This window comes from Aptenodytes patagonicus, chromosome 2 (assembly GCF_965638725.1).
Source record: "Aptenodytes patagonicus chromosome 2, bAptPat1.pri.cur, whole genome shotgun sequence".
NCBI classification, from domain to species: Eukaryota; Metazoa; Chordata; class Aves; order Sphenisciformes; family Spheniscidae; genus Aptenodytes; species Aptenodytes patagonicus.
The window spans coordinates 15,542,210-15,614,298 of record NC_134950.1 but is presented as its reverse complement, the minus strand read 5'-3'; the positions used below and the strand labels follow the sequence as shown (position 1 = coordinate 15,614,298).

At 42.1% G+C, this 72,089-nt stretch overlaps 1 protein-coding gene across 1 annotated transcript; it reads left to right on the top strand.

The window, feature by feature from the left end:
* Positions 1-30,470: 30,470 nt before the first annotated feature.
* On the top strand, positions 30,471-54,455 carry SLC30A8 (solute carrier family 30 member 8). The gene is made up of 8 exons (XM_076332151.1): positions 30,471-30,550; positions 40,687-40,891; positions 44,817-44,955; positions 49,467-49,620; positions 50,142-50,331; positions 50,736-50,841; positions 53,145-53,279; positions 54,310-54,455. Exons 1-8 carry the CDS (start codon positions 30,471-30,473, stop codon positions 54,453-54,455), a joined length of 1,155 nt encoding a protein of 384 aa, XP_076188266.1.
* Positions 54,456-72,089: the final 17,634 nt, after the last annotated feature.

Genomic DNA, 72,089 nt, shown 5'->3' with positions numbered 1-72,089 from the left:
GCTGCTGCTGTCCGTGTAGCATTTAGTAGTGACCTATACTGTTGGCATGAGTAAAGCGCAGTCTGGATAGGTGCCTCGCAGGTGCTACAGGCTTCGCTCTAGCTCTGCACAGCCTTAGGCTTTGTTGGTGGAGCTGATCTGCACCGGCTCCTGCTTGCCCTGGGCTTAGGGAATGCAAACAGTCTGTGACTCAGTGGAGGCACAGCATCTCTGTGAGCCCTGGATAAGAGGCCGTGAGTTTCAGCAAACTGCCCGAGCCTGAAGTTTGCTGCCTGAATCCATAATCAGGCTTGTGAGTGCACAGCCTGCAGTCCAGGGTCTGGCTCGACAGGAGCACCCGTGAAAAGGGCAGAAGGGAGGGCTCTGCTTCCTTCAGCTCCCTAATTTTCTCAAATTGGCTTTGCAGCTCAATATAAACCTCTGTGAATTTAACACTGGCTGGTTCTCCATGCTTCTCGTTCTTGACATGCTGAGGCTGTACATTTCCTGGAAAAAAATGACTGAGGGAAGCAGAGCTGTGGCAGGAATTTGAAGGTTTAGTGAATTGAACACAAAAAGCCCTCTTCTCCCAAGCATGCCTGCCAAGTTCCCGGTTTCAACCTCTGATGCCTTTACTATTAAATTACAGCCACTGAAGCAGATCCTGAATTGGTGCTCCCAAAGACAACAGCAGTTGCTTTGCTGAATGGCAGGAGTCCTAATAGCAGTCACAGCAATCACAGGAACAGCAAGATCTCTCTGTTGTCTCTTTGTGGATGTCATCTTGATTTAGGCTCCAAATGTCACTGCTGTGGAGGGTTCCTTGTTTGGTGTTTCTCCCTGATAATGTACTCATAAAATCAGTTCCTTTCCTTTCCCTTCATACTACACCTATTTCACAACTTCCCAGTTACAACTAGATTCTATGATTCTATGATTTCATGTGTGCTGTATTTATGTGTGACTTTTTTATAGGGTGCTTGTTGGCTCAACTATAAAAAGAGCTCTGGTGTTATTGCGAATGTTTAGTGTGTGTTTTGTATGGGACCACTCAGAGCAGAGAATTTGGGGAAATAGAGGGCTCAGATAATGAACCCCCAGTGTGGGAGTGCGTAAGGAGCCAGAAAGATCTTGTAATTAAACAGCACGGGGAAATCATCCGAACAGAGCTGGAGAGCCCTTGGAGTGGCATGGGCAGGTGAAGGCTGCCTGGAGCCTCTGCAATGCGGTGAGCTGCGGCTCTGCCCCTGAAAATCCTGTCCTTTGAGCTTACAGGGGTCTTTCCAACATCGGCCCTTATTACTGCTCATCATGGTTTTCCCCAGCCAAAATCAAACGTTATTAAGGCCATGTGTAATTACATCCTTTCTATTCCTTCTTGCTTTGACAGGGCTGGAGGAAGGCCGAAAAGAATTTCTTATGTGAAATATGACCTGTTGGCTGTGGACTCCTGCATTCCCACGGGATATCTCCTGATCAGCAGTGTCTGATCAGTGCAAACACTTCTGAAAGTCCCTAAATGCTGTTCGGATGCTGTTCCTCATTTTCCTGAGCATCTCTGTCACTGCATACCGGTGGGACACACTCATTGCCACAGCGTCACTGCCCTGCAATGAAACAGATGCTGTTACAGCACACCTTCGAAGTTAGGAAAACATCTTCTCTGCCAGGTTCCTGTGTATATCTGCAGCTGTCTGTTACAGAGGAGGATCCCTAGGACTTTTACCCATAAATACAAAGCAAGCTAAATATAAATATACATTTGTTTCTTCTTGGTGTCATTCTGCTGTTCTTACACAAGTGAAAAATGGACTGGCTGCAAATCACAGCTAGAAGTACAGCTGCAAGATATGCAACAGGGGCAAGGCCATGTTATATGCTCACATGGCAAATATGTTTGAGAGAAAGTTCATTGGCCGCCATTCAGCCCCTTTTAGTTGCTGTCCCACAGAAGCAATATAGGTCCCTCTTGTGCTATAGAAAACGACCGTCAATTCTGACCATCTCCAGCAGCCTCACAGCCTTCAGCTCATGTTTCACCCTCTGGTATTTGGTTTTGTTTTTATTTTTATGAAAAGCCCTGAATAGCAGTCAGATAAATACCGCATGCAGCATTGCTTGGACAACTGCACGCAGGCCTGGGACAAGCTAGACTCTGCCACTTCCCGCCTGGGTGATCGTGACTGTGTCACTGTGGTTTTTATATACTTCTGTTTCCTCAAAAGCTATTATGTCCTTAGCTAAGTGTTTTGAGGTGTAGTGATATAAATGGGGGAAAAGCAGGATTCAGGTAAATTCATATAATCATAGAATAGTTTGGGTTGGAAGAGACCTCTAAAGGTAACCTAGTCCAACCCCCCTGCAATAAGCAGGGACATCTTCAACTAAATCAGGTTGCTCAGAGCCCCCTCCAACCTGACCTTGGATGTTCCCAGGGATGGGGCATCCACCACCTCTCTGGGCAACCTGGGCCAGTGTTTCACCACCCTCAGCATAAAAAATGTCTTCCTTATATCTAGTCTGAATCTACCCTCTTTTAGTTTAAAACCATTACTCCTTGTCCTATCGCTACAGACCCTATTAAAAAGTCTGTCCCCATCTTTCTTATAAGCTCCCTTTAAGTATTGAAAATTATGAGTTCTGGTTAAACTGTAGGTTGTACACGAACAAATGCAAAACTGTCTTTGCATCAAACTAGCTAAAGTGAGTGTTGTGTAAGGTATGTTATGAGTAAAAGCAATATAGAAAGCAGAAGAAATCTGTATGTGGTGGATGTGTGACAGCAGTCTGTCCCTGTGTAAATCTTTCTCAGGAAAGTCTCTGACTCAGTAGAAGGCCAGAGCTCTGTAATCATGTTGTATCTAGTAAAAAAGGAAAAAGTGTTAAACCTAGAGTTTTGAAACTGTCTAGGAGTCTAGTTTATAGACTTAGGGAAACCGAGTCCAGTAGCATTTTTGCATCTCAATAAATCCACAGTCCTTTATGGTAACAGCTTGTAAGTGATGGCATTTTATTAGTTCTGTTGTGCAAAATGCCAGTCTTTTGTAAGTCGACACAGTTTCCTTCCTTAGAGCAGGAACTTTGCTGTGTACCCAGGTAAAACCTATCTTCAGAGTGACATTCAATGACACTGTTTGGGACCCTTCAGCCAAACATCGCCCTGAAAACAGTTCTGGATTTGCTTAAAACTAAAGCTGTTTGTACTTTCCTCAAGAAAAGAATACATTTCAGAGGTTGTTTTTATCACAGATTGGTATTTACTTACCTTAATCTTCCTGATGAAAGATGCATCTTCCTGATGCACCTGGGTCGGGGCAACCCCCGGTATCACTACAGGCTGGGGGATGAAGGGATTGAGAGCAGCCCTGCCGAGAAGGACTTGGGGGTACTGGTGGATGAAAAGCTGGACAGGAGCCAGCAATGTGCGCTCGCAGCCCAGAAGGCCAAGCGTATCCTGGGCTGCATCAAAAGCAGCGTGGCCAGCAGGTCGAGGGAGGTGATTTCTGCCCCTCTACTCTGCTCTGCTCTGGGGAGACCCCACCGGGAGTACTGCGTCTAGCTCTGGAGCCCTCAGCATAAGAAAGACACGGACCTGTTGGAGCGGGTCCAGAAGAGGGCCACGAAAATGATCAGGGGGATGGAACACCTCTCCTATGAAGAAAGGCTGAGAGAGTTGGGGTTGTTCAGCCTAGAGAAGAGAAGGCTTCGGGGAGACCTTATTGCAGCCTATCAGTACTTCAAGGGGGCTTCTAAAAGAGATGGCAGCAAATTTTTTAGCAGGGCCTATTGTGACAGGACAAGGGGGAATGGCTTTAAACTAAAGGGGGGTAGATTTAGACTAGATAGAAGGAAGAAATTTTTTATGCTGAGGGTGGTGAAACACTGGCACAGGTTGCCCAGAGAGGTGGTGGATGCCCCATCCCTGGGAACCTTCAAGGTCAGGTTGGAGGGGGCTCTGAGCAACCTGATTTAGTTGAAGATGTCCCTGCTTATTGCAGGGGGGTTGGACTAGATGACCTTTAGAGGTCCCTTCCAATCCAAACTATTCTATGATTCTATGAAATGGAAGTCAGTGGTAAATGTCTACCTTTGGTAGATCCTTTGAGCCCGTTTATTTCCAGTGACAATGATGCTTAGTCTGATGAGGTTAGACTCGGCCGTGTAACTTTTGGATGCCAAAGTCAGGGCAGAAGACCACCACGCTCTTTACAGCAGGGACCCTAATGGGCAAAGTACCAGAATTGAATTCCAGTAGGGAATTCACTTCAAGGCTTGATTTGTGTGGGCATTGCTCAGATATGAGAGTAGGTCAAGGTCTAAACCCTAAAATAGGCAATAGGGATGAAAACATCTGTATATGTTAGATAAGAAAATGTATTCATTAGTAGGCAGCAACTTTCCAGTAAATTATCAACCTAACATCTGACAGAGCAGAATGAGCTATGACACTAATAGAAACATGTCATAAATATTGTTGCTTTGAGAATGTTGCCTACTTTTTCCAAATCTTTTCCATCTTCTCCCCAGTTTCTCTCCAGTCATTGTCAGTGGTAGATGTGGACTGAAAACAGTGTTTTTGTTGTTGTTCTCTAGGAAGTAGTGACTTTCCTGGCATTATTCTCAATTCTAAACAAAAACTTAGAGCCAGCATGGTGAAACTTCCCATTCAGTAAAAGTTCAGATAGTTTGAGTCAAAACAACAAAATCTTTTCATTGTGATAATGTCATGTATTAGAAAAAAACCACATTTTCTACAATGCACAATATCTTATTTATTGAATAAAATTGGAACATAAATACAAAAAGTGTTTTGACACTGTCAGAACAAGCCAGCTGGACTTTTTCCCTTTGAAAAATGCAATGAAATTGTACACTCAAAATTTAATACATCTGCATTTTCCAACTGAAGAACTGATCCATCAGCTGGCTCTAGCTTAAGGAGTCTGATCCTGCCAATAGGAATAATAAAAATTGACAGCAATCTAACTGGGTTAGAGTTGCAGAGCTTTGGTCAAACTCTTTCTCTAGCTTAAATTTTTGTAAGGTCATTAATCTCTGGGCCAGGGCCCTGGCTGATGGAAGTCAGTAACCAGCCTGACTTCTTTGAGCCCTGCAGTGGTAATGCCAAGAGTAGTGCAATCTGTTTAGCTCATGGTCCAGAGAACAGGAGTGTGCTGATCCACATGAGCTGTGTTGGTGCCCCACAGCAAAGACCTTGTCACAATCTGTCACTTATCTAAACTGCAGTAAGAAGATGGTGAAAATCAGATTTCTTTTATTACTTGTGGAAACCAGGAATGGAAGTAAATAATTTACTCAGCAAAGCATCTCCTTTCTTGGAGAACTCTTGCAGTGATCTTTTCTTTCTCCAAATCCGATATGGTTTAAATCCATTGCTTGTTCAGTTGTGCCCTCTTTTCTGCCTGACATTTTTGACAAGCCAAAGTAATTCTTAGAGTGATGTTTTTCCCTTAAAATGGTACAAGCTGGTTTTACACCTAGTCCTGCTTTCAGACTTAATGCAGAGCCCTCTTTTTTTCACATTTTAGAGAAAGCATAGCACAAAAAAAACCCAACCCCAAAACTTTACCATTAATTCTACCACATTTGCTGCTCTCCATCTTCCCTCTCTGAAGTAGGATTGATCCTCCCCTGCCCAGGATGCATAATGAGCTCGTTGCTCCTGCATCTCCACTCAGCAAGTTCTTCCTGCAAAGACACGACAGGTCAGTGTCCTTGTGTTGTTAATCCATTGAACTAACAACTGAAACCTGGGAAGCTTTTTAGCCAATTATAAATGAGCAAGTTATTAATGATTAAAGTTACTCAAGCATGATTTTGTATTCCTCACTTCAACCCCACTCCCTTTTGAATAGTGTCATCATCAGATAAAGAAAAACCCTGATATTGAAATGTTCTTGTACTCACAGACTTTGGCAGAAATTTAGCAAAAAATCTAATGCTTACTGACTCTCTGTAATGTAGAAGTTGAATTGTTTTTAGAGCAACTTGGTACCTGATAAATGAACCTCACCTGAGATGAATCCAAAGCCTTGCCTTGTTATTTTCCAGCATGCTGTTACAGACAGAGAGAAAATGAAATTCATATCCTCAAAGGCGAATAAGCACACCAAGGTCAAGGGGTTTATGTTGCATTTCTGACCTAAAAAATATTATTGCTGTTCACTGAACTGCTCTATACACCTTCTTACAGCGATCAGATCAGCCCTGTCTAAGCGGTGGGTCGTTCCTAGTGTGACATGACCCGAGTGATGCTCTCCTAACCCCTGAGCATGGTACACTGACCAGAAGGACGCACCATCAGGGGCCTGGTGTTTTGCTAATCTTCTCAGGCATCTCATGGTTTTTCAGAGCTCACAAAGCTTGAACAGCTTCACAGTCATTTTAGCTATCATTTAAGCACGTGGTCTTATTTCATGGTGAATTAAATTTTAGTTTTTTCTAGCGCAAGGGAAACAGCAATCATATATGATCTTCCCACAGCTATTCCAGGAATGTAATAGCTGAAATGTGCTTGAAAGAAGAGGTCTTGGTCAATGTGAGGAGTTTTAAGACATCTTACCTAAGTTACAGGGTTAGTCTGCGGACTCCCCAGGTAATCACGGGAGAGAGCATCCTCAGAGCAATTCAGAGCAGGAACCTAAATAGGACTAAATTCAGGATGTCCATCCTTCTTACGCTTCCCTCTATGCTGGTTTTGGCTGGAACAGGGTTAATTTTCTTCATAGTAGCTAGTATGGGGCTATGTTTTGGATTTGTGCTGGAAACAGTGTTGATAACACAGGGATGTTTTTGTTACTGCTGAGCAGTGCTGACACAGAGTCAAGGCCTTTTCTGCTTCTCACACCACCCCACCAGCGAGTAGGCTGGGGGTGCACAAGAAGCTGGGAGGGGACACAGCTGGGACAGCTGACCCCAACTGACCAAAGGGATATTCCACACCATATGACGTCATGCTCAGCATATAAAGCTGGGGTAAGAAGAAGGAAGGGGGGGACATTCGGAGTGATGGCGTTTGTCTTCCCAAGTAACCATTATGCATGATGGAGCCCTGCTTTCCTGGAGATGGCTGAACACCTGCCTGCCAATGGGAAGGAGTGAATGAATTCCTTGTTTTCCTTTGCTTATGCATGTGGCTTTTGCTTTACCTATTAAACTGTCTTTATCTCAACCCACGAGTTTTCTCTTTTACCCTTCTGATTTTCTCCCCCATCCAACCCGGGGGGAGTGAGTGAGCGGCTGTGTGGGGCTTAGTTGCCAGCTGGGGTTAAACCATGACACCCTCCTACTAGCAGCTCAGTTTTCCAGCCTAACTCTTACTTGAAAATCTCCCTGTGAACATTTACTTCTTGACTGTAACTCACTGCTATTTTTTCTCTCCACTGTTCATAACACTGGGCAGATGACAGCGCTTGTGATGCAAATAATTCCTGATACTTTTTTTTTAGGGATCTGCACTATTGTGAGTGAAAATATTATGTAAAGCAACCTAAAGACAGAGAAATCACTACCAAGCAGCACCCCAATCAAAGATACCTTCCTGTCATTACTCAAACGAAAGGGTGGGCATGAGTAGCACAGAGCTTCTTATGGCTTGTTTCGTGTTGTTGGGTCTGCAAAGATTTTCACAAAATCTTCCCACATAATGGAGGGAGCAATGGTCCTGATGTTTCAGTTGTATTGCAGCAATAAAAATCAACACCAAGCATAAAGCTTTTATGTTGGATTTTACCTTTGGCACATCCAAGTCTGGCCAAACCAAGCAAAACAAAACAGAACTGCAGGGAAGCATCTGTCATTCCCCCCTTATTCTGATGTGTCTCATAAGCAAATCTGATAAGTACCTTCTGCAAAAGGTTGTTTGAAATAAGACATTTTAATGAAATGCCATAGAAAGTGGTAGAAATAATTCTTAATGCAGAGATCTCTTTTGTTCTATTATGCATTGATGAGGGAATTTGCATGATCATTAGGGGATGACGGAAGTTTGGAATCTTTTTAATGAATATTACATTCCCATCTATTAATGGGAGGAGTGCCAGTAAACTCTTCTTGTAGCAAATTTCTGCCATCTGTGTAACTTTTCCCTAGAGCTTTACTAGGAACTAAGTCAAAGGCGGCACCTAAATAGTGCAAAGGAAGGAATTTCAGCAGAGTACAAAGTAAGACCTAACCAGGTTTCCATGTAACTAGTATCTTCTCTCTTTGGCAGTTTTCTTTTTCTTTCTTTATTCTTTTTCTTTCTCTTTTTTTTCTTTTTTGTTTTGCAAATTGCCCTATACTTCATAAAGTTCAACTGACTTGTCTTCACACTCTTCTTGCTTCTGCCTTTCTGAAATATCATCAAACGTACAAATTTCTTTTATTATATTCACTGAAACATATTTGACAGAAAAGTTAGCATGGATAAGTAGATAAAAAAATCCAGTGAGTTCTGCAATAGTTTTCTACTTCTTAGGCTCTAGAATTTTCCAATAGTTTTATAGTTTAATTAAAAGAAGGCCAGGTGGACTAGCCGCCTAGTTTTCAAAAGCATGGTTACAGTTTCAACCAGAATTTCATGTATACAAAAAAACCACAAGTTTGTTTCTTAACTGAAGTATATATTTTAAAAAGATAACTGGTCTTGATTAAGAAGGGTCTGAGCAACAAGTACTTGATCATAGCATGTACCAACTAGATCTGTTTAGAAAATGTTTCCCTCTCCTTTAATTATTTTGAATCCTGAAATCAGTGTAATTTCTTCTCAGAATGCTTCTGAAAGCAGCTCCCACTACAGGAGCTGTGATTTGCTCAAACTCACCATAATCAAATCTGCTTAATTTATGTCTTTCTTGTTAAACTAGTCTCTCCCTTTTTATTGAGAAGCTACATACATCATGAGACCTTTCTGCAAAGGAGCATAATGCGAGATGTAATCTTCATAATAACAGGGCAACATGGTAGTAAGTAGAACCACAAAGGCATTGAACAGCATATTTGCACTGAAAATCAGTCTTGGCTGAAAATTGAGTGTTTGGAGTATTAAATTATTTTGGTAGAAAACATTAAAATTTCCACAGAGAAAACTTTTTGTTTGCAAAGTCATTTATTTAGAAAACAAATGGAATTACTCTATTTTCAATTATTTTAACTGGCAGTTTAATTAATTCTTCAATTTATTTTTGAAATTCAGCCTCCAGCCATTCGATAATGTTGTTAAGGAATGACCTGCTATTTCTTTAGAAATGTTGCTAATATCCGATATCTTTCTCTTTTAGATATTTTTAACCATTCTGCAATATTCTTTGGTTTTCAAAGGCTAAGTAAGTTCATATCCTTTGGTTTCTTCTCTCCAGGCCACAAATCCTTCCTACAGTTTCCCTCTGAATTCTTTTTAACTTTCAGAATTCCTAATGTTTTCTATGAGAGTTTTTCAAAACTTGGCTTTCCCTTTCAAGCATACTTCTAACACACTCTTTCTTTTAATGTCAATGTGCAGGTTCAAGAAGACAGGAATACATCTGACTACTTACTTAAAATGGCTCACCACCCCCTCACGCACCAGAAGCAACCCTCCTGCTTGGGTCTGATGTCAAAACTGCACCGAGCCTGTCTGTCCCTTGGGCCTATGAAAATGGCTGAAGTTTCAAATCCTTGCAATTGAAAGGATTAGAGCTAAGCAGGAGCACGAAGCAGGCTCACCAGGTCTCCATTGATATGTATGACGGAGGGCAGACAGTGTTCCTCAGACAACAAAAGAGCTCCACAATGGGGGTGCATGAAGTTCACGTCAGTCACGCCACGGACAAAAGACCTGTGAACATCGCCTGAAAATGTGCTGCATGCTCCTACACAACATGTTTTTCATCTCTTTGGCTACTGTCCATCTTCTGGAGGTGGAAGAGAAGGCAGTGAGCTCTGCGTGACCTTGTTTTTCCTGATTCATGGCGTAACCATGGCTCCCACTGGAGATTTGCTACTTAACAAACCCAGAGTGCTTTAAGCACACATTGCATAAATGCACACATTGGCTCACCAATACATTAAGGAGAAATATGCTTGCATGGAAGGCTCAGAGGAGAGAGGCCATTTCTCCTGGAAATGCATTTGTACACTGAGACAGATGACTGCTGAGATGCTGGTTTCAATGCTTCTACCACAAAAAACTCCTGGGAAGAAAGGGTGGGGAGATCTTTCCTTCAGCTGTTCTTCCTGCACTAGGTGTGGGAGAATTGGTCACCGTGACCTCTTCCTTCAGGCTGTGGCTGCTCTTGAAAAAAAAATGAAGCAGCAAGTCAAGTAAAAGAAGCAGTTGCTGTCTTCTTTCTTTTGCTGATAGAGGAAGCTGAAGCCACTAGTATGAATTCTGACTTGGGGCAAGACAATCTCAACAACCCACACCAATGGAGAGCTGTTTGACAGCAACTTCTCAGCTCTGGTGGAGAAAAGAGCCTGGGTGAAGTCTGTAACCACAACCAGGCTGAAACTGGGGACTCCACTGTCTTTGGGGACTCATCAAGATTCACAACAGAGCTCAAAAGTAGAAATCAATCTAAAAATGAGAAGAAGATAACTGTTAAAGCAGTAAGAATGGTATAACAATTCAACAAATCCAGTGCATTTCCTTGTCTATCTGAGCCATGACCCAGTAGAGGTTAAGTACTGAATTGTAGTGTCAAAATGTTTATTAATCAGAGTAATTACTATCTTGCCACTTCCAGGAATCCCAGACATGGCTTTCTTCTATTTCCATGGTAGTACATTTTATGGAAACCACTAAAGATAACAAAATATTCAATTTAGGCTGAAGCGAAGTACCTGAATCTGTACGCAGCCATCAAAATCACTGAACTAATTTTCAGAGATGCTAATTATCTCTCAGTTCCTATGGGAAAAGGGAGCCCATGGTTGTTTGGAATTTGAATAGACATTTCCTACTTTTATTCATCTTGCTCCAGTAAACCTTTATTCACTAAGGATATGTGGGTTGTTAGCTGTTAATTATTATGCTAACAGTATTCTGCTAAAGGTGGTCTGGAAACCTGTTTTCCCACTTACTGACTAAATTTTAAAAAAATTTATTAAAGCTGTTTAAAAATATCTGACATTGATATTTTATCTAATCCTGGTTTAACAGAAACAGTCAATATCTTCTCTTTGCATGAGCAGATGAAACTATATTGCCACTCTAATTCCCTAGTTCTGTAACTGGATTTCCTTAGCCACTTAAGCTTAACAGCAGTACTTTCCTCATGGAAAGATTTAGTATCCATAAAGATCCTCCCCATAATCTGGTGCTACAGAGGCAGTCCCTACCTCCCTCCAAGGAACATGTGATTCTTGCAGACTTCTTCAGTGATTAAAGGTAACTCAGGTTCAAAAATCCTTTGTATGCAGTACAGGCATTCAGCTCAAGACTGAGACACCTAAATTAAGGTGTCTAAATGTAAGGGCTTGATTCAGGTGCCTAAACATAGGTGCCTAGTGCTTTTTGAGATGCCCCTGTGAATTTGTTGAGATGCTCATTTGGCCTTCGGCTGCCAGTCCAGAAGAGCATGGGTCTCCTGTAGGTCCTGTGCTGTATCTGCGAGCTCTGCGTAGATATCTTAGGTCATCTCAAATGGCACTGGACACCTATGTTTACTAATTGAATAGAACCCTAATTACTACTAGATGGAGGAACATAGAGACAGTCAGTAGAGAGATTCAGCACTCATCAGGTTGGCAGCTGGATCGCCCCAACCTCCACTGAGGGTACTGACTCTAGCAGCGTCTTAGGCACCAAGCTCACATATGGACATTTACTTGCAGACACCTAATTTTAGGTGTCTTTATCCCAAACTGAGACCGACCCATGAAGTCTTTGTTATAACAAAGGATGAATTCTGAAAGGGAGGGCAGAACATGTGAAACCTCTGTGTATATGCCTTTGTCAGGAACTCAACAACTGATAAAAATATTAGCCTGTACTAGTCTCCCCCTGAATGTTTCAGTGGATGCTATGTCTATAATAAAGATGACTATGAAAGGGCAACTTTCTCTTTTTACCTTCCACCGTCTGAGATTAAACAGTGCCTCTTCTATGGAAGACTTACGTCAGTGAGCAGCTGTAGTCCAGAAATGATTACAGTTTTTTTCAGAGCTGTCCTGTTCTTTTATTAACACAGTTGGTTTAAGCACCAATCACTGCATTAAAAATAACCTGAACTTGATTGTGCCCTTCTGTTTCAATCAGGAATATCTACCATATGCTTGACAGAAAGGGACAATATCAAATGGTAGAATATTTGAAATGCTTCCAAAATTCACCTTCCAGTTTCTTACACTATTAGAAACAACTCTCTCCTGCCGCTCAATGCAATTTTGCACGAGATGCTTAGAAGAAAACAAACTTGAATTGTCTTATGACATGAACTTCCATTATGATAAATCTCAAGGTGAGAGCAAACGGGAAGGTATGAGCCTCTCTCACAACCATGTTTCTGGATGACATTATAGTAAGAGATGTTCTTTATAGTCTCTGTGGCACAAAACACAGAATTTTATTGGCAGCGTTTCTCTGACAGATGCCACTACTGTCCTTGTTTAAACCAGCATTAACACATTAAACATAACTTGAAAAAAAACAGCTGTTACCGTAATTTGTATTCGATGAAATACAAAAGTAAAAAAAAATTCATCCAGAAACTAAAAATGAAACCGGAATTTACTAAAATACAAAATCTGCATTAGAAGTGTGTTGTGTGGGATACTGAATTCCAGACACTAATCCAAATAGGTGTAAAATTGAATAGTTTACTAAATTGACAAAAGAAGTGCTAACTGTACATGCCAAACCCCCACTTTCTTTCTTAACCACTCACTGAGTTTAACTTGTTTAATGTCTGCTTTTAACACTGTTCTTTAGAAGCACCGATAACTATTTAGAAACAGTTTTCCAAGCCAGTGTCATACCAATAACATGAAATATCACTAAATAGCTCCTTCCTAAGGACTGCAATCCCGGAAACAGAAGACACACTCCTCCTGTTAAAAGCAGAAAATTGTGCCCTAGCTGACCTGTCATCTTTGCATTCATCAAGGTAATTATCAGAGATTATTCTGCGGTCTAGAACAAGAACCCAAAATGTTCCCTGGTACGCGTGGCCAGCTAAGCGTTATTCTGAGTGCCTCAGATTCTTGCTTTACTTTCTGTATTCGTTCCTCCTATGACAGCCTAAATGAGATTTTCTGTGGTGATGTGCTGAGTCCTCCAGAAGACTGACCATAGCTTTGCAAGACATTGTCCTGCAGTCAGGACCTCCTGCATAGCTAATTGCACCAGCAGTGAGATTGTGAGCAGGTAGTGAGAAGCTGTGGAAATTTCTGCAGAGCTGCCACTGAGGAACTTGCTTCTGTGAAAGATAACAGCCTTCTACAAATCACCAAGTCAGTGACCTGAATAGAAATGGCTTTAGATATCACAGACGCAGTTCTTGCCTTATCTGATCTGATGCAAATTCTGTAAAGTCAGTGGAGCTGTGCAGTTTGACAGGAGCCATGTCTGGTCATGAAACTGGGTCCCATTTTATGCTTGTCTCATTTATAATACTGTTATTAACATTGAATTCCACCAGTGAACGTCGTAAGTGTAGAGTAGCATATATTACTTGTGTAACACATTTTTAGCACATTCAGTATTGAGATGTTTACACATTATGAACACAAACACGTTAAAGGATGGACCTGTCTGGTCATTCAGGAAAAAGTGTTTCAGAGTCTTTCTATTGTTGCTTTACAGAATATGAAAAATGTCTGAAATACAGTTTTTGCAGGATGGTAAAAGTGTTGCCTGCACAAATCCAATTACTATCATTCTGAAACCTCTTGTTTTAAAAATTGTCCTTATTTTGCTATCTCTTGGGACAGTAATTCCCATTTTTTATTATTCATACATTTAAGTATTAGAATTAAAAGCCTACAATGAACATGTATCTTGTTTGTGCCTCTGACACTTTCTATTTTCATTTGCTATCTATTTCACAGATCATTGTCACTGATTTCAGTTTAGCTTAGATGCCTGGGCATTTTTTAGTGTCATTAGTCAGCTATGTACATTTTCAGGTGCTTCCATACCTTTACAAGCTTGTCCTTAGTGATTATAACTATTCTGACCTCCACCATCTCCTGAAGTATTCAGTAGATCTGTACTGAAGTAGAATTGAGAAAATTATACCAGAGCCTAGCTCTTACCAAGAAATATTTCTCCTGATACTGCATTAAAGACCCATACATAAACACCTCCAAGACAATAAGAGACAGACAGCAACTGGTTGCATCAATAAGTCATTAGCAGCAATTAGGACAAAATAAAATTGACATCTTGCTATTTCAGATGATGATAGAAGACAAGCATAATTGTAAAAACCGTAAGAATGTAAGAGAGAGATTGGAAATCCATACTCAGTGAACTAATGCAGGCAGCATGAGCACAAGCTATAGAAGTCACTAAAATTTGACAAGCCTTTTTGAGCAACACACTTCTCAAAGTAGAAAAATGACACATGAAGCGTGAAATAGTCTGGAAGTTAATAGCTGATAGACTGCCTAGTCTTTTCCCAAGTTCCTTTACTAGGTCTAAATAGTCAGCAGCAGAGTGAGTGTAAACACAGCTGGTTTCCTCTTGCACCTGTGTTACTGCACTGATGTCAGGTGAGTAGCATTTTGTTTGTAGCATTTTTGTTATAGACCAAATTTGAGTAAAATTTGGTCTATAACGAGAAAGCAAGGCACAGAGGAAATGCCATTTGACAAAATATGGCAAAGCAAGTAACAGAGAGCGGTGTTGATACAGCTCACAAATGCAGGCAGCTGGGAACCACAGGAGGTGGGGCAGGCTATCTACTCCAGCATAACATAGTTCAAATAATCTCCATACTGAATCTGGGTCCCTTCCTACTATTCTTACTAGGAATAATTTGCAATAATTCAGGCTGATTTACAACAGCCAGCTATGAGTGCATGGATCTCCTGCATGCAGAAAGTGGCCAAAATCCTCCTTAAATCTGGAAATCTGGTTTCTATCCATGGGGAGTTATTTCCCCTCTCAAAATCTGATAACTGGGGAAAACATGGCTTTTTTCTGCTATGTAAATATCAACACTGGTATTTTTGCACTTATAAAAATCTAGAAGTTTTATATGTGCAGAAAAGATGCTGGATAACTAAACCTGGCATCCAAAATATTCTGAAAATCCACAAAAGTAACTGCTAATGAATATAGCTCAAAAAGTCTAACATCTTAGTCTCTGTGCCTATTTAGTACCAAGTCCTTCTGCTGTGACCACCCCTGATGGGTTGAAAGCCTGTGTGGCTGGAGGCACATTATTACCTTAAAGTGCTTCATGCAGGTCATTAACCGATTTCTCTTCCCATCCTTATTGGAACTATAAGCATCTATCAGTCATGCATTGTGGCTATTGCGTTACAGAAGTCCTACATACAGAGTTGTTTATTAATAGCATCATGTGAGGCCTAAAGCGCTGTAGATTTCAATGTGAGGGTCAAACAATGGTATAGCAAAAGAGGGATCTGCTTCAGCTCAAGCAGTCTGTGCCCCTCTGGTCTGATTTGGAGGCCACCGAAGTAGCTGGAATGAGTATAGTGATTTCCAGCGGGCTTTGGAGCTCTCTTCTGGTTTTGTCTGTGAAGTCCTGAGTGAGCAGCAGAGTAGCATTTGTGGGGCTCTTTGTGTTTATGACTATAAACACTTCATTCAGATGCTGTGATGCTGAAAGCTGTAGAAATCCCCTCGGCTCGTATAAAGAGTAAGGCTGTTTGGTAAAAAGGAGACTTTTTTCCCTTAAAATACTGCAAAAATGCATTATTTCCATTTATTTAAAAACAGCTTCTCAGCAGTCAATGGATATTTATATTGACGGATTACCCACTTCAGTATGGTAACTTCATGATTCCCAATTGGTTTTTCTCCTACAATGCTATCAGGTTCCTTTTATCTCAAAATGTTTTCCAGAGAAGACCAGTGCCATTATTCTGCTTTTATAGCTAGAGAAACTGAAATCCTCAGAACTTCATCCCCATGGGCTATCCCTGGCTCTACTATATTTCGGATGGAAAAGTTCTTAGCCGTACACCCTTGTCTCACCGCACTTCCCAGTGGATGCATATGAAATGAATTCCTTTAGGTCTTTTATCTCTTCAGAAGAGCTGTCACTGGTGTCCTCAGTGATGTGATATCTGGCCTCAAACTCTTGGTAGGTTCACACTGTAGTGGCGGGGAGTTGTATCCTTGTTTGTAAGTGAAAAATTAATTCCAGGAAAGTCATAGCCACTATTTAGCTCACTGTCTAACTAGGAAGATATAATGAAGACATTAGCTATGGCTTATTTTATGGCCAAAGTAGAGCACCACTTGATCTTTGATTCTCTGAATTTTCCTCAGTGTGGATCTCTTTCCTTCATTCAGAGCTTCCACTCTGTGTCTAGCCAAGAACTGGAAGAAGAGGGTGATCATGGACCCAAAAATCTATTGTTACCTCCTCGGAGTAGACATTTCTATATTTGCTTATATAATAGCCACATTTCTTCTCTCCCCCACCTTGAAATATCTTTCGTCTTATTTTTTCCCCATCAAAACCTCCAAAATACAGTGTGGCCATTTATTTTGAAACTACCAGTCACAAAGTGTAACCATTTCATGTGTAGGCGAATAAATTCATTTAACTTAATTTCACAGGTACTGCTAAGAGAACTATCAAAGGTCTCATGAGCCTGGTGGCGTTGCAAAGCGGGAGCTGCAACATTTTGAACTGAATTTTGTACCATTATTTTATTCTCTACACTAAACATGTAGGAAAAGTCATGGGGAAAGAACCTTCAAGGATGTAGTAAAATGTACAGTTCCCCAGTCTGGGAAATGCGTACCAGGATTAAATACAAGCAGGGCTTTGTGCTTATTGCAGACAGCCATTATTGTTGGGTCAGAAAGTTTAGTTTACATACAGGAGATGAAAAGTCTTATCTACCAACCTTGAAACAGTCATTTAAACTACAACATCTCTATTACTTCCTGATGCAGGCAGGCCATTATTAATTTGCTATCTCATCAGGCTTATGTGCTTCTAAATTTGTCCAGCAGGCGAAGTTTTTAACAAAGAGCTTCAGTTCTACGATGACAAGAGGTGAAAGCATAGAGGATGTGTTCTTTTGGGAAAAGCACTGCCATGGAAACTAATAAGGTGATAACTGGTGCAGAGGATGCTCAGCAGACGCAGGGCTCCACTCGATCTTAGTGTGTACCCTTTGCTCTGTGAATGTGTGTGGTGCAAAAGCCATGGAATTTCAGTCGTAAGTGAGATCTAAGGTTGAAATTCAAGTTGTCCTACAGCTGTAAGCGTGGTGTAGCTGGGGATAAGGGCTGTGCCTGGGTGTGCACCCAGCACACTTCATTCTTAATTCCAGGTCCCAGAGCTCCCAGCTAGTCTCTGCATGCATGAAACAAGGGACCCGCCCAAGACTGCCTTGTAACAAGGTGATTGCCTGAGCTCCCAGCCCCTGCACAGCAAAGCCGTTGGGCAACTGCCGCAGGAGCCCTGCAGGTGGAGTTTCAGACTGGCCTGGAGAGGCCTGGGCAGCTCCTGCTGTGCCTGGATGGACTGACTGGCACTATTTATGTGTTAGATGTGTTGACTAACCTGGCCGAGAGCCTGGCCGCCCAAGGGACTCACCCAGGCAGTTCCTGCTACAGAATTGACCAGACTGCACATAGCTAAGATACTTGTAAATAGTGGACACTGTTCTTGCAATGGGCACATAGCACAGCCTCTTGTACACAGTCAAGATAGTTAGATGTTTTGTGAATAATTTAATACTATCAATAGAAACAGACCATGCATGCGCTGGAGCGGTCATGCAGGACCACGGCCCGGCTGGATCATAACAAGTGAGCAGAGGTTTGGGGGCTCTCACCAGGTCCAGCTGAAGGTGACCCTGCAAGGACCCTTACAACAGAGACCCCCGTCACCATATGGACAGTAACCAACCATGCTGTTTGAGGGATTGGAGCATTACCCTATGGAAACAACCCCCCAAATCTATTTATTTTTAACAAATGCTCTGTCTGTGAATGTCCGTGCAACAAGTGTACTAGCGGTGCAATGCTCCTGAGGCACTGAGAGAACGTGCATAGCAGCAGCCCCCGGTATGCTCGACACACAGAAAAGAGAAACATGATATCACTTCCATTGGAGCAGCCCTCCTTTGGTGTAAAAAGCAAATAAAGCCTGTATCTTACTCCTGAAACTCCCGTTTCAGACTTCAAGCTCTTGTGCTAATGCATATTTTATTATTTTACCAAAAGTGGGATGTCTTTAACAAAGATCTTCTGCCATCTTATAGGTATCATGGGCTGATTAGAGAGTCTCCTGACAGGGGGAATTGAATCAAATCTTTTCATGGATAATTAAACATGGGTCCTTCATATCCCAGGAATCTATTGTAACTTTGAGTAAGACCTCCTGCAATCTCCTCTGCCATCTTGGTTGGGACTCCCCTTACCTACTTCTGGGGGTCTACTTAAGAGCAAGGAACTCATGACTTCCTTTATAGGGTGCATTTTAAAGGATCAATTCATATCTGGTTTAAACATTTCTAAAAACCTTTAGTGACAGAGGTTTTGTGCCCTTGGTTATTTGTTCCATTGATTAATTGTTCTTCTAACTAGACAGTTTTCTTGCCCAGCTTTCTTTTTTGCTGCAAATTATTCTAATCCACTGCTTGTCCTTCTTGTCCTCCATCCCTCTGTACAACCTCTGCAATATCACCTTTCTTCTGCCTTCCCACCAGTCTGCTAAGCTACGTCAAACCCATTTTATCTCAGTCACCCCCTACAAAAAATATTTTCTAAGTGCCACTTTTCTTAACATCAAGCAGAGGGTCTTCATCTCTGTGGATATGTAACATCTAAACCAGGACATGACACTCCTTGTCAAGCTTCAGAAGTGCTGATGAGAGGAGAACTACTGTCCATTTTCCAGGACAGAAGCTTCCTTTCTGGCAATAGCATGACATCAGTTATATCACATTTAGATCATGATTCCCTACAACCATCTTGTCTGCTGTGCTGCTGCCCAGTTCTTTTTCCTTTTTCGATTTGTTCCTCTTTCCAAGTGTAGCACTTTTTGCACTTGTCTGTTCCTGACTTCAGATCATTTCTCCAATGTATTGTTTTAAATTCTAACCCTCTCAAGTGCTTTCAGTCCCCCTTTGCTCATTATTTTCACATTTGAAGATGTCCATACTTTTCCATTATCCAGGTAGTTAATGGGGATATCGAACAGTACACCTAATTGTGCGGGACACAGCCTGTTCTGAGTTATTGAAAATTGAGTGCAATCTTACAGCAATTTGTGCATTCACCTTTATAGTGTTTTAATCCACTCAATTCATGCTTATTTCATAAACTTCATTAAAAAAACAGAGCTACACAGGCTACATAGTTAAAACCAAACTGTGGTTGTGAGGAACTGGGTGGCCAAAGTACGCATCTAGTCAGATTTTCAGCAATAAAACATTAATCAAGCTTTTTCTAGAAATCTCCCCAAATCTTTGGCAAAACCTCAAGTTTCAGCAATGGAAAATCTATGGGAAAACAGGACTGACCTCCTCATACTTTGCTTACAACACTTTATGCTCCGAAACCCATTACTCATTATCACTGCTAAGGTTATGTTTTGAGCTCTCCTGAATGTCTTTTACTTTTTATTTATTTTTATAAGATCTACTACAAATGAGCATCTCTGGACATCATTGTAATAGAACGAGCTGTTATCCACATACTTGTGTGAATAGTTCAAAAAAGTTTGGTTCAGTAAAATCTGGGACTCTAGCTACTGTTAAAGTTATTGCTGGCTCAGGTTACTAATTTTTTTAACTCCTTGGTAAGTCATTTGAAACATAAGTTTCCCAGACTGTTTCAGTTTATTACTCTTTTTAAGTGAACTGATCTAAATTAGAATCTCCTGAGATCAATAGCTCATTTTTATCACAGAACATTTGAACTGTACCATATAGATCAGATGAATCATCTTTCACTGCACTTGAAAGTTTTAAACTGCAAATCTGCGGTGTAAAGCTACAATAGATTTGGTGCTAGGAAAATGATGCATTATGACTGTTTCTACCTACCTATGGCTCTTCCTGAATAAATGCCATGTTCCAGCACAGCAATTATTTTAATTGCAGATGTATCCTCAGACTGCATGACATATTTCTCTCTCTTAAAGTAGGCTGTTTACTTCTACATTACAACCAGTGTTTCCTCACTGGGTGACATAGGTGCTGTTCGGCTTATTTACACCGTGAGAAACACTAAATAACATGTGTGACTACATGTGTGATCCAGAGCTAAAGGCAAAGTAGATTCAAAGTGGAAGTTAAAATCACTGTCATGGCCTGTCCTGGTCAGTATATGAATCACAGGATCATGGAAAATTCATGCTGGAAGGGACCTCAGGAGGTCTCTAGCCCAGCCTCCTGCTCAAAGCAGAGTCAGCTCTGAGGTCAGACAGGCTGCTCAGGGCCGTATCCAGCTGGGGCTTGAAACGCTTCCAGAATGGAGAGGGTCCGACCTCGCCGGGCAACCTGCTCCAGTGCCCAACTGTCCTCACGGGGAAAAAGATTCTCCTTATATCCAGCCTGAATTTCTCTTTTTTTCATTTTATGCTTATTGTCTCTCATCCTCCCACCAGGCACAGCTGTGAAGAGCCTGGCTCCATCTCCTCGATGACCTCCTTGTGGGCACTGAGGGCTGCTGTCAGGTCCCCCCATAAGCTGTCTCCTTTCCAGCCTGAACCAGCGCAGCTCCCTCAGCCCCTCCTCACAGGGCAAGTGCTCCTGCCCTCAGCGTCTCGGTGGCCCTCAGCTGAACTCGCTGCGGCTGATTGATGCCTTCCTTGTGACATTTTGCCTTCCAAAGATGATTGCTCTTTGATTTTGATACCGCTTCAGTTCATGTATTAAGCCGTTATATGCTGTTGGTTGATCAAGAACTGCCACAGCAAAGGTCATTACAGGGATTTCACAGGCAGATGACATGACATTGCATAGAACCACTTGAAATTTTTTTCTGAAACATTTTTTTTCCAAAGAAAAATAACCTCACAACGAAAACAGATGTGGTTTTCATAGCAATTTTTCATTTGTTTTTTTTCTCTTTCACTTCTTTCAACAGTATAAGTTCTTAAATGCATGGGAGACATTTTTTTCCTTCATTTTGCCTAATTCATGATATGTAAAAATAAATAATGGATTTTTAATGTCAGTTTAAAGTATAATTCTTTTGAAACAAATAAACCCCGCTGCAGGCCCTGTAGAAAAGGTGAAGGATCCTGTGAGTTTCAGGGCAGAAGGAGGCCTGATGTAAATGGAGACCCTGCAGAGCCACATGCAGGAACGTGTGCTCACTACCGGGCAGGTTTCTGGTGGGGAGCTACAGCCACTGAGTCCCCACAATGAATCCAGTCTCGAGGCCTTGACCTACGTCCTTTCCATGTGGCAAATGTGAAGGGCAAAGTTTCAGAAAAATATCAGATACAGACCAACATTTCCCCATGTTCTTGGGCACAGGTGTTAAAGAAAATCCTGAGGGCTTTTTCCAGGACACCATCTATTATCGCAGTCAAAGTGTGGTTCCAGAAAGCATTTATACTCCTGGTAGAAAAGAAGGATAACTTCCAAAGTTTTTCACTGTGCTATCATTGCTTCTGCCAGACTTGCAGACGTGTATTACCATATTACAGCATCGCCATAGCAATCACAGGAAATGCAGGTAGGTATCCATGTCTGTAAATTCAATGCTAAATCAATTGCAAATTGTGTACTTTAATGCACTTTAATTCATTAAGTCGGGGTTTCATTGTGGTCTGTCCTTCACAAGCATTATTCAGTATTTTCATTATTGCTATGGACAGTGGCATACAGAATATGTTTATTAATTTTTCAGATGACCCCAATCTGGAAAGGGTTACCTGGAGGACTGAAAAATAGGATTAGAATTCAGAATACTTTTGACAAATTGAATAAATGATTAAAACAAAAAAAAGAAGATGCAATTCAATCAGACCAAGTGAAAGGTTTTTATACACAGGTAGTGATAATCATCTACTCAAATACGCAATAGCCAATATCAGGTAAGCACCAGTATAACAGGAGAAGATTTGGCTGGGGGGGAGGGCACTTAGTAAATCACAAGGTGAACCAAAGTCAGTAACATTATACTGTTTCCAAAGAAGTATCTATTGCAATGAGATATATAAGCAGGATTTTGTCTATGTGACACACAGTGGAAATCTTTCTTCCTCCAGCGTTGGCATGGCCCCAGCTGGAGCATGTGCCCAGCCACTGCAGCTCAGAAGTGATGCAGGTGCTGGTGAGTGTCCAGGGGAGAACGGTCCAAAACCGCAGCCCAAAGGAACTGGAGCTGTTTGCTAAAAGGAAAAGAACAGAGAGGCACAACTGCGGCTTCTAACACATGAAAGGTAGCTGTAGAGAGGGGAGGAATTAATTCTCCATTATGAAATAATGGCTTAAATTACAGTGAGGTTTAAGTTAGGCATTATGAAAAGCTTTCTAATAGCAAGAGTAATTAAGCACAGAAATAGACTGCAAGAGGAATATCCATCATTGGAGGCTTTTAAGAGGAGGCTAGAAAAGTGTGTGTAAGCTGTACAGGAACGGGCAGTCCAGCCATGGGGCTGAAAAGGGGGAAGAGCTGTTCTGATTTTGGTGCTAACAAGTAGCAAAGATTTACATTTTCTAAATGCAATTCTCATGGCTGTGATATGCTGTTGTCTGTGTAGCACTAGCATGCAAATGACCTGGAGCAAGTACTTCATTTATTGATGTGTGCAAACCCTAATAGAAGGCCTGTTTCTACAGATGGCACCTCAAAATGTTAGGAACACACAGAACAGGGCATCAAAGCAAACCCTCTGATTCATCCCTTGGTATGAGGTTAGCCCAGTTGCTCTGCAGGAATTGGGGTCCAGCTGATGCTGCAATGTACTAGTATTTATACGCAGGAAAAATCCTAGCAGGAGAGTGCGACCAAACTTTGTAATAATCAGCAAGCTCTTACTTAGATGCCTTCCTGCCAGATTTTGCTTAGATCAAATTTTTAATTGGTGTTTGAAAGCTCTAGGCAGTGGGGGAGTGCAGAGGGAGGCTGGGGAAGAAGTTTTTTATAGTAGGAACACTGACTCGTATTTTACCAAATCAGCTCATATGTTGGTATCCTAAAGATATCTACAAAACCCAGACACTTTTAAAAAAGGAAACTAGATCCAAATTTATCAACAGGCTTTTAATATTAGAAAAAGCAAGAGCCAGACTCCTTAAATGTCATATTAAATGCAAACTTATCAGCACTTACCAGCTTCACGCTACCCCTGGTATCATCAGGTAGCTCAGGGACTTGATTACAGTCATCATGACAATGCTATAATAAAAGATTATGAATAGCTTGTTGCTGACTTGGGAGCAATCTGGAAATCTCATATCATAAAACCAGTATTCAGTCTTTTTAACTTTATTATATTAAAAAACTTATAAAAACTCACTGCATAATTTTTACTGTGCTCCGTACACAAGAGAGCCATTATTTAACTCTTCATTTAATTTCCAGATGCTGTATATGCACCACATAAAAGGTATCCAGAGAACCCAGGCAGGAAACAGGCTTATGGTAGGCAGCTCAGAGGTATGCATGTGTGGAAAATGCCATTAAAATTATAGCTTATCTAGTGTGTTTTGCTTCCCTAAACTAGTAGCCGTTCAACTATTTCCATAGGTTGAGCTTCAGACTCAAGGTCGATGTCCCTTCATCCTGGCTGGGAGTCCAGGTGGGCACTGCCTGGGGATCACCTGTGTGCTGCACCTCTGAGATGCTGGATCCAGGATCCCGTGGTGTTGTCTGCCTTGAAACACAGCCAGTGTGACCCATTTGGATCCCTTACATGGGTACATCACTGTATGCCATAATACAGTGCAAGAGTGGCAGTCTTTGAAGTCCCAGCCCTGGACTTACACTGGACTTTCCACTTTTTCTTTAGCAGAAAAGAGAGAGAAAATATGTGGCTGCAGAGAAAATCTTACCCAGGTAACAATTTGCAGGAGACAGAGCAATGTGGGCTGCATTTCACCAAGACGTTTTAGGCATGCTGTCCCTGTGCAATGACGCAGGTGTGCTCGCCTGGGAGCCCCTGCACTGCAGCTGGGGTGCGCCCGGCTCTGGTGCCTAAGCACACTGTATGTACTCAGAAACTGGAAAGGGAGTAAACAAAAACAGCTCACTTTTTTCAAAGTCTCATGGTTCTTGAACATTTGAATTGTGAGCCCTGGTTTCCTACCTCCCAGTGATATTACACATTATTGCAAAGAAAAATTTAGAAGTCCTGCAGGAAAGAAAAAGTGCTTAAGCAATGGCCAGTGCCTGCATGGCACAGGCAAGAAGGACGTGAGCACTGTTTAAACACCAACTGCAATTCGACAGGCTTGAGAAATCCTGGTTGCTGGAAAGTCTTTATGCAGGATGTCCCTGCAAATGCTTTTACCAGGTTGCTCTGTCCTTTTCCTAATTCAAACTGAAATTATAGAGATGATAAAATGGAAAATAAATATGTATGCAGTAGCTGAGAAAAACCAATTAGTTTTGTACCGGTGAGAAATAATGCAGAACTCCTTGTGTCTTTAACAAACTGGCTCTCAATATATATTGTAATATATCTTCATGACCCAAATATACTTAGGAAGAGCATGACAACAAAATGTATGTTGGTAGTATAATAAAGGTACTAATGCAGTAAAGTTACTATATTTTATTAGTAGATGAAAACAATTAAAATGATATCCAGGTAGTAACTTAGGAACCAAATTTCATAGCTGTCTCTTTTGCTGCCAAAATATGTGTACTCTCTTCCTAACAGTCTCTTTCCCCAAGGAAAAATAAATGTATCTAAGAAATACTTGTTAGCAATGCAATTACAGGCTTAATTCCCCAACTAACTTCAGACATCATAAAAACAAAAACAAGCAGAAGCCCGTTGTAATAGGAATGGAAAAGAGACAGAAAAACACTAAATGTTCAGAGGAAGAGAATAATATATTTTTATAAGAAAAGCTGACACACTCTTTGACAATAACATTTGATAAGTCATTAGCATTTTTTTTTCAGCTGTACTGTCTTTTTCTTTTAAGCTACAGCCTAGAATGAAAAAGTTCTTTTAAGGGTAGACTCCATGCTGCTCCTGAACAGGACTTTTGGGACACTCAGACACCAAAGTAGTTTGCCAGACTCTCAGAAAAGCAAAGCAGCTGTATCAAAATAACATTTCTTGGCATTACTTACTTATGAAGGTCTGGTCCTCCAAGGAACTTAATGAGAGCTGGGTTATTTGGACAATGTGGATTCAACCATGAGAGTTGAGATGCTGGGAAGCTGATTCAGAGGACTTCCGAAATGTTTGCCCTAAGAAAATAAGGTAAAATAAAAAGTTTGAATAAATAAGATTAAAAAGGACAAAAAGTGCTAAACCTTACTTTTTCTGTGACCATACAGATTAGACCCATATTCATATCACACCTTGGAGACAGAAAACCTTCAAGAGACCTAGCACGGGCCATATGAAGTTTGCAGCTGTGCAAGGCTTGTGTCTGTGGTGTCCTTCAGGACTCCCATGCTGTGGTCTAGATTCATCCCGCCTTTTGTCACATACTTATCGGTGTGCTCCCTGCCCAGCCTGGGCACCCTGGGCTCTCTTGCTATCCATAGCAAGGTTTTGAGCTCCTCCAGAGACACCTGTCTCACACCATTGGCTTCACTAGGACCCTAAGAGAAACTCTGAGCTTGGACACTCCCCCACGCGTAGAGGTCTGATACTCCTGACCTGAGGCTCCAGCCTCCATAGAATTCCCACTTGATTTGGTAGCAGCATAGACTTTTACTGTTGGAGGTAATAGTGTACATCACAAAATGGTACCATGCTATGTTCCTGCTAGATGCCCACTCCCAATTCAAACTCGAACTTCTTTGACAAGGGCCTGAAAAATAAAAAATCTTTGTCTCCTCACTTCATGTAATTTGAAATACCTATCTAAGGTATCGCAGAGGAATTCTACCCCTCAGTAGAGACCTAGTCAGTGGATATCAAAAGTCTCCATTCTTTTAAAATGTTGGCGTCAAACCCAAGATAAAAATATTGAAGTTTAAAAATTCAGTATTTTAAAATATTGAACATTAACATCCTTTTAATGATTTTTAAATTGGCTCTAAATCAGGGTAGATATTTTCCTTTTGACAGTCACTTACAAAAGGTTACTGCATTACTGGTTTCACAAGAAGAGGCAAGAGCTTTTTCTCTCAATTTGTCTTGCCTCCAGCCTTGGATCCCAAAATGACAGATGGCTGGAGAGGTTCCAGTCAAAGGCACTGGAAGTCCATTGGGTGAAAAAGCATGTTCTCGCTATAAATGCAAAAGCTGTAATAATCAAGCCCCAGAAATCACGAATGCCTGGATCGCTAGGTTGCAGGCAATGCAGTACTGAGCTACTTGAGTTGATGCCAGAGAAAAGTGGAGAATAACTTTGCAGATGATCTCTAAGATGTCTCATGCCTGGTAAAATTGACTGACTTCACTGGCATTTTCAATTAATAGATACACCAAACTTCCCTCTGTACATTTAAGCTGTCAGTATCTATTCCCATAATGACAGGATGAGAGTTTTTATTTTTTCATTTTTAAAGTGTGGCTGATTAAAGTTGAAATGGGATCAAGGATGTGCTTTTTTTACTGATGGAGATTTTGGATAATAATGACGAGGGGCTTTCATTTGCAAAAGCCAGTGTGATGCCTCACATGTCTGCATTGGATGCAAATTTTGAGAAATGTCCTTGACGAGGGTCATTAGAACTGGTATGATTGGATATGTGACATTTTCAATGTAGTCTCAGAAACAAACTTCATTATTATTGAAAGCCGAAGATTAATTTATTGAGATGGTCTGAATAATTTCTCTGAAGCAGAAATTCCACAGACAGCTGCTGTCTCTCTCTTAATGAGTTTCAGAGTCTGTGTAAAGAGGAAACCCAAGTCTTTGTGGAAAGCTCTGAAGAGATTTCTTTCTATCCTGCCTCACAGCCTGTCTCCTGAGAAGCACAACCATCAGCATCAACATTAAACACAAAACAAAGGTCTAGATTAAATGCTGGGAATGATCTATGGCTTTGTTTTGCTGGTATGCACCCGAGGCTCAAGACCCTTTTGCAAAATGATGGAAACTCATCTATCTCACTAACAAAAGTTACACGCTTCCAGTGATTTGAAACAGAAACAGGCTTTATCTGTAATCTTCTGAGGTGGATTTTAAATTTTCCTTAAATTGAGGGTGCTTAGACCTGATACTTTGGCTTAGCACCTTAGAAAGACTGAGATCCATTGTAAATCAGGTCCCAGGCCAGGTTTATTTTTCAGGCATCCATGGTCTGTGACAGGATGTTGGTATCTGGTAATTTCTAAAGGAAAGATGAGTTGAGAAGCACACAGGACACTGCAATAACAGTGGTATTTATGAGTCATAGAATTGTTTAGGTTGGAAAAGACCTATAAGATCATCAAGTCCAACCATTAACCTAGCACTGCCAAGTCCACCACTAAACCATGTCCCTAAGCACCACATCTACACGTCTCTTAAATGCCTCCAGGGATGGTGACTCGACCACTTCCCTGGGCAGCCTGTTCCAAGGCTTGACAACCTTTTCAGTGAAGACATTTTTCCTAATATCCAATCTAAACCTCCCCTGCTGCAACTTGAGGCTGTTTCCTCTTGTCCTATCACTTGTTACTTGGGAGAAGAGACCGACACCCACCTCGCTACAACCTCCTTTCAGGGAGTTGTAGAGAGCGATGAGGTCTCCCCTCAGCCTCCTTTTCTCCAGGCTAAACAACCCCAGTTCCCTCAGCCGCTCCTCATAAGACTTGTTCTCCAGACCCTTCACCAGCTTCGTTGCCCTTCTTTGGACATGCTCCAGCACCTCGACATCCTTCTTGTAGTGAGGGGCCCAAAACTGAACACAGTATTCGAGGTGCAGCCTCACCAGTGCCACTCATATTCAGCCAGCTGTCAACCAACACCCCCAGGTCCTTTTCCACCAGGCAGCTTTCCAGCCACTCTTCCCCAAGCCTGTAGCGCTGCATGGGGTTGTTGTGGCCAAAGTGCAGGACCCAGCACTTGGCCTTGTTGAACCTCACACAATTGGCCTTGGCCCATTGATCCAGCCTGTCCAGATCCCTCTGTGGAGCCTTCCTACCCTCAAGCAGATCAACACTCCTGCCTACCTTGGTGTCATCTGCAAAACTACTGAGGGTGCACTCGATGCCCTCGTCCAGGTCACTGATAAAGATATGAAACAGAACTGGCCCCAGTACTGAGCCCTGGGGAACACTACTTGTGACTGGCTGCCAACTGGATTTATCTCCATTCACCACAACTCTTTGGGCTCGGCCATCCAGCCAGCTTTTTATCCAGTGAAAAGTACGCCCGTCCAAGCCATGAGCAGCCAGTTTCTCCAGGAGAATGCTGTGGGAAATGGTGTCAAAGGCTTTACTAAAGTCTAGGTAGACAACATCCACAGCCTTTCCTTCATCCACTAAGTAGGTCACCTTGTCGTAGAAGGAGATCAGGTTAGTCAAACAGGACCTGCCTTTCATAAACCCATGCTGACTGGGTTTATGGGATGGGGAACCAGCAGAAGGCCTTGTTGGGTATGAATTATAAGCCTGTGTCAGCTTCCAGGGTGCACAGCTGGAAAGGCTACCTTCCTTGTCCTTCCTTCCTCCCTCTTGGCGGCAGAATAAAATTGTTATTTAATGGCATTTCTGGGGTGGTAAGTAATGTGGTACTTCCGTTTTGTAAGATTTCTGCGAATGCCCTGGGTCCATACTATTCATCCTTGGACCTGAGTCTCTTCTCAAACCAGCCTTGCCAGCCATCCACATTAAGTGTCAGGTCCCGTAAGTGGCTGCAACTTTAAAAAACATTAAAGAGCAACTTTTTAATGGCCAGAAGAAGCTAGAAAGTCCCAGGAATGAGTCAGAAAATCGATCTCTTCCACCAAAGGGGCTTATAAGGGTGCATTGGTGGGTATAAGCACCTGGGAAAAGGCTCTTGAGAAAAGGATATTAGAGAGGCAGAGGTGACAGCACATTGTGGAAAAAACATGTATTTCTGCCACTTGCCAGCAGCTGTTCAGAAAGGTGTTTGAGATACCATCAGCTCCTTGGCTCACAGGTTCCAGGGAAGTGTTTGCACAGCTGACATGTGGGAGGCAATATGTGGATCTCTGATGGCATAAAACCAATTTTTTGCATTTATATGATGTACAAATGTGCTCCCCTGCCCCCATGAATCTCAGACAGAGTACGTGTTCTCCAAGCTGGGGGAAGGGAGGGGAGATCCCAGCTCATCATATACATATGAGGCTACCCAGCCTAAAAAAAGGCTGCAGAATTTAAGTGCAGCACCCAGCATTTGCTCACTGCGTATTTCTAATCTCTCCTGTGAAGACAATGCACGGGTAGGGATGTCAATCACAATCTGCTTCTGCTGAGAATATGGTAAAACACAGACAGCACCAGTGCAAAATTTCCCATTAGCGCCAAAGAGCATGTCTGAGGCCAGGCTGTGAGAGAGGTGAGGCTGGAGGTCTTCTCCTCCCCTCCAGGGACTGCGGCTGTTGACAGAACTAACAAACTGAATAAAGCAGAAATAACAACCCACAGTGCTTCCTGATGAAGATTTCAATAACCTGTGTTGCAAACAGCAATAATAAGCAGTCTCTTCTGTTTTGAACCGTTAGGAGCAAACGTGCCAGGGGTAGAAATAAGTCTTCGGAGCCATTGCTTAGATTAAAGAGGCTTACGCCAAGCCAGGGTGAGGGAGGTATACTTTCCTCCTAAGCCAAGGAAGCAGAAAGGCAAACAGTGGTTTGACTGTTTCCAGGCAAACCGTGCTGGTTTAATCACCTTCCTTCTCCCTTTCAGTGCGCCCAGGCGAGCGCCTGTGTGCATGTCGGTGTGCACACCGCTGCGCTTGACCCCGAGCCAGCGGGTGGGAGATCACGCACCCACTGCATGACCAAAGAACATATCACAGCATCAAACATGGAGGGGAAAAAAGAAAAAAAAGAGAGGGAGGCCCGAAACCCCCAGTCTGACACAGTCAGCAAGTTGCTGTTTGGCATGTTAGTGACGCCACCAGCACTAGGAAAGCAGCTCTCTTGCAGTGGGTTTACTGAGAAGATTATTAAAACCTTTTCATTTAAAAACATTTGGCAGAGACTTCAGCATAAGCTGGGAGGACATTTTTGCCCACATCCACTTCCAACAGAGAAAGGAGATTTTAAAGGGGAAAAAAGCAAAACCCCACCGACTTTCCTGATGGCTGCCAAAAAGGGTCTTGAAAGAGCTTGCCTTGTGAGTGAGAGGGACACCAAGAAGTACTCCTTGGCCCTAGACAGGTAACGCAGCTCTGTTTCCTTCACTGCCATTGCTTTGTCTTTGAGAGCAATACAAGATCACTGATCTGCCGACGGGCTGCTGAAGTCAAAGTACGGGGAGTTTCACAGTGCATACAGGGAACATCTTTCACTACTTTCAAAATGTTTTGTTTGATTTTTTCCTTTCCAAACTTTCTTATTAAATGTTTGATGCATTTACTAGACAGCAGCCTGATGTGTCTGCCTCTGTGATGGATTGAACCAATCTACTTTGAAGCAAGTGTCTCCTGCTATGTATTTTATAAGCTTAGCAGATTTATTGTAGGATGCAAAACCTCATGGATTATGCTGCAATTTTAGGCTGAATTATAATAGTGCTATTGACACCATGTTTGATTCAAGGCTTCTTCATGCTTGAATGTCTAAATAATCTATTTGGTGTGAAAGAAATGCGGTGCTGTTAAGGACTTGATCCTGTAAAACTTTATTCATGTGGATAGCCTGTCAGACTCGAAGCTGATGTACCTCTTGTGTGCCAGAGGTCCTGTGAGTAAATGCTTGCTTGAGTGAGGAAAGACCCTCTGAAAACATATGCTGTAGCTTGGGTTAAAAAATGAGTATAAATGTCTATCACAAAATAGTTTTGCAGTTGAACTTATTTTCATTCTTCCTCTTGATTCAGACCAGCAAGTATTTTAAAAAGAAAATAGCTGCTCAGTTACAGCTTAGCACCTCTTGACATTTCCATTATCTCATTGGTTTTCAGGTTATTTATTGCTTGGCTCTCTTAAAATGCGTGGGACAGAAACTTGGCGTAAACACTGTCAGTTCAAATGGAATGCTGCCTCTCCATGTTCTTATACTGGGGTCACTGCCATCATATTTTAGTCATTTGAGTGTCTGGGTTATTATTTAAATATTATTACATGGCTCCATAAATATACATGGCACTGTCCAAAATTACTTTAGTGGTAATATTTATATTTTAAAAAGATCCCATATGATTCTGCAATTCATTTTAGTTACTAAAGAATCTCAGAGATTTTTTGATAGCTTGCAATTTTGCGGGCACAGCTTCAATGGTTGAGGTCCTTTGGCCCCTGGCCATCTCTGGACACAAGGACATCTCTGGATGAAGCATTTACAGGGTGTGGGAAGGGGTGCCCTGAGGCAGAGATAGTTGTTAGGCTGCCTCTTGAGGAAGCCCTTAGTTTCCCTGGATTACCAGGAACAGGGAATATCGCCAGTGAGAATAGGGGCAGGATACACAACAGGGGCAGTAACCCCCAGCAGCTGATCCTCCCATCTAAGAGCTGACTCACCTTCTGGAGGAGTTGATTTCTTTCTGATAATTATTTCTTAGTTTAGGATTGAAGTTAGTTGGGGCAAATTGCTACAACAGTTGCAATTGTTGGGCTGATTGCTGCAGATATTCCCAACAGCCCCAGAGCTTGAGGGCCGGTCCCAGGAGAACTCCATAGCAGATGTCCTGAGATGGCTGAGTTACGGCAGTGGTAACACAGCTCCCCAGGAGGAGGAGGAGTTGTCATCCAGGTGTGTGGCTTTTGTGCTGCATGTCCTCTCGGCTTTTCTTGCCAGGTGAAGTTTGATTAACTGCATAACTACTCTGTTCCAGCAATAACCAGAAATGGGGGCTGAGAGCTGGGGTCTCCCTCCCGTTCAGAAGAGCTGGCAGCTCAGTGGAAGCCCTCTCCCGGCTCCCCCTCGCAGCCCAGTGACCCAGGGTGCCAGCCCGGGGGCTGGAGCCAGCGTGGCGGTGGGGATGCAGCCTGCTGGGCTCGGGCTTGCAGAGACTGGCTGCGTGCACAGCTTCAGGTGTCTTAGGCCGATCAGTAGCAATAAGCTCATCTTAGCCTTTGGTATAAATTACCACATTTTTCCGTTCCCTGTGTGTAGGCTTAATGAACAGCTCTAATGCTTTCAACAGAATTTATTATGCACACAGATTGCCTATTTCTTTGCCATCCCCCAGCCTCTTTCTTTGTAATAAATGCCATTATTACAATACACAGGGAACAAAACTGTTTTTATCTTAACCATGTGAGTAGGAAGTCTGAATACAGGCCCTGTTCCCTGCACACAAGACTGTGGGGGAGAGTGTTTTGTACATGCCAAGCTGGTCTGTAGTCACTAGCGGGTTTGGATGTATTGAGGTCTCCCATGCCAAACTTGAAATGCTTACAAAGGGGTGGGCTTTAACTGAGCTCCCCGAAAATCAGGCTTGTAGGATAATTCAGGTTGGAAGGGACCTCAAGAGGTCTCTGGTCCAACCTCCTGCTCAAAGCAGGGTCAGCTGAGAGACAAAGCAAGGTTGCTCAGGGCTTTATCTGGTCTATTCTTGAAAAAAATCTCTCAGGATGGAGACTGCATGACCTATCTGGACAATCTGCCCCAATACTGAATTATCCTCACAGTCAATTTTTTTTCCTTATATTCAGTCTGAACCTCTCTTGTTTCAATTTATGACCATTGTTCTCATCCTTCCTCCATGCACAGCAATAGAATCATAGAATCATAGAATAGTTTGGGTTGGAAGAGACCTCTAAAGGTCATCTAGTCCAACCCCCCTGCAATAAGCAGGGACATCTTCAACTAGATCAGGTTGCTCAGAGCCCCCTCCAACCTGACCTTGAAGGTTCCCAGGGATGGGGCATCCACCACCTCTCTGGGCAACCTGTGCCAGTGTTTCACCACCCTCAGCATAAAAAATTTCTTCCTTCTATCTAGTCTAAATCTACCCCCCTTTAGTTTAAAGCCATTCCCCCTTGTCCTGTCACAATAGGCCCTGCTAAAATATTTGCTGCCATCTCTTTTAGAAGCCTCCTTGAAGTACTGATAGGCTGCAATAAGGTCTCCCCAAAGCCTTCTCTTCTCTAGGCTGAACAACCCCAACTCTCTCAGCCTTTCTTCATAGGAGAGGTGTTCCATCCCCTGATCATTTTCGTGGCCCTCTTCTGGACCCGCTCCAACAGGTCCGTGTCTTTCTTATGCTGAGGGCTCCAGAGCTGGACGCAGTACTCCCGGTGGGGTCTCCCCAGAGCAGAGCAGAGTAGAGGGGCAGAATCACCTCCCTCGACCTGCTGGCCACGCTGCTTTTGATGCAGCCCAGGATACGCTTGGCCTTCTGGGCTGCGAGCGCACATTGCCGGCTCCTGTCCGGCTTTTCATCCACCAGTACCCCCAAGTCCTTCTCGGCAGGGCTGCTCTCAATCCCTTCATCCCCCAGCCTGTAGCGATACCGGGGGTTGCCCCGACCCAGGTGCAGAACCTTGCACTTGGCCTTGTTGAACCTCATGAAGTTCACACAGGCCCACTTCTGCAGCTTGTCCAGGTCCCTCTGGATGGCATCCCGTCCCTCTGGCGTGTCAACTGCACCACTCAGCTTGGTGTCATCTGCAAACTTGCTGAGGGTGCACTCGATCCCACTGTCAAGGTCATTGATGAAGACATTAAACAGTACTGGTCCCAATACGGACCCCTGCGGGACACCACTTGTCACCAGTCTCCATCTGGACCTTGAGCCACTGACCACTACCCTCTGGATGTGACCATCTAACCAATTCCTCACCCACCGGACAGTCCACCCATCAAATCCATACCTCTCCAGTTGTGAGAGAAGGATGTTGTGGGGGACCGTGTCAAAGGCCTTACAGAAGTCCAGATAGACAACATCTGTAGCCCTTCCCATGTCCACTGATGTAGTCACTCCATCATAGAAGGCCACTAGGTTGGTCAGGCAGGACTTGCCCTTGGTGAAGCCATGCTGGCTGTCTCGAATCACCTCCCTGTCCTCCATGGGCCTTAGCATAGCTTCCAGGAAGATCTGTTCCATGATCTTCCCAGGCACAGAGGTGAGACTGACTGGCCTGTAGTTCCCTGGGTCTTCCTTTTTTCCCTTTTCAAAAATGGGGGTTATGTTTCCCCTTTTCCAGTCAGTGGGAACTTCACCGGACTGCCACGACTTCTCAAATACGATGGATAGTGGCTTAGCAACTTAGCAACATCCGCCAGTTCCTTCAGGACCTGCGGATGGATCTCATCTGGTCCCATGGACTTGTGCACCTTCAGGTGCCTTAGATGGTCTCGAACCTGATGTTCTCCCACAGTGGGCAGCTCTTCATTCTCCCAGTCCCCGCCTTTGCCTTCTGTGGCTTGGGCAGTGAGGCTCGAGCACTTGCCGGTGAAGACCGAGGCAAAAAAGACATTAAGTACCTCCGCCTTCTCTGTGTCCCGGGTAACCAGGTCTCCCGTTTCGTTCCAAAGAGGGCCCACATTTTTCATTGTCTTCCTTTTATCCCCGACGTACCTATAGAATCTTTTCTGTTGCCCCTGATGTCCCTGGCCAGATTTCATTCTATCAGGGCTTTAGCTTTCCTAACCTGATCCCTGGCTGCTCAGACAATTTCTCTGTATTCCTCAATAAAGCTCCATCTTCTCAATAACCTCCTCAAAAATATTGGCAGGTTGCTGTTAGGTGCCCCTGAAGCCACCTCTTCTCTAGGCTGGACAAATCCAGTTCCCTCAGGGCAAGTGCTCCAGCCCTCAACCATCCTGGTGGCCCTCTGCTGAACCTGTGCTAGTTTATTGATCTTTCCTGTGCTGGGGACTCCAAAACTAGACACAATATTCTAGATGTGGTCTCAGAAGTCTGTCCCAGGTGCAGGACTTTGCATTCATCCTTGTTGAAGGCTCCTGTTGGCCCCTTCCTCCAGACTGCCTATGGCAGCCTTGCCCTCCAATGTATCAGCTGCACCCTCAGCTTGGCATCATCTGCCAACTTGACCAGGGTACACTCGACCCCCTCCTCTAGGTAATGGAAAAAGATATTACACAGGACTGGTCCCAGGGTAGAACACTGCTTCTCACCAGCCTCCAGGAAGGGTATGAACCATAATCGTCACAGAGTCTGAAGCTGAGCACTCAGAACCTCCTGTCTTATGCAAAAATGTTGTCTGTAAGGAATATCAAGTGAGAGTCCTATCATCTCTCTTTAACTTAGGTCTGAATTAGATATCTAAAATAGTTTTCTATGGTATTTTTACAGACAATGGTGGTGGTGGGAGAGGATAAATTATTCAGATATTAATAATTTGTTATGTTATATTTATTTGTTATCACCTATCTAGTGATCTAGATAACCATTTGTCAAAGACTAGGGAATGTCTTGACCAAATTCCTGAAGTTTCCATGAATGAAGACAGGTGAGATTATTTTATTTCTTGCTGACAATAGATCAGTGTAATGTTGACAAGAAATATTCAATATCTCACTTCATAAATCAGTGGATTTTCATCAGATTGTACCAACTACACTGTAAACTAGATTTTGGCTTGATCCAGTATGGATTTCTGTATTTCTGATCATGTTCTTTATATGTCATTATAGTGGGATTCTGAATACCATCACACAAATGAAACTCAAGGCTTCTAGTCTCAGGGTTTTTGTCTTTATTTTGTTTCTGAGACAAGAGACAAGAAAAAAAAAAGGGGGGCAATGCAAGCAGGAAAGATGTGTAAAAACCTTAGGGCTTGTCTTCATGTAAAAGTTTTTAACACACGGCATTAACGTGACCTGTAGTTAATCCTATCTATCAGTGAAGCCTTAGGCTTGTAATTGATTCCTGTCTGCCAGGCTCATACCAGTAGGCAAAAAGTTTGAAGTGAGCCTGGGAGATGATTTCTTCAGGTGAAGACTGATTTTCTATAACATGCATATAGGGAATATTTTATTCTTTTTTTGCCTTCCTGCAGGCAATATGAAAACTCTTGTAGATAGAATCAGAGAGTCCTCATCAAATAAAGACTTTTCACCACTCCTTGTGCTTTGCAGAAGTCAATGCTCAGGAAAACTTTAGGTGTTTCTTGTGACTTCTGAAGGGTTTTAGCTGAGGGCTCTGTGGTAATGTCTCCTTGTACTGGCTTGCCAGCTGGCCCCAGGAGCATGCAGTACCTTAGGGCACTCAGTAAAACCCATCCCATTGCTTTTGCCCTCGTGTTAGGTGACATGAGGACCCTGTAGAAAGGACTGTGTCTGCCCAGTACTGGCCATAAGCCATCTCCATTATGACCATTGATGGTTCAGGGGTATAACAATGATACATAAAATCATGAATGATGTGATGAAGGTAAACAGGGAATGGTCATTCATTATTTCTAACATTACAAGAACTAATTAAAATATCAGGCAGACAGCTTAAGGGTAACAAAGGATACATTATTTTTACACAAATCATAATTAAACTGTGGAAATCAACACTTTCAAGTCAGCCAAATTGGTGGAAGAAAGATCTCTAAAGGGCTATTAGACACAAGCTCTGGTTCAGCCACCTCCCTGCCTCCAGATTTGTGCAACCGGGGAGCAGTACCACTCTGGACATGTTCCTTTCTGGTACTTTGTCCTTACGTATTCCCTTGTGCTCACGATGGAGTTTGGATACTTGACTACATGCACCTTTGGTCTATCTCCATGCAGCTATTGTTATACTGTTATGCAGAAGGAAATTTATTGACAATACATTTATGCATACATGGCCAGGCCCTCAAAATGAGACTAAATAAAATAACCGTAGGACAAATTCCCATCTACTAGACATCTAAATGTATGCAAATATACAAATATTTGCCTTTGTTTTGTGCCCGCAATAAGGAAAAAGAGAATCTGGACAGCCAGGCTATAAACAGGGTCTTAAATGACTTGGAAATATTCCAGATTGGTACATCAGTTGAAATAGAAGTGGTGCCAGCATAAGGGAGGTGACTATGGCTTTGATAAATTTTTCTCTGAAGGCAGTTTCATTATCCTTTCAGGCACCAAAAAATTACTATTTTCCCTTGTGAAGATGATCTCCTGTGGGAAGTGCAGTGATTCCACATTTTGCTCTTTTGACTGGGGATCACATAATGGTCTAGGAGGACGGCAATTATTCCCATCAGCCTGCAGATCAAGGCACCCAACAGATCAAGTGAAAGCAAATAAAAGGAAGTTGTAACCAAAAGCTCTTGCTAATGATTTGTGTGGAATCTGCAATAAGTATTCATGTTTTCTCCTCCCCCCCTTCCGGGCATAACTCAGTAGAAGCCTTTCTGTGACATTCCCCGACTATCTTTTTTACAAAGGAAAAAGAATTTGAAATGGAGAAAAGATTATTTTTTAATCTGGGACTCTGCTTGCAGTGTGCTGGTGCAGACATCTGATGCTCAAAGGCTACATCTTGCTCTAACACACTCAGAAGGGGTTTATGGTTTGACAGAGCTGATCTCTGCACCTTAAGCTTTTGATTCATACATTTATAAAACTGTCTTTTAGATTCTTTTAATTAGTGGCAGGCTGCTCTTGGAAGAAAAAAATTACGGTTACGCACAGGAGCTGGCAGGAGTCTTCCTAACTCATGGGGCCAGATGCTGCTCTGTGAGTTCAAAGGGAGCAGCGAATGCTGGCCACCTCTGACAACCGGGCCACTTTTATTTAGGTACCCTTTAGACAGAAAAATGTGACATTTGTGGGTTTACGCTGTCTCTGTTTGCTTTTGCATCTGTTCAATGAGATCTGTGGACAGTGCCTTCCTACCCCTCAGTGGTACTCTGAGGTTTTGTGAGCTGATGGAGAGACTTGAAGATTAAAAAAGGGAGGGGGATCACAAAGTGACCTATTTTATTAACAGCAAGGAAAGGATTTGGTGGCTCAGAAATCTGCAGGGGTAGCTTTGGCATCCCTGCCCTGACAGGTTGTTGAGCTGATCATGACTCATGTTGTTAAGATGATTTTAATGTTCAATGCCAGCTGATGAAAACTGAGTTAAAGGGAAATTAATTTTACATGCAAACTATAGAAAAGCATTGGAAGTTAACTCCAGAGAGGGATCACGAGAAAGAAAAACTTTCATTCCCTGATCTCCAGGGGACAGCAAGAGAACTACAGTATTTTATTCAGCCATCTGGAAGAAATCAATTTGTGGTACCTTCTGAGTCTAATTCATCAGGAAAATATTGTACATAAGTGACACAGTGCACATGAGGAGCCTGATTAATGTAAAACTAAAGGACTGGAGAATGACTGGCTAGCGGGTACCCCGGCTGCCAGATGGGCAGCCCATTCCCCACACGGTCCAGCTCCCATTTATTTGTTGTTGTGAGGAAAATAAAGGCAAACACTGACAAAAGGACTAAGAAAACTCACTGTCTCCAGGCATCAGGCATTAAACCTGACCAGTTGCTCTTTCATGCAAACTCCTCACATACAGGGGAACCGGTGAGCAAACAGAGACCACATGCTAACCTGGCTGGGAAACAAGCTGACTCAGGGGAACATGTTGCATCCTTGGAACATCTCAATAATATTTACAAAACCAAAGCCATGCTGATTATCTACAGTTGCAGGGCTTCATTGCCAAGGTGGGTCAGCTCTTCTCCTTTCCCCAGTACCTCCGCAGTGCTGATGAACACAATGAGGGGCCAAGGCATCTGCAGCTCTGCCCATCGGTGGGGTGCAGGCTGAGGGGCACCTGGCAGGACTTTGGACCCGCTGAGCAGCTGCAGCCCCCTCAGGCTGCCCGAAAAGGCAGCTGGAAAAAGCTGTGACTTCAGTGCAATTTTTTGCTTGACACCAACTCCTGCAGATTGGCAGCCACCAGCATGATTTCTTTCCAGCGAGATTTTAGGCATCTTGACACATCCGTAAACAGTGCAGAAATGCTACAGAAAGTCGCCAAGATCCATGTACCTCCCCGAGCACAGGTCTCCTTCACACAACTGAAGAAACAACTCTTCCTGGTCCCAAAGGAAAGTCCTTAGTCAGAATGAGGAAAAAAGGCTGTTATTACTGGGGGCAGCTAACCCCACGTCATGCCCCCAGGCTAATTTCAAACTCGGAAACAGCAGTGGAGTTTGCTGCATTCCCAGACAGGCTTGCGGACTATGGCCCCTCACATACAGACCTCAAATAGCTGTAACACGTGGTTATATGAATGTTACGTACATGCATCTGGGCAGAATTTGCCTTTTGATGCCACAGTGCTCTCCCACAAGTCTCAGTACACAGCAGGGGATGTCTTACTGTTTTACCAACAGGAGTATCACATTAAGGAACAGCTGTGGCAACAAATATTGTATCTGGAGGGACATAACAGTTTTCAGTCGAGCCTCCTGTGACAGGGTTTAGGAGGTTTTTTTGCCATTTGGGCTCTTCTCAGTTGAGAGATAAGGAGGAACGTACGTCCTTGCTTACCAAACCACCTTGGGGCCTCCCCTGGGGTAGTCTCTGGGCTGCTCTAGTGAAAGCACCAGATGTCATGGTCATCCAGAAGCTCCTGCAGTTGCAATGCAATATGCTCGGCCCCAAACCTCTTTACCCCCATCCCATATTTCCATTTCGTATATGCAGGAGCCCTGAGAAGGACAGCACTGAGGTCTTGTGGCAGAGCAGATTTGGCTGGGAAATCACCTTGTGATGGACCAATGCTCACAGAGCCACTTCTGCTGAACTTCTCGCTTTTCTATGAAATTAGTGGCACAAAGGGGTCAGCATACTATGAAGAATGGATTTCTTCGATTTTTTAAGTGCCTTTGAAACTTTTGGGCTAATATTTTCTATGCTAAGGCCCTGCTGGAAGATTGATAGTTTTTGTACATATGTGGAAATTTGAGATAAAACAGTTCTGCATGCAAAGAGAGGAGAGAAATATCTTCAATCAACTATATTTGAGAAAAAGAAGATTTTTTTTTTTAATAGTCTTCCTGACAAAGCTGTTGGGAATAACAAACTGAAATTTTCCATAGAATTGTCTCCATGCTATGCTGAATTAGGTTACTATTTGCATGAGGTACAACTTTTTGAAAATCATACGGTGTGCATAAAATACACAGCCTAAGAAAGTCACCCTGTGCTTCATAAACTGCTAAATGATGTAGGAGAGCCCAAAGAGCTGGGAAACACAGCCAGAGCAGTCATTTCATGTGCAGCTCCCTCCCACAGAGCCCTGCTTGTGCAAGCAAGCCTCTTCTATGACCTGCTCCACTGTTCCCAACGCTGCTTTTATCCTTCAAAAGCATTAATTACATAGTTTCTGGGGCTGCAGGGCTAGACGCCCAAATAACCAGGGTTTTTTTTTTTTTAACCTTCTGTTTCTTTCAAACCCAAAGGATGAGCCGGCATCAGAAGAATTTAAATGAAGAGAGGCAGCAGCAGGAAGCAGAAGATACTGAAGCTAATCCAGCGTATCACTGTCATGGCTACTCACAGGCCTATGAGAACAGAAAAAGGGAGCAGCATCAAGCCAGGAGGAAGCTCTGTGTGGCATCAGTAATTTGCATCTTCTTCATGACTGCTGAGATTACAGGGGAGTATGTTTGCTCAAAGAGAGCTCAGTTTAGTGCCCAGCACAGACATATTCATGCCCTTTTACACCTACTCTGAGTGCAGTGACCCATGATGCACAGAGGTGAACCCACCTGGGATAAAATAACTCTCCTTTCTCCCCAATCTTTAAAAGAATTTTGGGGTTTTTTTAAGCGAAATTATCAAAATATTTTCATATGTTCATTTAAGGATTGCATCTGGGTGGGGATACAAGGATCAGTTAATGCTCTAAACTGTTCTCCCAGGTCTTTAAGCTTGGCTAAAGGTTACTAGCATGTCTTAGCGTCATGTCACAAAAGGTTTCTAATAAATTGGGTTACATTTTTCGGAAAAGATTAAAAGATTTTACATGGTTATCCAGGCCAATGAGACCTCAGCACTGATGAAGGCTGCTAGCAGCAGGATCTGATATTAAATGCAACAGTCTTTACAAAATCCAGCGAAATCCAGGGCCAGATTCACCATCTGCTTTTCTTCAGTTAAGTCAATGTGTTTATACCAAGGCACATTTATCTTTTAAATAGGCCTGCTGGTGTGTCTCTGGATCAATGAAAGATTATTCCCCTGTCTAATTAGCCTTCAATTCTGGACCCATCATACAATATCCAATATAAGTTTAAGCTCACTCATAAAGCATTAGCTTTCGTTTTGTCCCACCAATCTGCTCTCTGCATGGCTTCTGTGACATTTATACCCACCTGATAGTTCCTGGCTCTTTAATTTCCCCTTCTCTGTGGTGAGGTGAGGTAAGTTAAGGCATGAGGAATCCCACAGGCTTTTGCCACATGTGCCCCAGGGGATGTAACAAAAATCAGCCAGGAAAGCCTCTGAAACCCATGTTTTCCCTGCTTCAGCATCTCTGGAGCCCCATGAAAATGAAATAGAAAGGCTTTGTCTTCCCCACAGGTGAGAAGTGGAGGCAGTGAAAGAGCTGCTGCATTTCTGCCTTCTCCCCTGGCTGCCAAACCCATCAGGGACTTCTCCAACTCTTCCCTCCCACGCGCTTCATCTGCGTGAAGCCCCGTTGTTTGTACGTCACGTGCATTTCCCCGTGAAAACCGGTGCATACCACTAATCTCCATGCAGTAATTTCCAGTGCCAGAAGTAATGCATTATTAACAAAACCATATAATCAGTAGGCTTAAGTGTGGTGAATGCGGCAATGCTAGAGGATAATTGGAAGGACAGATGATATGTTAACTAAATGTTTCATTTTGCTTAATGAATCATACAGCTTTTTTGCAGTGACAGCTTAAGTAACAGGCTTGAAGACCATTTTGCTTCAGACCATTAAACTTTGACAAACCAGTTATTAACGGCAGTTACAGACAGCAGTCTATGGAGATTTTTGTAATTATGAACCATACATTTAATTTTTTTAATCGTTAGGCTAGACAGCCTGTGCCTGATGATTGACCATTGAGGGACTGACGGTTTCTACTGCTTTGTGGTATACAAAGCTATAAACATCCATTGTGGGTAATAGTAAGTCATAAAGGCCACTTGTTGGGAGTATTGATACAAAGCAATAAAAGCCTATAACTATTACACAGGCTTTACTCTTGAAAATAAAGAACATGTTCTCCTTCCTTCTCCTCTTAAGGGCAAACAACTTCCCTGGGCATTATTATGCTAAACAGAAGAAACAAATCTGCATCACTCTCAAAGAGGTTGAAAAGTTGTGCTTCTTTGAATCCCTAGTGATATTTTTGCTCAAACCATCTGTGCTGGTCCTTACTGCTCTCCCAAAAGGGACACTGTTGGCTGAGCCTGATACACCAACTGTCTCCGAAAGACAATTATCTTCTGTTCTTCTAATGCAGATCCACCACAATCTCCATAGATTTGGACATATCAGTCAAACCAATGACATCCTATGTACAGCCCTGATCTAAAAGTGCTTTCCAAGGATTTTTAGTAGCTAAGGGCCAAATGTGGATTTCAAAGTACTTTATTTCTATTTGGGCACTAGAAAGAGAGACAAACCCAGCATGTGTCATCATGTCAAAAAGGAATATAAAGACTTGACCAGGTTGCTAAGATAAGCAGACTGAGATGTCAGAAACTCACCCAAGGCATTAGTCATGCCAGCAATACATAAAATAATAATTTGTCAACATTTTTCAAAGAGGGCAGGCTAGAAGCAAGCTTTTGTAATGCTGTCCCACAGAACATGGAAATACAGTATCTAAAATGCAATAGGGTTTTGCAGGCAGCTTGTGCTGTACATATTTGTTTGCTGAAAGATAGCTGATGCCTTGGTTGTTAACAACTGTGCACTGCCAGACAAGCCTGCTTCCCTCTGCTATGCAAAATTGCTTCCCACTTGGGAAACAGCTACCCTGCAAACAGCGAAAGTCTAGAAGCTGTGTCATGACCAAAAAGTATATGTGCATTTACACCTGCTCATGTTCTGGTAAATCCCCATTCTGTTGAATTTTTCATTTTACTGCAAGGAATGAGATGCCCCCAAATTCTGCAGTCATGCCTGCTCCCTTTAGGGAAGTAACTTTCAGGCAGCTGTAAATGGGATGTATAGGGAGGCAACAGAAAAAAACGATATATGCTCTACATGTGCAATATGCGTTCTCCTGCGGTGACAAACCATACAGTATTAGGTATTCTAATCTAAAATCTGCATATGGGAGGAAATTAAACAGACAGTCCATCCTGCTGGCATGAAGACTTTCCATCTAAAAGGAAAGAAAAGATGTGTCTACATGTCCCTTTGGCAGTGGTATCTTGCCAAAGCTTTGGATGAGGCATTTTATGATGTTTTTCAGGATTCGTTGATTCTCATATGGGTTGTGGTCAGGAGAAACAGGTGAGCTGAAATTAATTAAATGACTGAAGAAGGATGGAAATATATTGCCGAACGCAGAAACTAGACATTTTGGCTCTATTATTCACATTTCCATATTTCTACATTTCCACTCTGATGAAAAGATTCCCCTGCTATGACAAGTTGGCAGGACAGCTTCCTGCCTGTGACCCTTGTCTTCTCCTGCAGCCACCGGCAGCTGGCGTAGTTTAGAGCAATCTTGTAGTTTCTTTGGATCTGTCTTTAGCCCTGAGACATGGTTAGAAGAATTTGGCAAAATAATGATATTTGGCTTACTGGGTAAAAGAAATGTGGTTTCAGATAGCCTAAAATGGCTTGGATTTTTTTTTTTTTCAGAATTCACATGAAACCAAAACCCCCCAAAGTAAAATGACATTCAGCCACATTTTTCCAGCTCTAGCAGCAAAATTAAATCATGCATTACAGATACAAAATGATAGATTAGACCTGCAAACAGAACATTTTTCTCTATGCCCTCACCAAAATGGCTGGTTGTTTATCACAGCTCTTCTACTGGGACCTTTCCTTCTACTCCTGTTTTAGTGTTGCCTGTGACAAATAACAAGTTGGGCATCCAGCCATCCAAAACTCAGGAAGTACATGCATATTTTCCTATAACAAATAGGAAATGAATCCCATAAGCTAAGAGTCTGAGTATTTATACATACATAAAAATACTAGCGATCTGTGAAGAGATAGTGGGAGGATACTGGAAATGTGATCCCTAATACAGCTTTTCATCAAGAAATCTGATATTAAAATAGTTACAGTAAAACAGTCCAATAGTAGTATAACCACAGCACTAATGTATCACAACTCTTATTGTCCTTAGGACTCTCTCTCACTCTCACAAAGAAATTTAGCTTATTTCTTTCTATTAATTTATACCTTTCATTGCATGAATGAGGTACAAATGAAACTAACTTTGAAGAGTTTTGAGTCGTGTGTGTGATCACTGAAAATTGAATGTTCCCTTTGATTCACAGCAAAGCAGGTCTCGAGTTTGATCTGGTCAACTCAAACTTCCGACCAGAGCCATGATATGGACACGTGTTTCACACAGGTGGGCAGATCGCTGGGAGCCTGGCGGTGATCACCGACGCGGCACACATCCTGGTGGACCTGACAAGCTTCCTGATCAGCCTCTTCTCACTGTGGCTTGCCTCCAAACCTCCCACCAAGCAGCTAACTTTCGGGTGGCACCGAGCAGGTAGCAAACATGTCACAGTATGAACATGTGGAATGGGAAAGGGAAGTCGTCATAGCCAGGGACCGGAAAACATGCCAATGCCCAACATAGGTCTGCAGATATTTAGAGATAGTGCATTAATGCTCTCAAAGCCCCCAGGACACATGATAAACAGAGCAAGCCAGTGAGCTTCAAAGAAGTAAAAAGCACAGTCATCTCTTATCTACAAACGTGTCTTTCCGTTCATTATTGAATATAGTTTTGGGCTGGTGCTAGCTTTGGCTGAGATAACAGCAACTTCGCTTAGTGACTTGCGTGTGAGGAGGACTGAGTCCTCAATCTACTATGAAATGCAAGTTTCTATAAAAACAGCAATACCCATAAAAATGAGGGTCTACTCCATTTATAGAATGATAAAGCAAATAATTAAATTATTTTTAAAAGACAACAAAGTTATATCTGTAGAAAAGTGAGATCCTTTAACATTTACCATTTTCTAAATCCTCTCCCTGCATATCTTTTTATCGCTGCTGTTTTTTATCACATGGAAGAACTGGTAGGTTTTGAAAGTTCTCTCTCAACCAAAATCAATATATTTACAGATGACACCTAACACCAAAAGCCTTACAGTCAAACACAAGTGCTTTGACAAAAGACAAGACATCAGCAAAATATTAACTATGAGAAAAATTTTCTGGGGGTATGATTCTGTTCAAGATTTAGACACCTAAATATCAATGTCTACATGTAAGTGAGCACATAGAAGCACAGAGTCCAAGTTTCTGATACATTAAACAGAAATCTAAGTTCTGTTCAGCTGTCTAAACATAGAGGTCTAGTGCTACATCCTGGGGTGTCTGAGACTTACACATGGGAATGGCAGCTGTGGCACAAGACCCACAGGAGACTGCCCAGGATGCCAAGCACAAGACCAGGGCATCTCAAATGCCACCAGACACTTGTAGGTAAGAAACTACGATGTGTTCCCAGTCAGTCAATAGAGCAGGGAGCTGTGTGAATCACCGTTAATTTGATGTCCATTGTCCACAATGGGAGCTTAGACACCTAGCTCACACCTACATGTAGACATTTTAATTTAGTTGCCTAGGTCTGGAAATTAATCCTACGCTGGGTGTCTTAGGGCTCAATTTATTTGCTGATATGTAAGGGATTGGTGCTATTTGAAATGTCCTAATGTGTTCCACAAAGTTTCCAACTGCCACTCTAGAAGGCTATGGGTCATCTACACATCTTGTGTCAAGTCATATATGGAGGTGTCAGTGTATCTCAAGTGGCTCTAGACACCTATGCGCCTGAACTGAGGACTCAGATGATAAATGCTTCAAGGATGTTCAATAGGAAGGTCCAGAAGCAGCTTCTGACTCAGGATGTCTGCAGGCCAAGGTTGTCTGTAGCTGCAGAATGTACCAGAGAAGACAAATGCCATACTCATCCTGTCTTTATATTGCTCCCTAAGTATATTCTACTAACTCTGCTGGAAACAGGCTGCTGGTTGAGGGGGAGGTTTAGTATAACTGAAGCGTGGCTGGCATTATGTTGCCAACAGACAGCTGAATTGTGCAGCCTTAGCAAACTACTACTTATCATCAGTTGATCCATAATTACTTTTTGTGTTTATGCTCTCTTTGCCTGGGAATAAAGGGAAGTGAAAGAGAGACTTCTTTCTTGCTGACGAGATGGTAGGCAGGTTTAGCCACCTCATGTAACTTCACCCTCAGTCTGTGTTAGGTTTTTTTAGTTTTTTGTCATTGCAATGCAGAACTTCAAAACCAATCTTTTATTGCCTTTTTATCCTGGTAGCAAAGAGAGCCTTGTGTCAAATGTCAGTGGCTATTTGATTGCATTCCATGATAGTTATCCTGTTTCTTGCTTATTTTCCCAGCTGTATTTCCAGTTTAATATGCAGGGGGGTGCCTTAATAGAGTAGCTGAGGGCAGTCAGGTGGGTGGCAGAGTCACTGTGTGCTGACTACCAAAGTCTTGCAATTGCAGCCCTCCATGACACTGGAAGCTGTATTTTCACTGCTTTTCTCAGACTAATAGATAGCGTTTGTCATGTAAAGACTGTGTATGACAGGGCTCAGGTTTAGCAGGAGCCATCTGAATGCCTCCTGTCTTCTAAGCCAGAACCAGGCAGCAGAATCAGTCAAGACAGCAATTCAACACAATCCTTTGGGTGTGCAGCTACTTTCAGCAACATGGCTAGAAGCATAATATTGGAGGAGACTGATAGTATGAGCCAGACCTACTTCCAGGTAGGACAGCTCTCTTCCACCTCTATTTCTTTGTCTCTGGCATGATTCAGAGTTTGCCAAACAATCCTATACTATTGTTTGCTGTGCTCTGTTAGTACTAGCAGTTCTGAAGAAATGTAACTGAGAACATCTTGAGTAAAATGTTTAGTACTACTGAACTGGTCTGTAAGCTTAGCTAAACTTTTGCTAAAATACTACATTGAAAAGTAATATGTATTTTCACCTATGTAGGTAAAGATGACCTCTAACGTTAATTTTCAGCTGTGGAGTATACGCACACATGTACACAGACATTCATGCAGGTGTTCTCAAAAGCTATTGGCTCCTTTCATGGCAATGATAGCATAGCCATCAACACCTTCAGCTGGGCCAGGTTTGCAGGGCTTCAACCTGTAACTTGGAGAAAATACAAACACCAGGTTTATCAGAAAATGTAAGCACCATGCTTTATGTTAGCTTCTCTCTATCTACTTTTCAGCAATACTAGATTTCCCTGTCAGTGCACTTTCATTCATTATTTGTCAATTTTAGACAAAATGGTTATTGTGATAAGCATCTGTGTTGTGGTTTAACCCCGGCTGGCAACTAAGCACCACACAGCCACTTGCTCACTCCCCTCACAGTGGGATGGGGGAGACAATCAGAAGGGTAAAAGTGAGAAAACTCATGGGTTGAGATAAAGACAGTTTAATAGGTAAAGCAAAAGCCGCGCACGCAAGCAAAGCAAAACAAGGAATTCATTCACTCCTTCCCATCAGCAGGCAGGTGTTCAGCCATCTCCAGGAAAGCAGGGCTCCATCATGCGTAACGGTTACTTGGGAAGACAAACGCCATCACTCCAAACGTCCCCCCCTTCCTTCTTCTTCCCCCAGCTTTATATGCTGAGCATGACGTCATATGGTGTGGAATATCCCTGTGGTCAGTTGGGGTCAGCTGTCCCGGCTGTGTCCCCTCCCAACTTCTTGTGCACCCCCAGCCTGCTCACTGGTGGGGTGGTGTGAGAAGCAGAAAAGGCCTTGACTCTGTGTCAGCACTGCTCAGCAGTAACGAAAACATCCCTGTGTTATCAACACTGTTTCCAGCACAAATCTAAAACATAGCCCCATACTAGCTACTGTGAAGAAAATTAACTCTACCCCAGCCAAAACCAGGACAATTTGGAGCCTGCACTGCTGCAAAATGTGTGACCCTCATAAAAATATATTCAAAATCATAAGTTGAGTTTCAGATGCTTTCATGAACTGACAGTGGAGGTCTGTGCAAGTGCTTTGCTCTTTCTGTCTATCGACTGCCTTTCACTTTGCTGTGACCTTTCATTTTCCTTGGTATTTTCTCAGTTGTGCTCATAAAGTGCCACATTTACCCATTCAAGTCACATGGCAATTACTAGTCCCATATCCTATTAAAAACATGGTGCACGTTCATACGAACATCCCCAGACCTCGCCTATGGCAATGCAATAAAAGGTGGCCTTGGGGACTGGATTTATTTGAGCCCAACTCAGAGCCAATAGAGACAAAATTAAATTTTGCTGCCCCAGGGAAAAAATAACTTCCTTTGTCCTCATCACTGCTGGTGGCACAAAAATGATTTTCTGGCATTGGCAGGATGAGTCCCAGCAGAGAGGAAGGAGAGGTTTTGCTGGCAGGACCTCGTCAGGGGCTGTCACTGCCTTTCTGAAGTGTGAAGAGATGAGAGGTGTGCAGAAACAAGAGAGGCTGTTGGAGCAGTATTACGTCTGCCAGTGGGTTTGGGTGAGCCGTCCCTCTCTCCTTCCCTCCAACCTCTGCTCCTGTGACCAAGATAATCTTGTTGGGGGAGGAGGGCTGGTTCCTGGGGCCTTCCAACCATACTGGCAGGGCCAGGCAACTGTGTAAGGTGTAAAAGAATTGCTTTTTTATCCTTCCTTACCTTTACAACTCCTTTTGCTCCTCCCAAAACTCCCCAAATGATCTTTTTCATCTCCCGAATTTCTCCAAATGCCACATGAACTCAACACTGGCATGGGCACAAAAGTAGCAGCAGGTAGAACAGGGTTAGGCCACCACATGCATAGGGCTGCCCTGGGCAGCCACTGGATTTGCTATGACCAGAAAGGGTTTTGGCCCATTCTTTGTGAGCATCAAGGCTGCCAATGCACAAGAAGTAACTCTGCTGGCTATAAAGGTTACAAACCCAGAACAATTACCATCAATCCCTTAAAATTTCTTGTGTTTCTGTTATGACTCCTGTTAAAATCAGATTTTTTCATTCCTAGAAATTCTGGGAGCTTTGATGTCTATGATAATTGTTTGGATGGTGACTGGTGTGTTGACGTATTTGGCTGGCATGAGGCTGTTACAACCTGATTATGATATTGATGCTACAGTGATGCTCATTACCTCTGCTTGTGCCGTGCTCGCCAACATCCTGTAAGTTACTTTGTTTTCCTCTCCATATAACTTTTGAACGTTGAACGTGCTGCTGTATTTCAATAAAAAACGATAGAGAGATATTGGCCTGAAAAATATTAAGTGTTTATGAGTTTCATGAGAACATGGAAAGGGGTAGAGAAGAGAGATCCTGCTTCTCGTTGAAGGCTGCAGTTGCTCTCCTCCTTTCTGTTAGCTGCCACACTGGGAAGTGAAATTATAAACGCACAAACTCCAGGAAAAGATTAATCTCCATCTCACTTTTTATTAGATGTCAGAACATTCAAGAGCTCTACAGAAAATGAGGCCTCATTAATTCCCCTGTTCACAGACTTTCTTGTTTGTATAAAAAACACTGAATCACCTAGGAATTATCTGCTTAGCCACTCTGTATTTTTGCCTAATGTGTCTGATTTTACTGTTCAGCATTCAGAAGTGAGAGGATTGAGGACATGTGTGACATCACTGCTTTCAGAGGTGCAATAACCCCACTGATATTTGTAGCTTTACATGTCTTGCAGACTAAGCCTGATTCTGCACCAGACCGGCCACAGGCACAGCCATGGGGCACAAGCCCCAGAATACGTGTCGGCCCCTCCAGAAAAGGCAGCTCTGAGCAATGCCAGTCTGCGGGCAGCTTTTGTGCACACCATCGGAGATCTATTCCAGAGTATTAGTGTGCTAATTAGCGCACTTATCATCTTCTTTAAGGTTAGTTTTATTAGTTGACTTGCCTTCCTTGCAATTAAGGATAACAGTTATTTTCACAGCATTGTGACACTAGGTACTATGTAAATATTTTCTCTGTCTTAATGTTATACATTGTAATTTAGTCAAAGACAATTATATTTATTCTTGGGAATTGAAATGACTGTTGAAAGTGTAACACTTGCTTCTTGGTGTTTCAACTGCAAGGAGGATACTTTGGTGTCTCTCCCTTTCTTCATCTGTAGCACCTTCATTCCCTGTGCTGAGGCTCCTTAACTGGCAAAGGAGGTCAGCACTCATTCTGTACTAGATGAATGGAATATATTATTCTTTGAGATTAACTAATTAAAAATGGCAATAACCAACAATAATGAAATTAACAAAGTGATGTGTTCATATTTTTCTAGCCAGAATACAAAATAGCTGACCCAATCTGCACATTTGTGTTTTCCATCTTTGTTCTGGCAACCACCATCACCATTTTAAGGGATATTTTGATTGTGTTAATGGAAGGTAGGACCTGATTCCAGAATCAATACAGTTATATTTTGGTTTTTTCCTCTCTCTTTCTCCATAACGCTTATACTCGCTGACAAAAGTACAATAGCACACTTCTGTATCAGTTTCCAATATTCTCATAATTCTGATCATACTTTAAACCTAATTACAATTTTAATCAAAACTGTTTTCTACCATTGCACTAGAAGATTTATACATATGCCAGTTTTCGTAAAAATCTGTGTACTGGTGTGTTGCTAATGAACTCCCAATGTATTCCTAAAACTGAGTTGCTTTTATTTGTTGTATGTGTAACATTGCTTTTTATCACCCCTTTGGCATATGAGATGTCTACTCACTTTGTTCATTGTGTAATTCCTTTACCCATCTGAAATACAAGTCTTTGCCAAAAAAAACCCAAAGAAAAGAAAAAAACTGAGCTTTGAACTGTGTCTGTGAAATAGGCTGAGTGCAAGAGGCAGAAGTCTAAAAGATTTTTAGTTATGCCGGTTCAGAAAAGCAAGCCGATGGAGCTTTCCAGTTGCGTTCAGGTGCAAGGGAATAGACAATTCTCAGCACATCAGCAGCAAGAAGAACTAGGTTTAGCAATATTTAATCCTGTCAGCTACGGGCCTGAAGAGTTGATTTGCAAGGCCAAATGACTTGAGCAGTCATAGATGCAGGTTTTTGCCTTCCTTACACTGAATAATATAATGCAACCTCTTTCTCAGCTATGAAGACATAAGGATTAAAGGGAGAAGTAGCTCTAACAGTGTAAGTTTTGAATGGATGAGAGTTACTCAGTGTGACTGACTGCATGGCTATTTACTTCTCTCTTTCACTTTGCACCTACTTCTGTTTCAAGAAAGAAAATTTCCAGTATTGTTTTACAGTAAAGCTTCATTCTAGGGTTGGTTTGCTTTCAGTGATTGTGAGATAGAGATACATTTGTGTAGAGCTGTACCTAGACAGAGTGCAGCAACTGGCTGTATCTTGGCTGCCAAAAAATCAGAAGATCTCTTGATTACTGAAAAAAAAAATCGAACTACCAGGAAGGCATGGCAGCCCCTGACACTCCGGGGTCTCCTTCTCAGAGCAGTGATTCCCAGCTTCCGTAAGCTGTGCTGACATGCCAAAATTGGCAATATTCTGTTCCCCTCTGCAGCAAGGCCTTTTACGCCGTCCTTCTGGGGAGGTCTCTGAAGCCAGTCTCCTACCTCTTAAGTAGTATATTCTGCCCAGAATTTTCTAAAGAGAAATTGGATGTTGGAGCTGGTATTGGAAGAGGCTCTTACCCCATGCATCCAGTCTGTCCCGGGGTGTCAGCCCCACAGCCCCTGCGACTGACTGTCATGCAGGCACTGGCTGTCCATGGTTTTCTCTAAAGAGCATGTGCATGTCAGCGTCATACTCTACTAAGTCAGCACTCCATATAGCATATCATTCTTGTAATAAACAGATAGGACAAAGCACATAACGCTGAGGTCATTAACAATTACAAATAATTATCAGTTATGGTATGAAAGACCAAATTAACCAATACTGTGCTTATCATTGTTATACTTCATAACTGGTGGCATTAAAAATATTTTTCAGTTTACTGATCCAAGTGAAGCATGATGAGCATAGCTGTTCACGTGGGCATAGAGGTGCATTTCCAAACTCCCAGGTCTCACTCCAGGGAAGATCTGTAGTTAAATTCCTTGGCCAAATTTGGATTTAGACTAAACTCTGAATTTCATGTTGCAACTCACCCTATCACAATTGTCCTCACTCTGAACGAGGGTCATCACTATCATCATCTTTTGTAAGAAGGCTCATCTAGGAAAACAATCACTGATCTACTCAATAACTGGACCTGGGATCTAATCTCATCTAAGATTCCTGAGTCAAACCATTTTAATCTTTATGTTTGTCTTTCCCTCTCTGCTAAACAGATGCTTCTTTATTGTGTAAATGTATTGAGGACAGAATCCCTTAGAGGTGCTCAGGTGATGCCATAAAATCTGCACTCACAAAAGATGTTGGTGCAAAACTAGGACATAATCTGGCTAAACAGCTCACTTCCCTATGTAAACTGGACCCTCAGAGTATCTCCTAAGACATGCATGAGTCTCATTCTTCCATAGAGAAGCATAAAACAAGGGATAGGATTAAATTTCACAGTGAACTCTGAAATAGACAGGCTTTCCAAAGCATTGAATATTTTTATAAAAATTATACATCTAACTGAATAAAGGTTCATGATGCATTTTCCTCTAACGATCATCATTCTTACCTCTTCAAAATATTTTTTCTCACCAATTTCTCCTTTTAAGGAACACCAAAAGGATTTGCTTATGATGCAGTGAAAGCAAGAATTTTTGCAGTTGAGGAAGTGGAGTCTCTTCACAACCTTCATCTTTGGTCTCTGACAATGAATCAAACTATTCTATCTGCTCATGTTGTCACAGGTCAGTAAATTTCTGTAAACAGCGTGTAAGTATTCAGCTGCTGCCTAGTAAAGGTCAGTCTCCCCTGACTGGGACACAACTGACTGTATATCTGTTGCTTGTTAAAACAAATGTCATCATTTTGTTGGAAAAATAACAACAACAACAACAACAACAACAACAACAATAAAAGCTCTCAAATCCTCCTCCCAGAAATCTTGCCAAAACAACAGGGACCTCTACTTAGCCCCAAACTTGAAAACTGCAGAGGTTGTGGAGCAAGGAAGTAAACTACAGGATATTTTAAATAAATTAGAAGAATTAGACCCAGGCTGGATTTTTCTCACAATATCAAACAGATTTTGGAGTGGATTTGTCAAACTTGAAAACTGTTGATCCCTGTAAGACAAACTTACAGGGCAAATCTGCATTCTTGAGGCATCACTAGCTGTAAATCAATCTTTAAAACATAGCTTGGAGTGTAGAGGTAACTACAGGGGAACAGTTAATCTTTAAAAATATTTTTTTTAAATGTAGTCCTTATCCCTGTTGACCAGTTGTCCACTACCTAGATCAATTTTCTTGTTTATCTGTTTGCTTTGTACCTCTTAAGGTTTATTTAAGAAAAAAATTCCACCTGTGTTTGGCCAGGAATGGGTTCAGAAGCAAATTCCTCCATGGAGACCCTGCTTCCCAAAAAGAGTGGGTCTATCAGCCATCTGAATCACTTGGCACTGTTGCTACTCCCTGACCGGATGAACTAATCTTTATTAAGTATTCCTGCTTTCCTCCAGTCTTCTGCCAAACTGAATTTCTTTGGTGATTACTCTTAGCTCAGCTCTTGCCAAAGTTGCATATTCTGACCACATTTGAATGAACAAACTTTTGCTGACATGCAGGTTCCTGAAAGGAGGATAAAAAGGACAAGACACACTTCTCAAAACAAACTTCTTGTTAGAAGTTTGTGAATAGTTTCTGTCAGTAAACACTTACTCTTCTTTAAAGTATTATATTATATGCATTTTTATTATTTTCTGCTTGCTATCTACAGCAGACACAGCGGACAGCCAGAAGATTTTGAGAGAGATTACTCAAGCCCTGTTTGAGCACCACAGCTTCCACTCCATCACCATTCAGATTGAATCGGGAGAGGATCAGAAACGAGACTGTGTCTTCTGTCAAGAGCCCAGGGATTAAAGGGAGCAGTATGCTACACAAAATAACGATCACCCCTCTTACAGGTCAATAGAGACTGCATGTGCTGGTTGTATGTAACGAATTAACAACAAATGGTAATTAACTGAACTAAAAAGCCCTGCCACTGCGAGCAGTGCATGGACCTTTATTTGTTGGTACCATCTACCAGGAGAGAACACCTACTAGGTCCATCCATCAGCTAGATTACCTGTCCATCAGCGGTTACTTTCAATTACAAGAGAAAGTATCTAAATTATTCTTGACTAGAGCAGCAGATTGGCACTAAAGCAACATTTAAGAGTGCCTGTTTGTAATCACAGGTAACAAAAAACTAATCAACCTTCAAATTAGCAGCAGACCAATTATCACAAAATGTAATGAAATGTAAGTTTGGTGTTAGCAAAGTTCAACACTTACTCAGTATAAAAGAGAAAATTTAAATTAGCTCAAGGGATGAAGAGATCTGGGAAAGAAAGAGACGGTAGCATGTGCTTTCCCTGCCTTTTGTCAGACACTCCTCCTCCTGCATATGCAGGGAAGTATCAGATGAGCACCATATTCTGCAGAATGGATCATATGCTGCAGTGTGGATCACAAGAGGATTCACTCCATTCACATTTGGCAAATAGCTCTTTGTTTTTTAGCTAGACCTATCTATTTTTCAGGTAGCCCTCAGCCAAACTCTTTTCTGCCAGACATGGGCAGTATTGTCTACTATCAAGACAACCCATAACTCGTATCGCACTGCATCGTGATAAGTTGTGATGGAACATTTGTAGTGGATTTTTGGGTGTCTGTGCATCGTGACAATAAAACAGACCAGGTGCTCCTAGAAAAGGAAAGAATAATTAGGGCAAGGAAAGACTGTGGGCCATTGTGAACATCACATCTAGTGTCCTTCATAGTATGGCCTGTGGGGTGTTACCCAGTAATGCTACATCCTTGAAATTATATCAGGTAATTAAAAAACCCTTTGGCATATCACACAGCCGTTCACTGTACAGGGAAGGGACTTGCCCCTCCTTCAGGCAGCTAATTCCCACATTCCTTATCAGGATGTGATAAATCTTCCTCTTCTGCATACCTGGCAATGGTTACTGCAGAACTCTGAACAAAGAGTCAGGTCTTACTGCAGTGCCTCTATTTTTGTCCAACCAACTGAATTAAACTCTCACCTGTTAGCAAAAACAAGGGTTGTACTTCAAAATGCACGCTCAACTGCTTCTTCACAAAACAACTTCAATTCTGCCCTTGGCCATAATAGTGCAGCTTCACCTTCCATGCAGAACTAGATGTAATGTTTTCCCACTCCACAATCCTCACTCCCACAGCTGTAGAGCTCATTTTATTAACAGGTTTGTTAGAACAGAATAAAGTATGCGATACCGAGTGGTACTGAGTTTCTAGGCTGACAGCTGGAAAGAGCATTGTGTTATTAAGGTATAAAGAGGCCTTGCTTTTTAGGGAATTCAGTTTTATTTGCAATAGGTTCACATTAGTTTTCTACTTTATCATCCTAAGGAGATTAGAATTTATTATTAGGGGCTTTTGGCTATACATAACTGTGATGATAGATTGATGTATTAAGATGGCACTTGTTACCTGGTAGGGGGAACAAGAAATTATTCTGCTTTGTGGAGGCATCCCAGAAGATCTTAGTCAGGTAAACCTCCCACTGAAATCAGATAAGGTATTAAAACACAACACCCGCTAAGAATTTCATGAGTATCTCATTATTTACTGGCTTGAAAGAACTGAGAACGTAGCAGTGGTATTCAGTACAGTGATAAAGATAATTCTTGCCCTTTACAGCTGAAACTCCAGAAGATAAGACACAGATAAATCAAAGCACCGTAAGAAACCCTAAATGAAGAAATTAATTTGTATTTTGGCCCATTTCTCTGCTGGTATAATTTAGTATAGTTGCCTCCTACCAAAGGCAATTCAGCTGTGCTTGTTAAGTAACCTGAGCACCCTTTTCATTAGTTGGGGAGGACAAGTTAATAGCGTGGCCTTCATATGAAAAAAATGTCTTTCAAAATGTTTTGAATAAGATGAGGACACAGACTTGGATATAATAGGGAATTTTGGGGAACAGTTTTATGGTCAAGGACAACGTGAAAGATAATAAGTGGGTGACAGAAGCATCCATATAGGATGTAGATTCAGTTCTGAGATTTAGCCTGAGTTGGAGATAAAGACCAGAAGTTTAAGAGAAAGTGTTGATCTTGGAAAAAATTTAAACAGACAAGTGACATGGTCCACCAAGAAAGCTACACTGAGTAACAGAGCTGTGGAAAAGCTGGATGGAAACAACACAAGAGGGGCTGGAAAAAAGAAGATTCAGCAGCCAGGACCAGGACTGATGAGGCTATTGTCCAAATGAATTGAAAGGATGGGAATGCTTTCATTACGTTTTGGAAAAAGGAGCAGTGAAATATAGAGATGTGAGGAAAGAAGGAGTTAAGCCAAAATAATGATCCTTAATGAAAGGGAGTGGGGAAAGTTGTAAAAAAGAAGGTTTAAGAAGGAAGTGAAGTAGCAGCTGCCGTCTACAGTAATCCCAGTGATCCATCAGACCCTCAGAATGGTAGCCTGGGTATGTGAGTAATAAAAGTCAGGGCAGGAATGGGGAGGAAGAGGAGAAGTTTGGGTTTGTTAGCATCAGTAGACCTTGTATTTCAGGCGAAAGAATTTAACCATGTATCTTTAGCAAAAGTGCAATTGTCTCTACTTTCTGTTGTGCAATTTACTCTAGCAGACCACTGTAGCAAAAGTAACACAATGGCTTATGAAAACCTAAGGAAATTTTACCTAAATATGATTGATTGAAGGTGAATTTAGAGTAAATATTTACCTGTAGTTATGAATATTGCTATAAGGAGCTGAATCTTTAATGCTCCCACTATGTATATGAATGTAAAATGTGTATTTGTTCTTCATCCCTGTCTAGTCTGATCCTCAGGGATATTATCTTGGTACAAGGCTGTTTTCAGAATACTGTCTGACTGGCTGGGGAGCATTTCTGTGGAAATGCTACTGCGATATACAGAGGCCAAGGCTGAGAAAGTCAGAGACAATTTCTAGACTTCTCTGCTTTTATTAACTTTACACCCTTTTGATTGTCTGCAGAATAAATATAAGAAAATTGACAAATTTGCTATCTCTAAATCATTCTTGTAACTACTGTCAAACAGAAAAGTATTTGTCACGTAAGTGGTCTGTTTTCCACATCTGACTGTTTTTTGGTGGAGTTCAGTTCACATGGCCAAGTACATGGCTTTACTGGCTAGTACTGAAATTTTATGTACATAAGTATATTCATCTTCCTCTAAATTTTAATGTAGTCATTTTACAGCTTGTAAATTATATAGTTCTCCATTCCCCAAAAAGCACTCTCTCTTTTTCACGTCCCACAACCAAAATCTAACACATTGAGCAGAGCCTGAGGATAAGGAGTTTGTAGAAACTCAAGACTTTTTGGAGTAGAAACCATGAAACGGGCAACTGCAAAGATAAACTTTCCTCATTCAGCACTGACAAAGGGCCTAAGTGCCAATATTATGCTGAGATGACCATCAAACAATGACAGAAATATTTATTATTATTCAAACTGGAAACAGTTAAGGCATAAATCTGTCATTAGTATCAATGGAATAGTCCCTTCTGTAACTATAGGCGTAGACTTCATCCTGTGTTCTCCTGTCTGAAATGTGAAGTGATTATGAGAATTGGATATGTAATTGAGGATTATATTGCCCACTTAGTATGAGACATCACGACAGTAATTCGTCATCTCCAGCAGAAGGCCAAACAAGGTGTCCCAGTCCTGTCCATGGCAGCAAATGGAGGCCTAAGCAACAAGGACTGTGTAGGTCTGCACTATCATTCTTACCACTGTCAAGAGGTTATATCAAACAATTTTGGCTCTGAGCATTTTCTCCTCTGTTGTAAAAGCTAGCATGCTCTAACACACCTTCCTCAGTGCCTTCCCCTTAGCCACAGCAGATGTGCTCTCCTTCCTTTTTTGTCCCCTTCAACTATTGTCCCCTTCTAGTCTCTGCTCTTCTATTTTTCCCCATTTGTCTTTTTTCAGCAATGCCTCAACTGGCCGCCTATTCAAATTTCAATGCCAGCATGATATTTATCACATATCCTTTCTGCTTACAGCCCTTCTCAGTCCTCTTCAACCTGTGTGGTTAGGCAAAAGCTCCTCAGAAAGAAACTGCCTTTCGCTCCATGTTTGTTGAAAACATGGTATAACAAACCATCTTTTTTCATTTGACTCTATTGTAAGCACAATAATAACAGGGACTTAATAAAAACAAAGAACAACAGCCATTCCAGACGTCATATATTGGTCCATGTCAAGCACCGCTAAATATTTACTTTGTATTAAAGTTATTTAGAACTTTCACAGCCAAAAAATTATCTGAGCTGGCTCCAGCTTAAGGTACTCTTTCATGTACTCAAGCCTGCTGATAATCTCTTTCAGCTAAGAAAAATAAAATCCTTTCCCACCTGAGTACACACAGTTTCAGCAAGAAAGGAATCAGAGACATCCAGTTGCTTAACTGCCTCCTTCGACTTCTCTTCTCTCTGCTTGGACTTCGTGTCAGAGAGTCAGTGTCTAGCAAGAATGCACTGCAGCAGAGGAAGCTTTGGAGAGCAGCCCGGTGAGAACAGTGGCTGGAATGGAAGCACAACAGAAGGTTCTTTTACACGGTTACTAGTGCACATTCAGATTTTCCATTCCAGGTGTTATGTTGATGAGAAACATGTCTACTTTTCACTACAGTCTTGGGGTTTGACTTTTGATTTAAAAAAAAAGGATGAAAAGAAATTAATGAACAGAAGTTAGAAGGGTTGTACTGTGAAACATTCCTGGTGGCATCAGAGGCATTTTACCCCATGGCTTGCACTCTTCTCTAACAGCAGGGCTCTGTAGCTTTGTCTCCCAAACTTCACTGCCCCATGTTCTGCCATGAAGTGCTGTCTCTCCTTACCACACACCATAGAAACTGCCATGAAAGGTGTCCTGCCGTGACACATGCCGTATGACTCCTTGCATGCTATAGCTGTGAGCTTCTCAGCTATGGTGACTCCTCCTGAACTGCATGGGCAGAACGATCATCCAGGCTTTGGTGAAGCACTGACTTCTTTTTTCCTGCCGTGTAGTTATATTCTGTACTAATTTTCTTCTTGGAGACTGAAGCTGACTGGAACAGTTCTTGTAGCTTCTGTCTAAATGAGAAAGAACAGGAATTCATTAATGATGGCACAACCTGCTAATCCACAAAGAGGCACAAGGCACTCTGGGCTAGCTGCTGGTCTAGGCATTAATTCTGATGTCAAAACGCTTGGAACCGGTGCGCTTCCCAGCAACAGTGTGCAACCTGGATCTTTAACGTTTGGCTCCTGCCCTGCTTTCTCATTTGCTGACAGGTAAGTGTTAGAAATGCTTTGAAGGATGTGCTGTGCTTTGAAAGATGTGGTGCACTTTGAAGGAGCAGCAGAAACTGCTATGAGCTTATGAGGACATCGCACCCAGCCCTCCTCTGCCATAGAGACAGTTTTTGCAAAAGCAGGTCCTTTGTAGGAAGAAAGAAAAAATGATAAGGGCATAAATGGGAAATCCTGTGAGCTTCAATGCTATCACAGTGCCAAGCATCTGGGAAATGGCTGGGAATGAGCTGTAGAGCTGTAGTCTGCCTGCAAAGGGGTGCATTCCCCCTCAATATGCATGAGCAGCAGTAACAATTCCACAGGATTGCCAATGGGAGAAGAGTGTGAATGTGAAATGAAATTTAACAACTCCTTCTGCCCTTCAAACTACACTTACAGAATTAAATGCAGAATCAGGGATCATAAAAAAAATGTTCTCTTAAAAAGAATAGAGTTTTGACTTTGAGTACTTTCTTCACTGTGAGTGTTTTTAAGAACTGATCAGGCACACTCATTTCTACTGTATATTAGCAGAAAATAGTTGGTCATCCATTAGTCCCCTGCTGAGTTTCAATTGCAAAGATATGACTGAAAGGTGGTATTAACTGTGACAGAGAGGCTTAAGAACCATATAGGCTTCAATATTGTATAAAAGACGTGAGTCAATAAGGTTTTTCAAAAGTAGTTTAATGTCATTAATTTGTATTCTCCTAGCACATAGAGTTTGTAGCAGGCACAGCTCAGGTTCCTACAGAAAGAGATGGTCTCGGCCCCCAGAAGGCTCTGCTCTACCAGGACTGGACAGACCAGGGACAGGAGAGGGAACATGATGGGGAAAATCAGAGTGATTTTTCTGAGGTCACATCTGAGGTCCGTGGTGGAGGCTGTTAAACAAACCAGCTTTCTCTGTGCGTGCTTTAATGCCCTGCCCAGGAACAGACACAAAATCGTATATACCTGTTAGCACTTACCTGCACGGACTGGGTTGCATTAAACAGCTACTTTAATATTATGGGAAAAAAGACAGGAAAATCAGAGAGGCCCCATCCTTAACAAAAAAAGACACCAAAGACAAGACACAAGGAGAAAAAAAACAAACCAAAAGCTTCTTTTAAAGCTGCTACCAGAAGTGTGTATTGGAACACATCAACTTAATTTTCTTTAAACTCTATAGTTTATCTTTTAGCGATGTGTCCACTTAAGCAGGCTGACTTTGAGGACAACCAAAGGTGTGCCTTTTTGCCTTGGGAGAGAAGGCAGTCTTACGGAAGAAGAGATTTGCTTTCCTTGAGCCCTGTGTTACATCTCCGGTATAATGTGCAAGCAAGGGAGTGAGCCTGCGTAGTGACAACACGGTTAGTCAAGGAGGCAGACAGGAATGAACACAGTACTTATCTTCATCCAAACAATATAAAAAACCATTTTATATTTATCATGGATATGTCCCTTCCCTTTTCTACCAAAAAAAGTATTAAAGACCTACCCAGCCAGGCACAGCTTGAGCCTGGGCTGCAAGCATGAGTAACTTTTTTTCACTAGAAACAAGAAAAACTAAGTTTTCTTTTTATGAACCACTAAATGGTGAGAGGAGACACTCTGTCATGGAACAATAAATTCAAGCTTAAATTCTGAGGCTGGGAAAAAGATTTTATCTTTCCTAGTGTAATTCTTCAAGCAACTTTTAAATTTCCCCAGAGTATTTTAAGCCTCATCTAACACAGTGTTATTCCATACAGTATTTGCCTGTAGAATACTATATTTTGTTTCATCTTTTCACTTTCGTAATTCCAATTCTTCTGTAACAGCAATACCTTTTAATCAGGCCTGGGTTATTGTAATGGAGGTGACCCCCTACTGAGCACCTTGGCGTAAAAACACATTCCCTGCAAGGGAGAGCTGCATGAAAAGAAAATATTGCCACCATTTCAGGGCAAGGACATAGAGGAAATTAGTCCTGGCTTTCCAGGCACTGTCTGTGCAAACCTTACACATGGACAGGTCTCACTTCTCTAGCATCATGGCATCCCTGAGGAGCTCATGTGTAGGTGGTCATTAGCAGAGGGTGCTCAGACTGTCTTAAGTATGAACCCCAAATCCCCACGTGTGCTGTGTTTCCCTGTTGGTGGGTTATACAGTTGTGAAGTCCTGAGACTGAGGCAGCTTTCATCCCTCCTTGTCACCCCCTCCTTTTGCGGTGACCTTGCTTGGAAACAACTTGGGCATCAGCCATGGAACGAGATTTTGGCTTCTTGGAAAGCCACCACCAGGACCTGGTAAGGATTTCCTCTCATGCAGCTGTCATTTATGACGAACCCCAGGGATCAAATATGTTCTGCATAGCCACTGCACCACATCTCATTTACAGCTTTCCCTTCTCCAAAACACTGACCTGGGTTAAGTGAGCAATGAAACACTGAAGAACACTTTTTTTAAAAAAACAGTGGAATTATTAACTACCAAAAAGCAGCAAAGCACTAGGAAGCTTCTTTGATTATTTTTCAATTTATGTAACAAAACATTATTGAGAGGAAAGAATATAATCAATACTGAGTAGCATTATAGCTAGCTGTGCAGCAATTTAATGCTAGAAATGGATTAAGGTGACAGGAAAAGTTAATGCAGTCTTAAATTAAAGGTGAGGAAAGTCAATGAAAAGTCAAAGCTGGTTAGGAGTCCATCAAGTAATAGAGGCTAAAGCTCTGGTAAGTACAAAGTACCTCAGTAACCTTACCTTATCACTCTACATTTTACATGTTTGTTCAAAAGAGTAACTGAGTATATGTTTCTTCTCAGTTTGAACCATTAAACCATTTGAATTCATTGGGTTATTTCAAAGAGGATTTGCAAAAGGGGAGAAGTCTGGGTTTTATCTTTTTTGTTTAGGGAATAAAAAGGTGGATTTTTCCCCCTGGGTTTTATTTTTACTTTAGAAAAGTCTTTTTCCCTGAAAGAACCTACAAACTAAACTCACAGGAGAATAAACAGGATTATAACATTGCTAGTACCAGAGGAGGTGCCTTTGGTTAAATAAGCAGGAGATATTTTTTACTCGCAGTTTTAGCTTAAATTTTGGCTTTGCTTTGTTATATTAAAAAGACGATAAGGAGAAAAGTCTGCTGCATTCCATCAACACCTCTGCCTTTAATTCTCTGGGGTGTAGAAACCCTCTGATAAACTGAGAAAGCACAACCTAATATTGCTCTTATTTCTTAAACAAAAAGTAGCCTGTGTCTCTGAATTCTGTCATACTACTCAAAAACATGGGTATTCAACAACTCTGGTGTACTGTCAAAAGGCTCTGCTGACGAGTCCTTGAATTCTCATACTCTTACTAGAATATAAGACTGATCAGAAGAGACTGAAAATGTCATGGCCAATTTGTTATGATTTATATGCTAACACTTTGAATAGCTGTTGAGATTTCAACATTTCTTAAACTTTGACCAGTTCATAGCAGGAACTAGCTCCGGGTTTTGCTTGCAACGTGGAAAAACCATACTGATGAGGAGGGTTGGGTTCTAGATCTTTGGTTGCTCAAAGTGATGGTTTTGTAGCTTCACTTTTAATGATGCTGAAGCTTCAAGTTATGTGTCAAGCTACCTTTTAGTGTTCAATCAGAGACAACCTGGAAATTCTGTTTTACCTGTCTTGCAATTGCCAGTACCTGAGACATCAGGCAGAGCTTTCTCTTGCTTTTAGCATCTCCCAGATGTGTAACAGAACTTGAAGGAAGTTGCATCTCTTGCACCCACTGATGCCAGAGGACAGGCTGTTGTTTCAGTGCAGGCTTTGCTCCTTTGATGCTTAACACTTACCCCACTTTGTAGAACAGCTGTAGTAGTCACAAATTATATGTTCTCTGCTAAAATACTGTGTTTAACAAAGCTGCTTTACCTAGGCACAATCTGTAGTATGAAGGCATGCAAGTCTGCCCTCAACCTCCAGGACCAATAGGTGGTATTTCAAAACACAGTGCTTTGTGACGTGAAATAACAGTAAATCCACACTGAAGTATGCATCATGGCTTGCCCTCTCTGCAGACGACTGAACTTTCTGACAAGTAGGGGAGATTAAAATCTCTGCCATCACAGAATACAGATAATGAGGCAAAGCAGTTAGCATATTGGGCAGAAATTTTGGGGCTGCCAATATTCAATCCCAGTTTACAAACAATTCCTTGCACCACAAGAGCAGGAGATAAAAAGAGGTATAACAGATCTAACTTTTCATTGTCATCTTGCCAACTTCTGACTCCTCTGACAGGCGTGGTTGGAAGTGCAACTGCAAATGATGTTGGCTTTTATTCCAACAGCCAAAGAGCTCAATGCAGTGTTTGTGTGTCTAGTTCCCACAGAAACCTAGGGGAGAAGGTTTGCAGGGAGAAGACTTCAAGATGCAGTTTGCTTGCTAATTGTTTTTCCATCATTCTGTTGATCATTAACAAGAGTACACACAGGAAAGGCAATGGGCCACCATCAGGTCATAAGCACTGATTTATTTACTCACTTTCCTTGTAGTGGAATATATGAAAAATGTTTGAAGTACGTTTCAGTGGTAGTGTTGCTCTCTAACAGAGAAATGCATACTGCTATTTAGAGGTAAATACCTAGCAGAAAGTAACTTAAGTAGCAACAGCCAGCAGACTGGATTCAATGATGCTGGTTAAGTGAAAGGGTCTCTTTAAAATGACCTATCCACACCTACTTCTTTCTACAGTGAAATCAAATCCAGACTTTCCTCTAATTTTAGTCAGTTCATCAGTAGACTCGTGGAAAATTTAGGCTTAGGAGACCACCCCAGCTGACTTGTTTCTGAGTCTGAAAACACCATGAAATACAGTGTGGCAGCCTCAATGATTACACTGATCTCCTTTATAGACATGACATTTGCATGGGAAGTGTGTTTCACCCAGTCTTACATGCGCCATTCACTGCTGACCCTAGTGGCATCTCAATGCTCAGGATGCCTTTGGTCTGGGGATGGCTGTGGGTAACAAATCTCACAGCAGAAATGTGACATTAAGCCTGTCCTCCCTGGCTTGTATTTCCTGACTGCTCCAAAGGCAGAGAGAGGAGCCAGGGGCTGGAGGGCATTTTCAGTGAGCTTCAGACTCACTGCTGCTGCATAGCTTCTTGCACCAGCCTATGTTTTTGCCATGTCCAGACTAGACAGCAGAGCATGGAGCGCTCCTGGGGATATTTTAGTGTGCCTCTGTGGCAATGTGTCGTGGTTTAACCTCAGCCGGCAACTAAGCACCACGCAGCCGCTCGCTCACTCCCCCCCGGTGGGATGGGGGAGAGAATCGGAAGGGTAAAAGTGAGAAAACTCATGGGTTGAGATAAAGGCAGTTTAATAGGTAAAGCAAAAACCACACACGCAAGCAAAGCAAAACAAGGAATTCATTCACTACTTCCCATGGGCAGGCAGGTGTTCAGCCATCTCCAGGAAAGCAGGGCTCCATCACGCGTAACGGTTACTTGGGAAGACAAACGCCATCACTCCAAACGTCCCCCCCTTCCTTCTTCTTCCCCCAGCTTTATATACTGAGCATGACGTCACATGGTATGGAATATCCCTTTGGCCAGTTTCGGTCAGCTGTCCTGGCTGTGCCCCCTCCCAGCTTCTTGTGCACCTCCAGCCTTCTCAGTCAGTAGAGCATGGGAAGCTGAAAAGTCCTTGACTAGTGTAAACACTACCTAGCAACAACTAAAACATTGGTGTGTTATCAACATTGTTCTCACCCTAAATCCAAAACAAAGCACTGTACCAGCTACAAGGAAGGAAATTAACTCTATCCCTGCTGAAACCAGGACACAATGGTATCACTGACACCTAGTCGTGGCATCAGTGAGAGTTTTGTCTTCCTCTCTCTACTCTTCCAGAAAGTGCACGTGAACCAGGGGGTACCTGGGAGTAATCTTCTTGTGAGGGCGTCCAGAAGATTTGGCCTTGAGAAAAATAAGTGGGGCTAGGAAAGCTGATTACTGAAGTATTTAGCAATTTTAGTTGCTTAAGGGAAGAAATAGAAACTAGAGAGGAAGGACATACCGATTTTAATGAGATGTTGCTGCACCAAACACAGTTTTGCAGAGATTTTAAAGTTCATGGGTTTTTGAAGAGTCAGGCCTATACTTCTTTTAATATTGTTTGCATTTAACCTTGCTTTCATAATCAAACTAAAATTGAATGAGTTTTCAGGCCACAAATCCATCACATACACATGCTGTTCTAATCTTACTCGCACACCAAGGGAATTTGTTTCCCTAGCTAAATCCCTAACACAACATTACACAGATAACTTGACAGCTTATGTAGCAAACACAATTTGTGCTGGTGAATGTGTATGGGGAGTGTGGAGAAAAAGAATAAAATAAGAAGTAGGTTCATATAGGAGGGAAGAGTGCCATGAATTATTCTGCTGTATAAATATTTCCTTCAGCTGCAAGCATGCTAGTGTGGAATGAGATGAAGCACCAAGATTAACCTGAAAAAGAGAGTAGTGCTTAGTTCTTAAAGGAAAACCCAGGTGAAATGCTCTCAGGCCTTATCTACTCCCATTTACCTCACTGATATATGTCCCTCAGACTTCAGAAGAAGTAGGCTTGGTCACAGCAGAGTTTTTATAATTTTTTACTTTATTATGGTTGCACCAAATGGCCTTAATCAGTTTCTCTGCTCCTCCTAAGAGCCTGAACCAGCAGCTGCAGCTGAAACATGCAGCATTTCCCAAGAGCTCCAAAGACCTTATCCTTTCACTTGAAAAAAAATCCTTAAGGAGCATAGCATAGAAACAAAGCTTTTATGCTCCAAATGCTGGATTTAGCCATCACCAATGGTGCTATCATTCAGTCCCTTCCTTCTGCCTGAGTGCGGTCCAGGTATTGCTCAGGACTATGAAGACCCAAGCAGGTCATGATGGTACCTACTGTAGCAGAAGCTGGGAGCAAGGCTTGGTTCTCCCCCCTCTGATTTCCTCTCTGATGACACTTCAGAAAGACAGTATCCCAAAGTGTGGAAACCACAAGCCATTTAATCAACCAATGAAAACATCTTGTTGTCCTGACTCATAAACTCACAGAATAATTTAGGTTGGAAGGGACGTGTGGAGGTCATCTAGTCCAACCTACTGCTCAATGCAGGACTAGAGTAGGCTGCTCAACTCTGGTTGAGTTTTAGAGCTCTCCCAAGGATGGACATTCCACAACCTCTCCAGGCAACTTATTCCAATATTTGATCACCATCACGGTAAAAGTTTTCTTTATATCAAAGAGGAATTTCCCAAATTTCATATTGGGTCTGTTGCCCTCTGATCCTGTCCCTGAGCACCTCTGAGAAGAGCCTGTCTCTGTCTTCTCTCCACCCTCCCATTACGCAGTTGCAGACAGCAACTCTTGAGCCACCTCTTCTCCAGGCTGAACAAACTCAGCCCTCAGCCTCTTTTCCTATGTCACATGCTCCAGCCCCTGACCATCTTAGTGGCCTGTCCATTGACTTGCTCCAGTCTGTCAATGCCTCTCTTGTTCCAGGGGGTCTGAAACCGTAATCACAAAAAAGTCCTTTACCAAAGGAATCAGCCATTAAAGAATAATGAAATTTTAGCAGGAACTTTGGGGTCCGGTGTCAAAATTTTCTTTAGTCATATATCAGGACATACCCATCTTAGCACTAAGATCTTTGCAGGTTAAGATGAATGTTTGACGCTTTGGAGTACAGACTTTCAAGAACCACCAACCTTACCCATAAATTCTCTTTGGGAGCTGAATTTAGGGCCTTAATATAAAGTTTAAGATAAAGATTAATGTAACCCACATCAATTCACTGAAGTTGTTTCTCTAATCCTCTTATGTGAATCAGTCCTTCTCCCTCAGGCGACACAACATGCACGCAGAGCTTCATTATCTCTATTCTTCCAAGCTTAACTGAGGCAACCTATTCACAGATGAGGGCAGAGCCATTTCCAGTCACAAATTTACTGAAGGGACTAGAAGGGGCCTGATGCAGCACGCATGCTGTGTATGCTTTTGTAAGGCACAGGCTGATTTTGAAGGGTACTTGTTCAGAAGATGCAATTTTGACTTTTCTCACTAATACCATTAGCAATTTCATCAATGTGCAGCTTACATGAAAGTAGCAAGGTCACTGTTATGTGTTACAGCTTCAGAAACACAAAAGGATGTCGGGATTGCCTCTCTGAGAGTCCTGGCACAGGTTGAAGCTGACCAAACATCCAGTTCACTCTTGGTAAACTGTGCTTGTTAGTTCATATTTGGTTTTCATGACCTTTTCTTTTACACAGCATTCTGTAAATCTGAGCAGTTTCAACATGCCCTTTGACCCCTTTGATGTAAAAAACCCTCATGCGGAAATATTTTTCTCTTTAATTTTAAGGGCACTTTTAAAGACTTCCCCTGAGGCACTCTAGACCACAGCAGTGCCTCAGGACAGCTCTAAGCTCTCTGTTTCCCTTTATGAATCCAACAAAATGGGATTTTGATTCTAATTTAAAAACTTAAGCTGCCAGTAACAAACATTTATCTATCATGGTTCCCATTTCAGGATGTAGTACGCTTGACACAACTTAAAAGAATGGTGCCCATTTCTTGCCCAATATATCTTTTTTTATCTTTGTTTTCATTTTAAGGTAGTTTGTTTCTCCAATAGAAAAGATGGTTTCATCTGAGATAACACAGACAGAACTGGTTCCTATTTTTCTTTTTTATAGTTTGCCAGCTATATTCAGTAATTCCAGTGCTGCTCTCTGCACTGATCCTATGTCTATTGGTAATTTTCTGGGTACTTGTATTCAAAGGCTGGCTGGTGGATTCAGTGTGATTTTTGCTTGTTTTTTTTTTTCTTTTTCTTTTTGCTGGCATTAAGAGAAAGGCAACTTCACTTCAGTACAGAGTGTGGTGATTTTAATTGCTAGCACCTCAGGTAGCATGAGGGCTGACCCAATGGGTAACCAGAGTGGTTTGGCATTTGTGATGGAGGGGAGACGGCAATTACTTTGTTCACAGGATCAGAGCAGCATGTTTCCTGCTGCCTTGGATGCTTTCTGGGATTTTAAATGCAGAACACTTAACATAATATTATTTGCTTTATCACTGCATCTAACCATCACTGATAGGCAATGGCATATGGCAAATCTAGGGTTTTGCTGTGGCTCGTGCCATGTAGCTATCATGTGGTGGGGGTTTAGGACCCTGGCGCCATGGAGAAATTTTGCTGATTTTACCCAAATGTCTCTTGGAACATGTCCATTGGGGAAGGAAAAAAGAAGCAATCTGTATGAGCCATTTGTCAAGTATGGGGGAAGAAAGGGAGAGAAGGGCACAGCTATGACCTTCCTAGGTCTCTTCCATGCCCTGTGACGTACTGACACTAAACAAGTCCTGTGCCAGATGCATAAGATCATGAAGACAACTTTGTGTAAAGGGGAGACAGATGAGCCCTCAACAGCTGTAAATGGCAAAGAACCACACCACAGCACTGAATGCATCCTAGTGATTACATATAACACACCACAATTATACAAAGGGCTTTTGATAATCTTTTCAACAGCAAACTTTTGGGCATCTGGAGTGTTCCGGAAGATGATTAAATCTTCATTGTTAACAAAACCTTACTGAGTTGCGTGTTTGCTGGCTACCTTGGCTAACTGCTGCACAGATAAGCAGATATTCATGCCCCCTAGCATGCTGTAGACCAGGCTGAATTATGTAAATCATTATCAATGTGTATTTTACATTGAAGAAAAAACAACAAATTCTTTATCCAGGGTCTTCTTTCCCTTCCAACTGTGCCTTGTTACACTGATGAAATGAAATCCTACTACTGGCTCTGTGGCAATGCTGGATCCCCAGAAAGCCTTCAGCTTCTGAAATGAGTAAGATCAAGGCAGAATCTGGCTTCATGTTTGGGAAAGGAGAAGGGACTCCGCACCAAAGACAGGGTGAACAAAGGTCTTCAAATCTATCAGGGTACAGACTGACCATTTTGAGAACAGTCTCAGACCATGCACCATCTATGACTGTGTCTAAACATTAAAAGAGCAAGAAATGCACTTTGGAACAAACTGTTGGTGAAATACAATTTGATCAACTCCATCTTAGCTCAAGGCAGAGGTAGGACCCTGAACTGAATAACAGTGTGAGTGCCACATGAATGCTAACATATTCATTCTCACCTTTAAGGAGTTATTATCCCTGCTTCAGCTTACAGAGAAGTGACAGGCGGGGAGATTAAGTGATTTGCCCAAGGTCACAGTCAAAATCTATGGCATGGATAGGAGCTAAATCCTGATCTATTGAAACCAAGTTCTGCATTTGAACTGTAAGATGACCTTTTCTTCATTTTATGGACAGGTAGCTAGAGGACTTACCTATGTGAAAATAGTTTAATAATCCTGGCAAACGTGCCACAAATCCATAGCCGTTGTATATAAATACCTCTCAGATATCACTGCACATCCCAATCTGTCCTCCATTCCTTTTGCTGGCTCAGCAAGATGTCACATAAAATTAGACTGAGAAGTTAACACATTAAGCATTTATTGATCTCAATAAGTTACAGTCAAATATGACCAGTGCCTTAATGAAGAGAAATAAAAGGTCATCTACAATGCTCATACAGTAACTGTGATGCAATACAAAATATTAGTTATTTATTAGAACAGAATAAAAAAGTATTAAAGTCTTTGACTCTTACAATACCAAATAACTAGGGGCAAGACCCATGATTATCCTAACTTTGTCTGATCTACTTGTAAGACATCCTAAATAACTAGTACGTGCTCTGTTATCACTATAAAAATCCTTGCCTAAAGTCACTTACTTCTAACAAAAGTTATTTCAGTTCTAAACTAGCAACATTAAACAGACAGTAGTCACTGCTTTGTTCTGTCCTTGGACAGGGTATCAAATAGGAGACTAAAATTAGCTTTATAAAATGAAGCTTTTTTTTTAATGGAAAGCCTTTCTTTACTTTGGTTCCCCAGGAAGCCTACCCTTGACCTCTCTGCACACATTAGCAGAGAAGAAAAGTCTCAAACTCTGCAGGTGAAATCTTTACTTTCCTCAAGGTGATAGCAAAATATTGATCAATTTAAGGTTGTCGTTTCATTCCTGGCACTTAGTGAGAAATAAGAGAAAAGCAGCCCATAACAAAGATCTCTGCCTTACAAGTCCCAGTCTCTGACGTCTGCGTTTGGATGGCCATCTACTGAAGCTACATGTTTTTGCCAGCCGCTTTGTGTGACTGAGAGCGAGAAGCATCTCTTGCTAGAGACAAGGAAACTCCTATTAGTCCTTAGGTGTCCTTGCTTTGATGTAGCAAAAACTTTGGATCTAGGAGTGATGTGGTACTTACTGACTTGCAAACCCTTGAAGAGAGAAAGCCTGGGGGTAAGGTGGGACAATTCCTCTTCAGCCCCTGAGCCTTAACAGAAAGGCAGATTAATTTCTCTTTTACAAATGCTCAATTTAGTTCAGAGGAGACATGGCCTAAAGGGCATCCTGGTGACACTCAGCTTTATATTTCTACCTCAGAAAGCTTGATGAATATGTTTGAGCACCTCAGGAAACCTCTTGGTGAGGAACTGGATGAGGATGAGGTAACACTAGAGTAACCGAGAATCTAGGGAAGCATAAAAAGGACGTGAAAAAAAGGACATTGTTTTATACTGTCACAGTTGTAGTCAGTCTTTTGCAAGTTCTAGCACTGAGAATTCGGGTCTTGATCCTCAGAGCCACAGGTTTCAGTGAGAATTAGGGACCTGGTTGCCTTTTGGAGAGCTCGTTCTCTGCCGGCAGGTCCAAAACAGATTCTTGTTTGGAGGCCCTCACCACATGCCGCAAAGTTTCCCTAAAAAGGGCACCTTGGGGACATCAGTAGTGAAAGTGTCTTAGTGTCCTTTAAGCTTCCTCTTGGCAACCCTTGCCCTGCCTGTTCGTTAACATTTGCCATACACCATCAAATGCTGTGGCTCTTCTTGACTGGATGCCCCAGCTAAACCCTTCCAGATTTCCATTTCCCTCAGCCCTGGAGAAAGCAGGTGAGTGATGAACACTCTGTCATTCCTGCTGACAGTGGAGATGTCAGAACAAATAAAAGATATCTTCACAGCAACCAGGTCGTTTAAACTTTAATAAACCTTTTGTCTCAGCCCTGCCCTTTGACTGACCCCATCCG

What these genes read in the sequence shown, in the direction of transcription:
- SLC30A8 (XM_076332151.1), top strand. Translation starts at nt 30,471, where the DNA reads ATGGCTGCCAAAAAGGGTCTTGAAAGAGCTTGCCTTGTGAGTGAGAGG. An exon ending in TTTCGGGTGGCACCGAGCAG is followed by an intron (nt 44,956 to 49,466) that starts GTAGCAAACATG and finishes TTTCATTCCTAG; the next exon opens with AAATTCTGGGAGCTTTGATG. An exon ending in CACTTATCATCTTCTTTAAG is followed by an intron (nt 50,332 to 50,735) that starts GTTAGTTTTATT and finishes ATATTTTTCTAG; the next exon opens with CCAGAATACAAAATAGCTGA.